General features: G+C 34.8%; 3 protein-coding genes across 3 annotated transcripts in view; 2 read left to right on the top strand and 1 right to left on the bottom strand.

Moving 5' to 3' along the window:
* LOC132745527 (carbonic anhydrase 1-like) overlaps window positions 1–4,567 on the top strand; it is a 6,820-nt gene extending 2,253 nt beyond the window's left edge. Inside the window, exons 4-9 of the mRNA XM_060734476.1 lie at window positions 1–88; window positions 563–708; window positions 1,833–1,995; window positions 3,064–3,227; window positions 3,535–3,604; window positions 4,131–4,567. The exon at window positions 1–88 is cut by the window's left edge and continues 86 nt beyond it. Of these exons, the coding sequence (XP_060590459.1) occupies window positions 1–88; window positions 563–708; window positions 1,833–1,995; window positions 3,064–3,227; window positions 3,535–3,604; window positions 4,131–4,288 (789 nt within the window). The 3' untranslated portion in view covers window positions 4,289–4,567. The remainder of the gene's footprint in view (window positions 89–562; window positions 709–1,832; window positions 1,996–3,063; window positions 3,228–3,534; window positions 3,605–4,130) is intronic.
* A 990-nt stretch (window positions 4,568–5,557) lies between these two features.
* Window positions 5,558–12,187, bottom strand: LOC132745526 (G2/mitotic-specific cyclin-B2-like). Its single transcript, XM_060734475.1, has 8 exons — window positions 12,004–12,187; window positions 11,365–11,445; window positions 10,791–10,936; window positions 10,143–10,250; window positions 9,179–9,334; window positions 8,268–8,432; window positions 7,375–7,614; window positions 5,558–6,476 (listed from the first exon to the last, which is right to left on the bottom strand). Exons 1-8 carry the CDS (start codon window positions 12,185–12,187, stop codon window positions 6,345–6,347), a joined length of 1,212 nt encoding a protein of 403 aa, XP_060590458.1. The 3' UTR covers window positions 5,558–6,344.
* A 4,531-nt stretch (window positions 12,188–16,718) lies between these two features.
* LOC132745538 (adenylyltransferase and sulfurtransferase MOCS3-like) lies at window positions 16,719–38,938 on the top strand. The gene is made up of 12 exons (XM_060734487.1): window positions 16,719–16,854; window positions 27,741–27,882; window positions 29,341–29,433; window positions 30,283–30,403; window positions 31,110–31,184; window positions 32,095–32,212; window positions 32,757–32,865; window positions 33,459–33,521; window positions 34,416–34,579; window positions 35,458–35,505; window positions 36,086–36,185; window positions 36,423–38,938. Exons 1-12 carry the CDS (start codon window positions 16,744–16,746, stop codon window positions 36,665–36,667), a joined length of 1,389 nt encoding a protein of 462 aa, XP_060590470.1. The 5' UTR covers window positions 16,719–16,743; the 3' UTR covers window positions 36,668–38,938.
* The last annotated feature ends 33,151 nt before the right edge of the window (window positions 38,939–72,089 follow it).

Genomic DNA, 72,089 nt, shown 5'->3' with positions numbered 1-72,089 from the left:
TATAATCCAAATTTAAAGGAGTTCGCCATTTTCTACGATCCACCTTTGCGAGGATCCAAGTTTGAAGTTCATAATAACGGACATGCAGGTAACTAATCCAAGTTCGTAAAAAGTCGGATGTCCGACACTTTCGATTCCGTATCAAATAGTAAAAGCTCTTGAACGACAAGATCGTTTTGCTCCTGTTAAATACACATTTATTATAACTTCCTGCATAAAATGTAGGCAAATATCGGAAAATGTAGGTTAATATCGAAACGTAAAAAATATCAGAAAATATAGCTTTTTTATTACTTCACTGTAAATTTTCTACCTAAATTGCGTAAAATCTATGTCCTTTCCATAAAGGGTTATGGAAAAAAAATCTTCCAACGGATTACCACATCAAATGATATAAGGATATCATGTCTCTTCTTGCGTATCAAAGGTGTTTGATGTTGCAGCTAACAAACATATAGCATAAGGATTTTGAATTTTTTAATGATTAAAGAAAACATTCACAAAACGATATTCATTCAATATGTAACATATGTTCAAAACATTTATTTGTTACTATTTTTAGTTGAAGTGAATACTGACGGAAGTTTCTACATTTCAAATGGTGGGTTGCGTTATTTGTATAAAACAGCTCAGTTTCATTTCCATTGGGGTAGCCAAGATGCTCAAGGGTCCGAACATACAATTGATGGTGAACGGTATCCTCTAGAGGTACTTACATTTGAGCCGCGTCACGACAAAACTAACATAATGGGTTTGCGAACAGCATGGATCCAGACCAGCCTGCGCATCCGCGCAGTCTGATCAGGGTCCATGCTGTTCGCTATCAGTTTCTCTACTTGTAATAGGGTTTGTAAGCGAACAGCATGGATCCTGATCAGACTGCGCGGATGCGCATGCTGGTCTGGATTCATGCTGGTCGCAAATGCATTATGTTGGTTTTGTCATGGCACGGCTCATTTATATTTTAAAGGCCCATTATGCCACAGGAATACTTTTAGTTTAATTTCTCAAAAGCTTTTTATTATTGATGTCCTCTTTAAGTTTCCAAAAATGTTCTCATTGGCCTTTTACATTAACCACCTTTTTGCTTCGGATACGTTTTGGCAATTACTTTAGGATAGTGATTAAGTATTTTGTATACAATGTACAAGTCAAATTACTACTTTGTTTGCATTTTTCTACATTTCATATTTCGCGCTAATTTTTTAATGTGCTAAGCATCTAGCTTGCTGTAAACTATCATTTCAATCTTATAAAACTAATGTTTGCCTTTTCTAAAGAAGGAACAAATCATTCATTTCTAGGCATATTGTGCTTTTAAACAAGACATCATATGAACGTTTAATATAATCTTTGACAGTGACACTCAGCAATTGCGAGTGTGATCTTTCACATGAATATCGTAAGGAGTGGTAGTTTTTCACTATATGCTAAGCATCTTTTTAAGCGAGTATAGGAGTAAGGTCTATTATACACAAGGTATTGAGGTCCATAATTTTATTACAAACATTTCAACAGATACGTAATCTTCAAAATAGACCAACAAAACGTACCAATTTAAAAGCATATAAGCATGTGTACTTGCTCCGGAGCGTTTTCAATTTTGAAAAATGCCAAAAATTCAAGTTTTCAAAAAAGAAAGAAAGAAAGAAAGAAAGAAAGAAAAGAAAAGAAAAGAAAAGAAAGAAAGAAAGAAAGAAAGAAAGAAAGAAAGAAAGAAAGAAAGAAAGAAAGAAAGAAAAGCATCAATGTGAGTTTTTGAAGATGACGTATCTGGGTAATTTTAATAAAATATTATTATCTATTTTTAGATGCACGTTATCTATTTTTAGATGCACGTTGTAAATTGGAATAGCGACAAATACAAATCAAGTGACGAGGCTGGGAAACATCGGGAAGGTCTGGCTGTTCTGTCAATCTTGTTCAAGGTATCATCATTCGACAACCCGACATTGGAACCAATTATTCGAGTTCTACATCAGTTAAGAGATCCAGGTAAGTAGATTTACATGTTCAAGATGCTCCCTCGGTGACCAAAGACAAAGTTACCAGCATGCACCCATTTCCTGTGTCTAACATAAAGTACAACTTCTGTAGAGCAAAAGCTTTTGGAATACAAGGATTTTGGTTGGTGTTAGTGGTGTGTTCTACAGAAGGCCACCATCCTGCACTGGTTGTACTGTATTCAATTTATTCGTAAAGTCTGAAGATTGCATGGCTAATTGCAATCAACCTGTTAACTGTCTACAATCAGATTTTTAGATTGAATCAATCGGTTTATTTTTTACCTGAAAAAGTATAATCTACCAATTTAGTATAATGACAACTGGAAACAGTGCTTGCGACAGGTACATTAGCTTAACCCTGAACAATCATGTTATGGCCATGCCCTGCTTTGAATTTGTCCTTTTTAATTATTGCAATATTTTATTTCAAAGTGCTCAATTGAGGAGCCAACAGTAAAAAGTCTTGCCATACAACACAGTCGGCATGACCCTTGCTAGTATGGCTGCAAGCATGTAACTAATTATATGCGGCCAAATATTTTTGTCATATTACAAATGCATATTATCCGCGATTTCATTCTTTATCTTAATACCCTGTTGAGAGCATTTACCTCTTTACAACAACTGCATTATTTATCCCTAGAGTAAACAATAAGAATAAAAACCTCCCTACAGAAAGCCTCTCTGCAGGAACCAAAATGTTTATTTTCCCAGGAGTATAACAGAATTTTTATAACTTTAATAACGAATATAATGTTACATATGTTACGATAGGGAAAATATTTAATGTGAAAGAATAAGCTGTTCTTCAATGAATAATTTATATATGTTTAAGTATGCCTGATAATAATTTACAACTTTTTATGGTTTTAAATGCTCAAATTAAGATTTATCAATATAAAGATATTACCGAATTTAACATTTCATGTAAATAAAGGGAGGTTATAAACAAATTATTTTCTATAAAGTTTAAGTCAAATTTTACAAAAAGAAATGAATGCACATATTTTAATGATTACATATAAAAAAAATAATAATTTTGCTATTTTCATCGTAGACAGACATGTATTAGTAACTATACCGGCTGTTTCAATAAAGGAGTTTCTACCCCAATCACCGGACAGATACTTCCGGTACGCTGGTTCCCTTACTACACCCAACTGCTCTGAAACTGTCATATGGACTATTTTTGAACAGAACCAGTACATCTCTGAGAGACAGGTAAGATAATGTGATGCTGACTCACTGGTCAAAATATGCATCTTTAAAACAATGTTTAAAAAAAGACAGCTTCTTAAAAGAAAGTTACCAATATGCTTAAACTATAATAAATGTAAATTCTTTAAAGCTAGTCGGTGGCACATACTATCCAACTCACTAAAATAATTTAGATCTCTTTTTGTGATATGCATTTAATGCTGCAGTGCTTAGATCTATTGCATATTAAATAATTTTGTCTTTATCAAATGTAATTGAAGCAGTAAAATTTACAAACCACGTGTGTATATAAATTATATAATTATTCTAGCTAAGGCACTTCCGGGAGATGTTTACCTCATCACTTCATATTGAAGCAAAAACACGTAACCGGGTACCAGGTAAGTATAACTGTATTATATATAAATATATATAAACTGAACGCAACACATAATTTTAGCAAAATATGAATTGTCGATTAATTCGAAACACCGGCTTATTACCTCTGCCAATTCGTATTTCACCAGAGATGTTCAATTATTTTCTTGGACATTTTTATTTTCCAAAGACATTTTAGACACCCAAAGGATCTTTTCATATACCAGTTGTATGAAGAAATAATATTTTTAGAATATCTTTGAGTAAGTTTTCATAGCAACGAAGGACCTTTAAACTGGCTGTTGATAATGGGTATGTTGTAAAATACTGAAAGAATATTTTTGTTCATTGGTTATTGACAGTGTTAAAAATAAAAGCAATTAGGTATTCTATCAAGAAAGATTAATTGTTTCTAAATGCTGACGTAGAACCTTGTGTATTGCTATATATCTTTTTGACAGTGTATAATAATGTGTATAATAATTTCGAATAGAAAATACATTATAAACATCAAACGTTATTAATAAGCATGATTGATATATTTTGTAGGTGAAGGTGGTGAATGGAGGGCATTATTGTCAGATAACTTCCGGCCGGTTCATAACCTTAATGGTCGAACAGTTTTCCGGAGTTTCCAACACCTCCCGTTACAAAGTGGCCAATCATGTAACCCGAGGGTTGATCTGGATATTAAACTGCGTACCTAACAAATGTACAATATAATAATCATTTATGTTATGTAAGGTCAAGGATTTCTATGCTGAGACGAGAATGTTGTTTGGTAATGCATGTATATAGAACATATTTGTTTGCCTATTCTTAGGGTATTTTATTTTTTATTTAAAAAACGTTCGTAACTTTCCTCTGATGTATTTTTGCCTCTCATTGCTAAATGGAGCGAACAATTGATATGATGGGAAATAAACATGTAATAGACTAAATACTAAAATTAAGTGATCTATAGTCAGACATTCGGTTTATATGTTGTAGTAATTAATAAACATGGACTTAAGGTGGTTTTCAACATCGTATGTGCTAAAAGCTGGGTTATTATAATAGTATAAAAATTATATGTATACAACATGTAGGAAGCTTTTGGCGCCAAAGATGTATAGACTGTAGGAACAACAAGTAAGGAAAATAAGAAACTGTATGTCGGGAATCCGCCCATATTTGCTTACGATTGTTTTGAGATAAGCAATTAAATTAATTTATCCTGCTTCGGAGTTGACATACATCATTAACGATGTAGTTGTATTTTTGTATGTTACATGTCAAAACGTCAGAATGAGTTATAAAATGTAAAAATATGTGAAGAGTATTATACATGAAAATATACTGAATAAAATATTTCGTATTTATGTCACAGGGTCAAGTATACATTGTCCGTATTGCAAGTGCTGGTCTGTTCGTGTCCATGTTTGCCTCTGTATATTTATATGTTAATGTCCATGTCCCCTATTGTTTTCCGTAGTTATTTCTTTAATTCATATACTCATAGCTCATATCTCATATCCAATAGCCATTACCTATACATAATAGTACTTTATAATTTTTTCAATCTCTTCGATTGTCTTTTCTCGCTAATATTTCAATTTCCCCGCTAATCTGCACAACGCATGCATACTTGAATTGAGAAATTGTTGGCGCAGGCCACGGTTTTGTTGTAGTGAAGAATAAATATTTTGAGTAGCGCATACTTGTCTTTTTACAGACCCCTCTACCACAAGTCCAGAACTCACAGCAGAGTCTACGAGCCCTTTGTTTCGTTTGAGCTGCGACATTTAAAAATATAAAAAAACAATTTCCAAACAAGGATACATTGCTATGCCAGCAAGTTTGAACCGTCGCATACGATACTTCTATAAATAAACCTATAGTTCATATCTATAGAGCTATCTCCTTAGCGACATGACTACCTCTTGGTTCAAATGGTTAACTTCTATAGGTGAAATTAAAGAACAAATTAAACAGGCTTTGAACGAAACGCTTTATTGCAAAAGGCAATTTGTAGAAAACTATGGTAACAGATGTAAATATAATTGTACAAAAATAACTTAATGACATTTGATGTCACAAACGAAAATAAATAAATTGTGAAAGTTATGTACAAACAATGATACAAATAAATATGAAAGTGTAGAAGAATGGAAATAGAGGATGAGGTATGCAAGTTGATATAAATAGAAAAAGAAAATTACGTCACGTAGACTGTAAACATATGTAAATGTGTATTTGTAAACATATACAACTGTGTACTTTACAGTGAAATAATGACTGCCGCAGTAGTAAGTTGGAAAGTCATATGGCATGCTTATAAACAAAATGCAACATGTACATTCATTCATAAGTTTTGATTTTTTGTTGTAAAATTATACGAAGTCTACCATCCACACTTCTTTAACGTTAATAAATTTCTCTCTCGAAGCCATCACTTTTCTTCCGGTTATCAGTCCGGTGAAGCGAATCACAATCTAGCTTATCAACTTTTTATTTAATTGTGAAATAAATTCACATTTCTGATCAAACTGCAACAAACTAGTAAATGATTAACATTAATTCAAAATCTTGTTGAAATGGCGTACATATTCTTATATAGCAACATCATCATAATTAATTTCACTTCTAAATTGTCGTCTGCTACCCTTTACTCTTACAAAAACAAGCAATCGCATTCTGATATCCGGTCGAAACTTAATTCAGTATGCAAAATGTCTGCAAGAGCGTGCGTTCAAAAACATCAGTCACGAGATATCTTGATGATTAAATAATGAGCGTCTCCAAACCCTTGATGTTCTTGTTATCATTTTCCTCGGGCCACAGTTCAGCCGGAAGGAGCACTCGGTGCTTGCTGATACAATGGTAATCGTGGTGTTCGTACTTCTGTCTTGCTCCCTGGAAGTATACGAAAATAAATTATACAATGAAGTTAAACATATACTTCTTTTTGCTAGATACTATGTAGTCTTTTTGCTAGATACTATGTAGTAGCGCTATATCTTTTCGCTCTTTAATATAAAATATCCATCGGAAATTCTTGGGAATGAGGCAAGTGCCACCTTCCGATTGATAAGCGTTGCTAAGACGTTCGTCAAGAAGAAAAAGCTTGATAGATAAAAACAAACTTGCTGAATGTGCATGTGTATGGTCAATAAATGTCGGTTATATTTGAATGTGAAAATAACTATTCTTTACGCTTTAAATTAGAAGAAAACAACAGTTGAGTCTGTTGACTTTATTTAAAAAGTAACCTCTAGAGATTAAATAAGGTCTGCTGTACTAGCTAGCTGCAACTTAGGTTGATGAGTGTAACATTATTACTATTGAACAGATATGATTTGATTTGATTTTCTTTAGACCAGGCGGTCAAGGATAGCCTACGAAAGTGCAAGCACTTATTTCCAGTAGGGTTCTCACATCAGCAGACACTAGAGACAGCTATGAGATACAAGGGAATCCGGGAACCAGTCCCCAGCTCTTATTTAATAGATCCCTTGGTTCTTTTACATGCCCAGTGTATAGCACTGATACATGCGAGGATAAGCTGGATTTCGTACCAGTGTACATCTAGGTAGGTGGGAAACACTGATAGTATTTCTGAAAAATCCCAAGGGTGTTACTTAGGATCGAACCCGGAACCTCAGGAGTCACAGTCAATGTTCTAACCAACTGAGCTATCGCGCCACCTGGGCTTTATTGTTTCTTGAGATAGTGACCAATAGCTCCACACCTAAGTTTCTTTAAAGAAAATTAATCTATATTACATGAAAATGATCAAATTTTAAGAACTTACAGAAAACTTGTTGGACTTGTGCAACTTGGCCAATGCTCGTTTCATTGATTTAACACACTCACTCAGATCATTCTCTGAGTACTTGGTGTAATGAGCAAACGCCTGATCCCAGACGATCTCGCATCCTAGAATTTCTCGCGAGAGATAGATGGCGCTGGCTGCTAGCATAGAGTGATAGAAATGAACAAACGTGATGTCCGTTAGCGTCAAATCTAGGAAATACATAGACATGCTCTGAACCTGAAATCAGCAAAAAGAGAGCAGTGTTAAAACTTTGTATTACATCAACGGGGTATATTTTTGTTTCACGAGAATCGAGTATCAGTTGTTAGCAAAGATGGCCCAAACTGAGTTCCATAGTTGATATATTCATGCTATAGCAAATGACAATGAATAAGCTTTTATTAAATGATTAAACGAATTATTAATACGAGTATAACTACAAATATAAATACCATAATTTTTAAATATGTACCATTAAATTGCCTTTAAATATGTATAAGTGTGAAAGGAGCTCCGCTGAGGTACAAAAGCCTAAAAACATAAAATTTCAATGTCTTACATAGTTACATAGATCATATGAGGCACTTACAACAAATTGTTATGCAAATGACAGTAAATAGATATACTCAGAAATAAATTGGAAATCGTATTTTTGTGCTATTCTTAGCCCAATTTGAGTGAAAAACATTAAAACGCTTTTTAATTTTGGATAATTTTTGACAATTAAGATGATTATTCTGGAAAAAAGGAGTGAGCAAATGATCTGAAAGTTTGCATACAAGTTATTGGTCTAGAACTACATCAAATGAAATATCAATCTCGAAAAAATATTTTTAGTCCTGTCATGACAAGAAACCTCAGTAGAGTCCCTTTAATGTAAGAAAACATACCAGTGTTTTCTTCTCACATTGATTCACCAGAAGAAATCTCTCCAGGAATATGATAGGTCCAGGTATATTGAGTTCAAATTTTACTTTCTTCAGGATATAGATTTCCATCTTAAGAACTTGTGACGGCTGGTACGTTCCATCCGTGAGATGACAGAGGTCAGCAATCTAACGAGAGAGAAAAAAAGCTTTTGTGGTAATTGTTCACAAATAAACAAAATTTGAAAAATATAAAGCAGCACAACTCCAAATTTATACTAGTTTTTATGAAAATTTGAAAAATTTATTATATAATTTACACATTGCAAACGGTACGTTCAATTTCAAGTATATTACCAAATAAAGGTCAAAATGTGCAAAACTAGCCCTTAATGCGTTGGTCACGCATAGAAATATGGTGGTAGATACTGCAAAATCAGTAATTCATTTCATATAACATGTTAATCATTACTTGAATCGTGAATATTTTTGCTTTTCTTAACATCTTACTTCATTTTTCTCTAAGTTGTTTTTCTTTTCTGTTTTGGGGGGAGGGAAGAGGGGCTAATTTTTAGGCATGCAGCTTTAAGACAGAAACGTAAATGTACTAGATGGAAAATGCCATTTTCATAAAATTTGCAGGCACGGACGGACTCCTATGACGATATTCTTTCTAAATAAGTTCCTAACATATATACTACACACCGGAAGTCCCAAAAGGAATTAAAGTTCCACGAGGAATTCGAATCCGTACATTGTAACAGTGTTGATCTACAAAATTGTTCAGTTTTCTAAAGCTTGGCATGTATATCCAATTTGCACTAATAATTACGAAGGTATGTAGTCAAAGTATTTCGAAACAATCAAGAACAGTTTAATATGTGCTTGATATTCTGAAAAACAAAGCAAGCTTTATTAACATTAATTTAACTAACCTCTGGTGGAAATCTCTCGTGGTACTTGGCTGCAATGAGAAGGGATGTGATACCGAGGAGTTGAAGGGTGTCTAACTTCACTGTCTGCATGGACAGAAACTTGTCAATCAGGTTAACACATAGATGCAGGGTATACTGTGATAAGTCTAGATGTACCTGTATATTCAACAGATATAATAACAATTACATGTAATTCAAAAGATATATTTATAGGTAAATGAGTTGAATTGCAATATACAGAAAAAAGTGAAAGCAGATTACATATCTTTGGTAGTAAGACTAATAGCTGGTTATAAATGATCGTTCTATGCGTACTCATATTGTAATGGAAATAAAATCATAAAGATTTTTCCAATTTTAAAATAGTACTGACGTGAAATGGCCTTTTGATCATTACAAAAGCCATAATACAAATATGTCAAGAAAGCGTTACTATTTCATAAGAGCCAGCATATTATCTAAGTAATCTACAGAACTTCATTTACATTTGAAATCTGTTGTCAAAATGTTAAAAGTAACTGCAACGCCTAGTAAAAACAGATTCAAAAGGCATAGTTTGAAATGGTTTAAGTCTAATGTACACGTTCGCCTAAGAAGTTTATCTGCATTGTTGAAAAGTTTATATATTTGGTTTGTATGTTTAATGACATGGTCGGTAAGTTTATGACTCTAGTCGGAAAGTTTATGGATCTGGATGGAAACTTGATGGATATGGTTGAAAACTTCATGGATATGGTTGAACACGTTAAGAAAATGTTTGAAAAGTTTATATATGTCTTTAGAAACTTTAATGATATGGTCGGAAAGTTAATGAATAATGTTAAAAACTTCATGGATATGGTCAAAAATTTATGGATGTGGTCGAAAACTTTATAGATATGGTTGGGAGTTTTATATGTATTGTTGGAAAATTTAAGAATGTAATGGGGACATAAATGGATACAGATGACATATTTATGAGTACCTGAACTTGGATAAGCCAGTCCATGAGAACTGTTCTCATATGAGTTGTTACTTCAGTGCCTTTCTGCATGAGGTATCTGTCCGGAAATGTAAACCTTCGTTCTATCATCTGCAAATAATATAACATGAGACATAAAAAGAATGAAGTCCTTAACGTAACTTTGCAGTCATTCTACCGCTAAAAGACGATATCTATGGTCCAAATGACCTAATTGTTATGGTCGCTGGTCACATGGCAGGTTCTTGCCACTGTGTTCGAATCCTGCAAAGCACAATGAAGAAGCCACCAGACTAGCATACTGAAGCTTAGTAGATCTACTAGTGACCAGTGGTACCTAAAATCTTAGTCAACCAGTAAAGCTGACAAGACGGCATATGAGCCGCGTCACGACAAAACCAACTTAGTGCGTTTGCGACCAGCATGGATCCAGACCAGCCTGCGCATCCGCGCAGTCTGATCAGGATCCATGCTCTTCGCTATCACTTTCTATACTTGTTATAGGGTTTGTAAGCGACCAGCATGGATCCTGATCAGACTGCGCGGATGCGCAGGCTGGTCTGGATCCATGCTGGTCGCAAACCCACCCACTATGTTGGTTTTGTCATGGCACGGCTATTATGACCTTAACAATATCAGTGTTAGGCCTACCTGAAGATAGTCAATGATATCCTGGGCATACTCTGAGCATGTTAATGGGTCTTTGATGGCATCAATGTCCAGGACACCGTGGGGTTTTCGGGTCATCACACTGCGTATTTTAACCATGGGTGAATCGACGTCCATGGGCGACAATTCTAAAAAATTGCCACATTATTATAATTTATGAAAAAACAGTCTCGTAAAGAAAATCAATCAATTGAAAATTAAAAAATTATTGAGTTATATTTTAAAAACACTTTTTAAACATCATTTCAATCCGGCATTTGCTTTAATGTAGGCATAATAATGTTCATACGGGTATTTAAAAAATGCATTTTATGCTTGATCTTGAAACCAACTCAACTTAATTGCAATATAATAATTCGCTTTCTAGTATTGAGTGTTATAATGAGGAAACGTGGTCGTGACCCACGACACTTGTTTTGAAAGGCAGATCTCTAAACCACTAAACCACCTAATTTTTTATCTATACCAGTTAGTCATTATTTCAGACAAACAATTTTAACAGTGTATACAAATTTAAAGAAATACAAAGCAATGAAACAAATTAATTTAACCATACCATGGTCATCAGGAACAACATGGCCAGGGGCTGTAACTGTGAACCGTGTTTGCTTCTTTTCACTAAAAGACGCTTTTCGTCCTGAAAACAGGCCAAACGTAACGTTTTTTTTATAATACAAACACTAACGATAACAACGAATAACGAAACGAGAAATGCCAATTTAATTCCAAGATATTATGTTCGCCAGATATCATTTTCATTCACCAGTCACAAATATTTTACACGCAGGAACTTAAGGAAAAATGGCATTATGCTAAAACATATCTCAAACAAGCTCGAACTCTAAATTTAGTATCATAAAACCTGCCGCTATTTCATTTCAGCAAAACAGAGAATCAGTTATATATCCAGTTTAAAAGAGATAGAAAGATAAATTGACATTTTCCAGTTGAAATCGTGAACTTGAAATCGTGAATTTATGAAGCTGAAATCGTGAATTCATAAAGCTGAAATCGTGAATTCATGAATCTGAAATCGTGAATTCGTGAATTCTGTATGTTGAAAACGTGAATTCACGAAGTTAAAATTGTGAATTCATGAAGATGAAATCAAGAATTCATGAAGTTGAAATGGCCCTACCGATATTTCGTACTGTGATTTAAATCTGTTATCGTTTTCATAAGCCACATTACTTACCCCAAGGTTTGAAGGAGACTTTACTGTGAGTCCTTACCAAGGGCACCTTTTTCACCTCTTTGGGTTTGCCGCTAACGGAATCTTTTCTTATCTTGTTTATATAGCCGATATGTTGTCTGTTTGTTCCATCAGATAGACCTTTGGTCTGTAATAGAATAAACGGGGTTTGGGTATTTAAAACCATTTAAATGTGGGTTTTTAAAGTTAGTTTTAAATGCAGGGGGTTATCGTGCTATTTTTTGCAATGCCCTTGCAATTGTTTCCCAAAGATGGGTTTCAGGGGCTACGCCCGGGTAAAAGGGAACGCGTTTGGTTTTTTTAAATTTAAATTTTAATAAAGTACTTTAATTTAAGAAATTTGATTTTAAAGAGAATGAGACTGTAAAACCGAAAAAAAATTTTAATTTTTGGGAAATAAAAATTTCAATTACGGAGACCCCTTTAAAAACCTTAGCATCATAAAACCAATGGGGGGGTTAGCCCTTTAACCCTATTTTAAAAATTAAAAAATGGACTTTTGTTTTTTTTAACCTGGTAAAGGGCCCAATTTAACAATTTTTGGGGAATTTTTTTTCAAAATTTTTAAAGAACTGATTGAAATAGCGAACAGTCCCGTCCATAATCTTGGAAATAAACGGGTTTTGCAAGGGTACAGCAGAAAACCCGAAATTTAAAAGGTTTTAGCTTTTAAATTTAAAATTTTATTCCATTTCCATATACATGTCCCTTCTATCCCTTCAAGTTTTCTTGTTTTCCCTTTTAAAACTTTAGCCCGGGGCAAATGCATTTTTTTGGAGCGAATAACCGTTCTTTTCTGATGGCCTGTTTTTTTCCTCCCCCTTTTTCCCCTTCTAAAAGGTTTTGGGTTTTAGCCATTGTTGTTGGTTATATATTTGGAATGGCTGGATCTCGGGATAAGACGCCATAAATTTGGGGTTTCCCTTGAAAATTAAAAAAATATGGATAAATAAGTAAACGTGTTAAAATTTAAAAATGTGGAAAGTCGTGAATGTTCAGTGGTAGGGTCCGGAAAAAATCTGGGAATCTGAATAATAAAACTGGCCGAATAAAGGCATGAAAATTTTTTTAAATGGTAAATTTTTATACCAAAAATATTTTTAAAAAAAAACCACTATTATTAATATAAAAAAAGTGTCATTATTTCAATGTATTAAAAAGGCGAAGCCCGTTGGAAAGCGATACATGAAACCTCCGCTGCTATGTAAAAAACTAAATAATTGAGCAGTATATATCACGACAAAACCAATATAATGGGTTTGCGACGCAGCATGGATCCAGACCAGCCTGCGCATGACCGCGCAGTCTGATCAGGATCGCGTGCTGTTTCGCATCAGTTTCACTACTTGTTATAAAGGTTTGTAAGCGAACAGATAATGGATCCTGATCAGACTGCGCGATGCGCAGGCTGGTCTGGGATCCATGCTGGTCGCAAAACCTCATTATATTGGTTTTGTCGTGACACGGCTCAATTGATTATTTGTTAATATTTCAACGATAAATACACGCAAAAGGGACAGGAGTGTGAATTGAAGTCCATGCGATAGAACCTTGTATTCAAAAAAAGCCGATCAGTTTTGTGAAATAGAGATTTACATCTAAAAGGATTGGGAATACCTCTTGGTTTGGAGAAGGTAACTTGGAGGAAAGGTTATCCGAATTGCAATTAATTTTTCTATTTGTTATCTTGCATTTTGTTTTTTTGTTTTTATTCCAATTTCAACAAATGTTAAATTTATTTTTTAGTGTTTGCTTGTAATGGTGGTTTTTGTGTTTTTGTTGTGTCTGAATAAAACATGATATCTTTATCAATCTATATTCTCCTCATAGTGTCAGGGAATAATTTGTGGTATATTAGAAAAATTCAGTGATCAACATTCTATTTAGAACCCTGACCCCTTTAAAAACGTGGGTGGGGGGCTGAGGACGGGGGATCGGAAAGTTAAAGTTTTCCGAATTTTTCCATCTCACACTGGTCCAAGTAAATATGCATTGGTATGTCTTGTATTTACGGACTTGTTTTTAAATTATGTTTTGTTTCTTTTTCATTGTTTTGAATATCTTGGGGAGTGAGGGTAGTGGGAACTGTAGTGTAAACACATCTCGCAGAGGGAATTGGGTTTTTCGATTTACTCTTATTTTTTCTGACTGCTTTAACCGGCTTTTTGGCTGGGCCGGTGATTTTGATTAAAAGGTTTATTCTCCGGGGGTGGGTGATAATTTAAATATTGTTGCTGAAAAATTTATATTTGGATTTTGAAATAAAGAGAGTACTTCAAAATAACAGTTTGTTTGGGTGGAGATGATAAATTGCTTGTTTTATTTGCCTTTTTTTATTTTTTTTGCGCTTTTTATCAGTTGGTTTTTAACAACCACTTTTTTTTTTTAAACAGTTAAATACAAAATGTTTTTCTCTCGTTTTAACCAAAAAACGACTTACTTGTAGAATTTGCTGTCAAATTACCAAATATGAATAGATTAATGAATCAAATAAATAAATAAAGAAATATATAAAGAAATAAATAAAACAAATGAAATATTCACTGACCTGTTTATAAGTGAAAAGTTTTTACTCCTGAATGTTTCGATGAGTGAATGACAATCTGCTCAAAATGCACGAGTTATTTATGCTTTCCGCTCGAACAAATCTTTTAACATATATTCAGCCATGCATAACTACTGTGTACTACATATTATTGCCTGAGGTCACTTTATGGAAAACCATAGTTTCCTACTATACTTCTTCTTCTTAAGTGAATTTTTAAACCCCCTCATAAAAACTAAATCCGGTTAACAACAAGCCCGTAAAAATTAAAATTTAAAAAAAGGGGGGGTGATTTTTTTTCATCGTTTCAAAAGATAAGAAAATTCCCAAAGGGAAAGGTGGGGGGCCAAAAGGATCACGCAAAACCCTATCCCACCCCCAGCTGCACAGAAAATTTTCCATCCCCTGATATTTGGTGGCTATGGTTTTAGGCCAAGATTCCCACTTTTGCCCCATTCTTTTAAAAAGACAAACAACGAAGCCCTTTCCCCTTTGTAAAAAAACTTGGGGGGGCCCTTTTTTCCCGCCTGTGAAACCAGCTTTCCCCAGAGCATACCCCAGGGGGGGGCGGGGTTGCAGCCCCAGGAACCCTTCAAGTGAGGACTATTTGGGGGCCCATGGGGAAATAATAAAAAGGAGTTAAATTTTTTTTTTTTTTACCCTTTTTGTTTTTTTCTTTTAAACTTGCACTTATCATTCCCCGCAAAAATTTTTTTGGGAAACATACCCCCTTTGTTAAGGGTTAATGCCCCAAGCGGGGCTATGTACAGTAACTTGAAGAAAGAAGAATCGAGTGTACATAATTAGCATTCATCAATTTTTATAGAAAAAGATAATCAGCATATAACAAAAACATGCGCCATACTAAGGTTATATTTGATGAGTAGAAATAACTTATACTATCAAACACTAATAATAACTTTTTAAGTAAACCCAATATCAAGAAAACGTAACAGCACCACTATATGAACAAAATAAACCGCGCCTTCCTCTCATATATCAAAATCAATACGTGCAGACATGCCTGATCAAATAGTCTCGATCATTTATCAAAGCCACAGCACCATATATCAAAACGGCGCCATCATTTTTCAAAGCCACAGTACTGTACAGCTAGTGTATAAAAAGACAGCATCATATATCAAAACGATATTACCATTCATCAAAACCACAGCACCATTTATTGAAACCACAACACCTTTTACTGTAACCACAGCACCATTTATCACTTAAGAATTAAGTAGTTATAGAAGGCAGCTATGGCGTTCCAAAATCACCTTGTTTTAAACAATCAAAAGGGGATGTTTTAAAAACTAGTCCCTTTTTAAATTTAAAATTTTCCCGCATTTTTTAAAACGGATTTAAAAAGTGGTTAAATTTTTTTTTGTGTGCCCTTTTTTTAATTTTCAAAGTTTTTATACGGGATGTAAGAAAAACTGGCAGAGTGCATGAAAAAGGCTTCCCAAAATTTCACTTTTCACCAGATTTTTAAAAAAATCCAAAATTTTTGGAAAAAAAAATTGAAAAAAAGTTTTAAACCTTTTTTTTAAAACGGTCCAGTCAAAATTAATTATGTATTAAAATAAAAACAACATGCCAAATTAAATTTTTATATAATGTTGTTTTTTGAAAAATCGAAATAAAGTTTTTCCCAAAATTTTTTTAATTCAGGAAACGTAACAAAAAAATGAGCCTGTAATACTTGTAAAAGTTTTCAAATGGTATTTTAAGGGACGGTGATTTACGATCCAATATAAAATAGTAGCATGTGAGAAATTTCTACTTTCCCTCATGTACAGACTCAGTCAAATATGGAGTCTCTTGGGGGCAGTTGATTTTTTAAAATCTTCGACAGTGTTGTTCTGTTTCTTCGGGATAAGTCCTGCAAAAATATTTCTAAAATAAATCACAGCCGTAATTCAATCGCAATTGCCATTTTCCCAACTTTTTTGGTGGATTTTTCCCTTTTTTTTCTTTTATAAAAAAATAAAATATGTTTTTTAAAAAAAGAACTGTTTTTGTTTATTGTATCAAAAATTGTATCAGCCCCCCGCCCATTTTTTAAACCCGGAAAACCCCGTGTATTTCATAAATGAAGCCAATCGCAAGTTTTCGGCCCTTTCCGTCAGTCTTCGGAACGTTCCGAATGAACGAGAAGCTTGCTTACGCCATGATTTATGAGCGCTTTACCGACAGTGATGGAACCTCAAGACGAAGAAATTACGAAGCTTTTATCAATTATTGAAGAAAAAAATCGAGAAATTGAACGGCTGAGAAGCGTGAATGTGGTAAAGTGATTTTGATGTGTCCCTTCTTAAAAAAAACTACAATATGTTTATTGAATGAGGCTTTTTTAACAAAATGTTTACATTTTCGAATAGTGTAAATTATTCGGATATTGACATGTCACGTGGTATGCGGCGAGGTTTCACTGTGTTTACTAGTATTAAAAGGGAATATAACATGAAAGTATAGGTTAATAATTCGGCGTCGCAAATTTTTTCTAAAGGCTACCAACCCTGCCATGCAGGACTGGCTTTTCCCAGTGTAACCCATAGGAACTCGAGAACGGGACCGCAGATTGCGGCGCATATTTTCGATCGTGTAACGGTTTTTAAAAACGTTTCTGCTACATCTAAATATCTTTAAGTATTATCCGAGCATATGGCCTCAAACAATATATTATCACTTGAACCCAATCTGTTACTTTTAAAACTGGTCAAAGTTTACGGTATTATAAAAAAAGACAAGGAGTGACATCCGCCATTTGCCGCAACGTTCGGCATGAGTTTTTCCCCTTTGGCTACACTTGATTACTATTTTTGAGAATTTTGTTCCCGTTATCGTTGTCAACTATCAGGTATCCAGTGATTAATCTAGAAATTCCTTACAATGTGTCGGATGACGCACATGTTTGAAAACAATGAGTCCTGTAGCAAAATCAATGAGTTATGTAGCAAAATAAATGCGTCTTTTTAATAGCAGATCCTTGACATGATTTGAATGTTTTTATAACAAGCGATTAAGTAATTAAAGTGCATAAAAACGTTATTTATGGTACTAATATTAATTGCAGGCAAAACAATTTTTATTGCCAATATTGGCTGCTCAAAAATCTAATTTTCATAATTTATATTTTCTTACTACTTATGTCTAATACTGTGCATTATCCATTTAAATTGTTCGTAATTTGCACAAAATGTCCCTCTCACACTGTATACATACTGACGACTTTTTTTGCTCCTTGTATGCCTCTGTGTAGAAAGCATACACAGACAGACCTTTTGATCATGAAAAAAAGTCATGCACAATGTTACCCTGATTGGTTAATCACCCGGTCAAATATTCTGATGACGTAATAGACATCTTTTTTTTTTACACTCCGCGTGAACTTGAGTGACCTTAGGGGAAATCATTACACACCTGTCAGATTATACTGTAACTTACAGCATTTCTTAAAATAGCAACACTTTTTTTCAGTTACCGATAATTATTTAAAATGTTAAGTAGATAAATGATTTTTTGTTTGCTTTATTGGATTAAATTTACGATAGTAGAAATGCAGTAGTAGGTGGGAAAGGAATTAGGTAAGTAGATAACTTGGAAAAATGCTATAGGGAAATGGATAAACTCAAGAATATGCGTAATTACAGGGGAATGGGTAACCTGTTGCTGTTGGTACCAGTTTTGTCTGGATGACTAAATAACATACAATATAAGTCTGATGCGCCTTTGGCCATTTGCTGACGATTTTCCTGTGCCCTTCTCATTTTTTAGCGCCAATGTCTGCATATTTCACCATTGTAGGCGAATCGCTCTTATGCAAAATGGACGCTCTGATTGGCTTATGCCGATAATGGGCGGTTACCGATCACAAGCAACAATTGCTTGGGATTTAACGTTTCAAGCAAATGGGGGATTAGTCTTGCACCTGATATCATCGGAAATTAAATTATTCAGCTGAAGAAATTGAAAAATTATTCAACTAATGAAATTAAAGTAATCAATCTGTACATAGAAATCACTAATCGTGATATTTTGGATTATAAACTTCCAGATTAGCATGCATCAGATTGAACGCACATATTTTGAAACTGTGCGTCTTTTTCGATTTTTATGCGTATTTTACGCAAGACACACATCTAGATTTATCACTGGGTATCGTAACAGTTTATTGTTTACACGTGTTGACATGCACTAGTGTTTGACATGTATAGTCGGCATTATAACGGGCGTATTCGTGTTATGATTTGTTTACATGGAGAAAACAGACACTTTAGTAATATGGTCTAATAGATTTTGCCTAACTGAAAAAAGGAATATTAAAACATGATCCATAGATAAATATTCAAGGCACTCATTTTCATTATTAGGAAATGTGAAAGTTTCCCATGTATTGAGTGACATAAAGAGAGTACTAGAAAAATTAAAACAAAAATCAAGCATATCAAGGGGGGTAACTTACGCCGAACGTTGCGGCAAATGGCGGTTGTCACTCCTTTTCTTTTTAGCTCACCTGTCACAAAGTGACAGGGTGAGCTTTTGTGATCGCTTTTCGTCCGTCCGGCGTCCGTCCGTAAACTTTTACTTTAAATGACATCTCCTCATAAACCACTAAGCCAATTTCATCCAAATTTCACTGGAATGTTCCTTTGGTGGTCACCTTTAAAAATTGTTCAAAGAATTTAATTCCATGCAGAACTCTGGTTGCCATGGCAACCAAAAGAAAAAACTTAAAATATCTTCTTTTAAAAAACCCAAAGAGCTAGAGATTAGATATTTGGCATGAAACATCTTCTAGTGAGTGTCTACCAATTTTGTTCAAATAAAAGCCCTGGGGTCAAAATTGGCCCCGCCCCAGGGGGTCATTGATTTTCCCTATATGCATATAGTAAAAACTTAAAAAATCTTCTTTTAAAGAACCCAAAGAGCTAGAGCTAAGATATTTAGCATGAAACATGTTCTAATGGGTGTCTTCCAAGTTGGTTCAAATAAAAGCCCTGGGGTCAAAATTGGCCCCGCCCCGGGAGTCATTGATTTTCCTTATATGTGTATGGCAAAAACGTAAAAAATCTTCTTTGAAAAAACCCACTTAGCTAGAGTTTAGATATTAAGCATGAAACATCTTCTAGTGAGTGTCTACAAAGTTTGTTCAAATAAAAGCCCTGGGGTCAAAATTGGCCCCGCCCCAGGGGGTCATTGATTTTCCCTATATGCTGCTGCTATGCATATAGTAAAAACTTAAAAAATCTTCTTTTAAAGAACCCAAAGAGCTAGAGCTAAGATATTTAGCATGAAACATGTTCTAATAGGTGTCTACAAAGTTTGTTCAAATAAAAGCTCTGGGGTCAAAATTGGCCCCGCCCCAGGGGGTCATTGATTTTCCTTATATGTGTATAGCAAAAACTTAAAAAAATCTTCTTTGAAAAAACCCAAATAGCTAGAGTTTAGATATTAAGCATGAAACATCTTCTAGTGAGTGTCTACCAAGTTTGTTCAAATAAAAGCCCTGGGGTCAAAATTGGCCCCGTTTCAGGGGGTCATTGATTTTCCCTATATGCATATAGTAAAAACTTAAAAAATCTTCTTTTAAAGAACCCAAAGAGCTAGAGCTAAGATATTTAGCATGAAACATGTTCTAATGGGTGTCTACAAAGTTTGTTCAAATAAAAGCCCTGGGGTCAAAATTGGCCACGCCCCGGGGGTCATTGATTTTCCTTATATGTGTATGGCAAAAACTTAAAAATCTTCTTTGAAAAAACCCAAATAGCTAGAGTTTAGATATTAAGCATGAAACATCTTCTAGAAAGTGTCTACAAAGTTTGTTCAAACAAAAGCCCTGGGGTCAAAACTGGCCCCGCCCCAGAGGTGTCATTGTTTTTAACTATATGTGTATAGTAAAAACTTAAAAAATCTTCTTTTAAAAAACCCAACGAGCTAGAGGTTAGATTTTAAGCAGGAAACATCTTTTTGTTGGTGTCTACCAAGTTTGTCCAAATAAAAGCCCTTGGGTTTAAATTGGCCGTGCCAAAGGGGGGGGGGGAGGTCATTGTTTTTCATTATATGTGTGTAGTGAAAACTTAACATCATGAAGAATGGGTGTCTTCCAAGTTTGCTCAAATAAAAGCCCTGGGGTTTAAACTAGCCCCGCTCCGGGGGCCTATATACAGGTGAGCGACCTCAGGGCCATCATGGCCCTCTTGTTTCAATATACCGTAAATTTGACTGATTTTTAAATTAGCAGATTATATTGAATTGAGATAAGATAATTAAAGACCATCTGCTCGTATAATATAAAAAGATATTCAAAGGTCGGACAAACAATATGTAAAGCTGGTACGGATTTGGATTTATGCGCCGCAATATGCGGTCCTGTTCCAGAGTTCCTATGGTGTAACCATGTTTCAGACAATTACGTAACATGGAGGAAACGGTAATGTAACGATTCGCCACATTAACGATTCGTCACATAACGATTCGCCACAGATTAAATAACGATTTGACACATGTTGAAAATACAAACCTTTTCACACCTATATTAAAAGTTTTAAAAACTGCACATGTCTATACAACCTTCTTTCCATTTTATATTTCATTCGTAAATTACATAAATTAAGGCTGAAAATTATACTAGAAACGGCTTTTATTGAATAAAAACACATTAAAACAAATATATTTTATTACCAAAATTACATAACACAATGATTTGTTAGTGATAAAACCAGGATTTATTTTATTGAATAAAACCACATTAAAACAAACATACGTAATTTCTAAAATTACAAAGCACATTGTAAATTAGCTAACATTTGTTTATAATATACATACTTAATACAGCTTTTATTGAATAAAAAGCACATGAAAACGAACATATTTTATTACCAAAATTACAAAACACATAGTAAAGTAGTTAACACTTGTTAATAATATAACCTGGAAAATTATACTAAATACAGCATAAAAGGAACATGTCGGCGTCAATTAAATATTTTTACAACAATCCTAAGATAATTGGCTTGTTTAAATTAAGGTGTGACAAATGTTTTATGCGTTCCTTAAAGTTACATTAAATAAATATGTAAAAATATTTTGCCGTCGGCCTAATAACCAAGCATTCTACTGTTTTATTAACCTTATTAACAGTATTGTTGTAAATCTCATCAATTATTGTTCATAAATTAAGATTTTAAACGGAAAACCCCACGGTAACACTAAAGTTCGTATACGAATTTTAACATGCAAATGAAGACTATAATCAGTTCATGTATGTGCTACGTCACAGTGTTATAGTTGCTATACAGAACACAGCAAATACGAGATTTTCATGTGCATACACACTTTAACCGTTTTAGCTTCACGGTGCACTTGGCATAACGTTCAGAAAAAGATAATCATCTCGTAAAAATATTAAATTTGTATAAAAACAACCGTTACAAAGCGTAAATATACCGTTATATTAGGACTGCTACTTATAACCATGTTTGTTGATTTAATATTGATGTACGGATGACCCGAAGGCGGAGTGTCACATGCAAATTCCGATTTCGCCACAATGAGGTCGCAGATGTTTATGCTTATAAAACTCATTTTGGTTGCCTTGACACCATAATAAGATCTGGAGTCGATATGAAACCAAATTTACTAATGAAATGTCGCTATTTCTGTTTTTAAGAAATTCATTTAATGTAGCTTTAATCAATAATCGTTTATTAATTTTCATACTGAACATATGTTTTCTGCAATACCCATTTTTTGTGCCCCCACGTTAGTGGCGGGCATTTAGATTTACCCTTGTCCGTCCGTCCGTCTGTCTGTCTGTCCTTCCTTCCGTCCGTCCGTCCGTTCACTTTTGTGTCGCACGTAACTCAAAAAGTATTTAACCTAGAGTCATGAAACTTAACAGAAATGTTGATCAGCATGTGTAGCTGTGCACCTGGGTATTTTCGTCTGGATATTTTTAGTATTTTCAGAGTTATTGCCCTTGACTTTGTAAAATTTTGCAATTTTCAACTTGTGTCGCATGTAACTCAAAAAGTATTTGACCTACAGTCATGAAACTTTACAGGAATGTTGATCAGCATGTGTAGTTGTGCACCTGGGTATTTTAGTCTGGATATTTTTAGTATTTTCAGAGTTATTGCCCTTGACTTTGTAAAATTTTGCAATTTTCAACTTGTGTTGCATGTAACTCAAAAAGTATTTGACCTACAGTCATGAAACTTTACAGGAATGTTGATCAGCATGTGTAGTTGTGCACCTGGGTATTTTCGTCTGGATATTTTTAGCATTTTCAGAGTTATTGCCCTTGACTTAGTAAAATTTTGCAATTTTCAACTTGTGTCGCTTGTAACTCAAAAAGTATTTGACCTACAGTCATGAAACTTTACAGGAATGTTGATCAGCATGTGTAGTTGTGCACCTGGGTATTTTCTTCTGGATATTTTTAGTATTTTCAGAGTTATTGCCCTTGACTTAGTAAAATTTTGCAATTTTCAACTTGTGTCGCTAATAACTCAAAAAGTATTTGACCTAGAGTCATGAAACTTTACAGGAATGTTGATCAGCATGTGTAGTTGTGCACCTGGGTATTTTCTTCTGGATATTTTTAGTATTTACAGAGTTATTGCCCTTGACTTAGTAAAATTTGGCAATTTTCAACTTGTGTCGCACGTAACTCAAAAAGTATTTGACCTAGAGTCATGTCACTTTACAGGAATATTGATCAGCATGTGCAGTTGTGCACCAGGTATTTTCGTCTGGATTTATTAGGTATTTTTAGAGTTATTGCCCTTCACTTTGAAAATTTTTGCAATTTTCAACTTGTGTCGCAAGTTTCTCAAGAAGGATTTGACATAGTCATTAAACCTTATGGGCAGGTTGCTCAGCATATTTTAGATTTGCACCTGGGGTTTCGCTTGTGGATTTATCCAGTATTTACAGAGTTATTTCCCTTGACTTAGTAAAAAGATTGAGAGAACAGTGGCGCGGTGGGGGCACCCGTGTCCTATGGACACATTTCTAGTTTTTATTTGACATGTATGTGTAGATAAGGTCAATTTACTGCTTATCTGTATACTCATCCTATATTTACAAACACAGTTGTAATCACTGTAGTGAATAACTAACTTTACATTTGCATTCATTCAGGCATAATCACATGACATCATTTTCATTCATCATTATAAGAATTATGGGTAATGTCTTGTTCTTTTTGTGAGTTACTATGCTCAGTGAACTGTATCTTGTTATGTCCTGTGTTGTTAAGTGATGTCCAATAAACATCTTGTATATTTGTTAAGTAAGAATGTGATTGGATGAGAGTGATTTCATATCATTTTATGCACGGGCAATTTACATTCCTTTTCTAAGAAATCATTTTCAAACTTTGCATTGTAAAGTTAACATCAGTAGTTCTTTATAGAACATTTTGAAAAAATATTATATTTATATAAATCAACTTAACGTTTGTTCTTTATAGAATTGTTCTTTATAGAACGGATTTGATATTTATAATTTTATATAATAGAGGTCAGCCAGTTGCACCTGGTAAGATATATTTTACTTTAAATTACTTAAAATAAATGTAATGAAATGTCATGAATGTATGAATTAAATAATTGAAATTGTTTAAAATATGAAATGATATTGATATTGCATTTATAATTAATTTGTGTTTTGTATTTCATGTATTTATAATTGTTTATTCATTTTATAGGTTTCATTTACACATCATCAAAATAAATATTGAACACCCAGTCAGAGTTGGTCATCTATTGTACCCAAACCATACTCTACATATATATATCAATAAAAATATTAATTGACATATATCACCGTCCAGTATCGCAGTAATGTGCAAATAACGTTAAAGTAACGCCGAATCTGTGCAATGCTATTCCCCAATAAGGCCCCCACGATTACACGTTTAAACGGATTCGTTTCGATTTCCATTCATAAACGTTTACAATAACTTTTACCGTTTAATCGAAATGACCATATTGCCTACAACATTTCTTAATCATTGCCTTTTATCATGGATTTTATCAATTCTAGTGGTTTATTCCAAAGTAAAAAACGGAAAATGGGGGCAATTTTGGCAAACTTGAATAAACCCTCCACACAGCCTTACCGTGCAAAAATTGCTCCTGACATAATACATTTTTAATAAAAATGGGGATACAATGCAGAAAATGTGTGCCGACTCAATCATATTGAGTCCTGAACATTCTTTATTTGTACATGTATAAAAAATAGAAAGTAAGTCACCATTTGGCGACTTAAATGCATGATATACATGTATATAGTGCATAGAGACACCATCGTTTAAACGGTATCGTTTCGGTTCTTTGCAATCGTGTAAACGTTTACAAAAAATTGTAAACGTGGGAGCCTTATTCCCCAAACTAATAACACAGTAAGGAAATGACATGGCATCAATTAAGTCTTATCTGCTAAATTAAGTGTTATTTGACAGGAATAGATTGGAAAATGTCTCAGGTACACAAAAAAATACATAATTAAAGAATTGTATTGTTAACAAAATGCTTCAAATTGAAAATCTGCACTGGGGGCCATAACTTCACATTACTTATATTAAGAAACATTATTATTGTCCTGGTCGAATTATTTAAAAAAAAATGTTGATATAATTGATTTAGGACTATTTAAACTAAGAAAATTATTGTTATAACCATACTGTGGCGAATCGTTATTAAACTGTGGCGAATCGTTATTTGACTGTGGCGAATCGTGATTGTGGCAATCGTTACTAATTCGAGGAAACATACCAGGTGGTAACATGGAGGAAACATACCAGGTGGTTACGAACCATTTTTGGAAGTTGCATACCACTTATATATTTTGAAGTATATGACCAATCACCATTGATATATATTTTCTTCTAATTTTTGTGAAATTCATAGAGGATATTTGTTTGTTTGTGTGTAAGATGAAATTTTATTTCATTGAGTGTGCTTTAAATACAGTATTCTCTCTCACGAGTGGTTTAGCAAACAAACAAAAAAATATTTATTTTTATTTATGCTGAAAAACAAGTTTAAATGAAATTTCCTTAATATTAACTTTATGTTAAAATCTGTTTTCCCCACTGGTAGCCTCATTTAGTCGAATTTCTCATAAAATATAAGAAGTCTTGGGCTGAAAAATAAGTTTGACAATCAACGTTAAATGGCGATGATATTATTCCTTTTATTAAAATAATATGAATGATAGCTTGTTTTAATAATAAAAACAAACAACACTAGTAGGAGATAAAGTCAAACCATCCATCCTTACAGTGATTCTCCTACCTGTATATTAACAGACTCCAATAAAAGGCCTCTTCCCATATATATTAGGGAAATAATTGTGTTTGATTCAGAGGGATATCATTTGGTTTTGTTATTCATACATTTTTTAGAAGAAAGGAAACTTATTTGAGGATTGTAACAGACAATGAATAAGTGTTGACAGATGTGTAAACATTCAAAAGGCGGCTAGGAAATTGGAAAACATTGGAATTTTTGAAAGGCTGCCTAACCAATGCTGAGTTGTTTACTTATTCTTCAGGCTGATGGCTCTCATGGCTATATTAAGTTAATAATAGGTAGTTATTGCTCATAGGATACTTTAAACACAAACAAATTAAAAGCTATGAAATACTATAATATATTATAATTGTAATCTCATTATTAGAATACAAAAGATAAATAAATGCACAGATATAAACATTTTTTTCTTTATCCCTTTTTTTAACTTTTTCTATATATGTGGTACATAACCTCCAAAAATGGTACATTTATGCAGTGGTACATTTCGTCCATGGTATATAACCTCCAAATTCCATTCAGACAACTATTCTTAATTACTATCGTCAAAAAGACATTGTGTTATATTTCTGAACGACCGATGTCTTTTTCCAAGTTCAGCCACTTACTGCATTTTCTGCATGGACACTGCCCAATTAGAAGTTTTGGGAGCGCTAAGAAGCAATTTACTATAAGATGTCAATAAAGAACTGAAGACACAATTCATAATCCCACTTAATTTCTCAACAGAAATCAAGTTTTAAATCGCCCATCTCTTATAGTAGCAGGTGGCACCGTGCATATGTCAACATTGAAACCCCTCTAATTTTCTGGTCTCCTCCGATCTCTAGGCCTGCAAATATGGAGACTGACAACAGCTACAATAATACAAATTTTATTATTGGTCTTTCTCTGACAGTTCTAAAGTAGTTATTTCAATTGTTTTAGTAAAAAAATCAATTTTAAAATCTTTACATTGTGTCTAGTACTTGCCTATCTCATAATGGAGACCGAATAAGACTTTGATTCTGTTTATTTAATATGTCTTGGACTTTTAATTTTAGTAAATTTAAACTTCTGTTTATCATTTATTACTTTACTAATCTTTGAACTTCAAATGGGAGTAATCCCTTTATATTTACGTGAATAAATGTGCACTTACAGATATAATCACTCCTGCTCATACAAACATGCTTATGCCAATAGAAAACAAAAATATTCATGATTACAATTTTAATATGTTCAGAGTGCATAGAAAAGAAAATACAAACTGTTCAATGTACATATGAGCCGTGTCATGACAAAACCAACATAATGGGTTTGCGACCAGCATGGATCCAGACCAGCCTGCTCATCCGCGCAGTCTGATCAGGATCCATGCTGTTCGCTATCAGTTTCTCTACTTGTAATAGAGTTGATAAGCGAACAGCATGGATCCTGATCAGACTGCGCGGATATGCAGGCTGGTCTGGATCCATGCTGGTCGCAAACGCATTACGTTGGTTTTGTCATGACGCGGCTCATATATGTATTTGATGCAGGAGGGCTTTTGTCCGCCAAGTCATTCTCACAGGAAGGCTTTTGTCTGCCTTGTTATTTTTGGACTGAGCACCTAAAATTAAAAGATTTTGACACATTCACATTTGACCATGTGTGAATTTGTGTGAGTCTGTTTGCTATGTATTTGCCCGGGGCAATATTATAAAAGAATCAGGCTTGTCATTGGAGATTTAACAGCGATGCTGCTTATATGATGTATTCAGTAATTTTGTTGAAATTCCTGATATTTTAAGAAATTTAAAAAGTTCTGATATTTGAATATTTGTTTTCATACCTATTTTTTAGCAACTAGCATTTTCTTTTGATAGTTGAAAGTTACACCCACAGACGTCTATACAGAATCTGATGTTGAACATTGCAAAAAGCCATGTGCAAAGAAAGATAAATTGATTAATGCAGAGATATCTAGATACAGCAGGCAACTTATTCTACCTGAAATAGGTGTTAAAGGTATTTTTAGGTTATGTTTGTTTACTTAAATCTAAACCTGCAGCATGTAATGGATTTGCCCTACTTTGAATTTGCAGCAGTCCATTTACACTTGATATCCCTAAAATGATAATGGAATGTCCTAAAAATGGAAGCACAATAAAACTGAAGAAATTCAGTAGGTTGTAGGTTTAAAAAATCAAGAAATTTCTTAATTTTTAAAAAAATGAGCTACAAACAGTTAAGAGTGTGATCAATTTACACAAATGTCCATGGGCTAACCTTGCATTATTATACTTCAACGCAAGAAAAATGAATATCTTGTTCCATTCTAACTTGCTTATAAAAATGAGAATTGATAAAAATATGTTGAATGATATTGAGGGTAGAAGTAATTTTCCTGTCATCATTTAGTTTATTGGCATGGCATGTAAGCATTCCTTTTTCATGCTGTGCATATATTGTATAATAAAGCACTGGACTGTCCTATCTGTTGAATTATAATCCTAATAATGAGAATAAGTGAAGCATGTTAAAATTTTGAAGCTACAAATGAAAAGAGTGACATTGAGTTACATATACAGTAGAATTTCGGTAATTCGAAGTTGAAGGGACTTGCGTAAAAACTTCGACAAATCGGGACTTTGACTCATGAATCGCTCTCAATTCCATGACAAAATTTCGAGTTTTAATTATAAGATGTATAAGGAAACCTTTTTCATGTTTTTCCATCATAAATCTGATATTTACATCTTACAATGATAAATATAGCATGTTAAATAATGTTTTCCTGGCTAATTATTTGGACTACCCGTTGACGTATACAACAGAGTTACAAAAGGCGTAACAATACGAAAGGGCGATAACTAAACCGGCTTATAGTAAATATTTCGCTTGTTATTCTCACGCGACACCGGGTCAAGGATGTTTTCAAAGGAAAGTAGTTCTTACTGTTTACTTTCAAATACCACTACGGCAATTAAAATAGAAACGATTAAAGTATTTTATCGCAAACAAAGGCTGTTTGTACACACGACTGTGTAATTTACACCTGTCACACAAGTTGATTGGAAATCGTCTTCGCAGCCAGATAAGGTGTGAAAAATGTCTCGAGATCGAAGGTGTCAAAATAATTGAACAACTTCGACTTATTTGTGGTAAATTGCACTAGATTTACTTTATACGGACCACGAAAAAACTTCGACACATCGAAAAATTCGACACATAAAATCTCGACTCATAAATAGGTTTTTATAAGGAACATAAAGGGGGAAAAGTCGGGACTTTCATTTTTCTTCGACACATCGAGAAAATCGACTAATTGAAGTTCTACTGTAATTTATCAGATAGAAATATTTTGTCTAACGATTGTGAACTTTATACTGACACATACATATATTGCTTACACTGTTAGTGTATCCTATATCTATATTTGTTAGTAAATGACCACTGTTGAGTTGATGTTAATTATCTATTCAGGACAGATATCATTGGGTAATACCTCAGTCCTGATTGTTGGTGCCGGAGGCCTGGGATGTCCGTCTGCTGTTTATTTGGCTGCTGCTGGTATAGGTAAGTTTAGTCAGAAAGTTTGGGTATATAAAAATTGGTTGTCTTTAAGACAGCTTTCAGCCTTTCTATGTTATTTTTAGATAAATCCATTCATATTATTGTCAAAAGAAGTAAGGTGGAAAAGGAAATTTGCTGTAGATAAAATACATAAACACTAAGGAAACCCCTCAATATCTCCAATCCCCATAATATGTAAATTAGTGAAGCGGGCGATTTGTTTCCCAATTTTCTATTTTTAGAAACGAATGTCACTGACACGCTATAAATAGTTCTCAAGACGCTGCTTTATAGAAGGCTTCATGGCGATATGATGCTCTTTTCCAAGATAAAATTACTGAGATTCTTACTTTGAAACAACACAGAATTGTTTTTCCAGCAAAAAAATAAAAGCTGAAGGCTGCTTTAATTATTTTTAGCATTTACCATCACCCTACTAAATATGTGTTATGGATTTGTTCGTGAGCAATGCAAAACTATCCTTCATATGTTTAAGGAATTTCTTCATAATGCAATATTGTAAATGAGCAGGCATTAGTGTAGAGTCAGGTCTGACTGCAGTGATGTACAGACTGGCCTGGCTCTATACTGATGGCATACAAAAACCATTATTGCTGCTAGCTTGCTTATTCACATTTAACGTACTGACTGCGACTGAATGTAAACAGTTTAATGCACATGCTCGTTGTACAAAACATACATGTACATCATGAAAATCTTATGACAAAATTCAATCACTGTTCTGTCTCAAGATATTTTTTGGGCTCAAGGGTTTAGAAATTGAAGAAAGGAACCATTATTTTGTACCTTACAGACATTTAGATAGAAGGGGTTTATTATTTTTGTTTTCAGGATGTTTAGGGTTGGTTGACTTTGATGAGGTGGACTTGAGCAACCTCCACAGACAAATTCTTCACTCAGAGGTCAAAGTTGGTATGCAGAAAAGTTTGTCAGCAGCGCAAGCATGTAATAGGTATTTTATCATCAAAGCCTTTGTTTAATATTGTGAATAGAGATGAAAATTCAGAGTTCCAAAATGCAACACCATGTTACTCAACAATAGTCATGAAGTCAGGTTTATGTTTCTTCAGACCCCATGTAAAATTCTGTTAATTATGTCACATAGCTTCTTTCAGTATATTTTACCCTATTAAATATTAGAAATGTACCAAAGTTCAGTGCCAGCAATAATTTTGTATAAATCTTTTTGTATGCATATAATCCAAGTGATTATTATCCAAGTGACTATCAGAGCCTATAAAGGCTGGTAAATGTAAAAAATGAGGGTTTTACAAATATTTTGACACTACTTTTTAATATTTACTGGTAATTCATGATGTTTCGAAGAAAAAGTCAAGCTATTATGATCGCTGCATTATTGTCATTGTTGTAGTTGTGCAAAAAAAAAGTGTATCCTACTTTTCAAACATTATTAACATGAAACTTGTAATACTTGCTTATCTTGACAAGATGCAGCAAGAAAAGAGGCATAACTCTGGAAGCATATTTTTGAAGTTATACCCCTTTTACCAAAAGAGTGGCATAATTCTGAAAACAGTATTTTTGGACTTATGCCCCTTTTACCTTAGAATTTTTAACAGACAAGCATTAACTCCATATGCTGTGCTCTTGTGAATGTATGCATTTATTAATTATATATACTTTTGTTTTATTGACAGTTTAAACTCGTTTGTGAAGTGTGTACCATATCATCTGCCTCTAAATAGTTCTAATGCACTAGACATTATACAACAGTATCCTTTAACAGTGTGAGAGAAAAACAGTGTTAGAGCACCACCCAAGGTACTGTATTGTAGTATATACCGGACAAGAGGCTTGAATGATTAAATGCTAAAATCTCGCCTTTTCAACCTCTGAAATGCTTTTTAAGATGCCAAATTCATCTCTTCATGCTGATTTATACTCAAAATTGAATAATTAATGTAAGAATCGGCAAAAAAAACAATATTATTTTTGAGATCATGATTACTTCAAGCATGTAGATGCACTGTTTCAACACTGTAGTGAGTTAAAGCCATGCTTTAAATTGTTAACAGCTTAAATGCCTTGGCTTTGTCATTCAGTATAGAGCAAGACCAGCTTACACTTAGGCAGTCTGACAAGACTTATTCTATACTTTTGTTGGCTCAATCTTTAGTCCTTTAAACTAACATACAGCTGTTCTTAATTGGAAATAAAACAAGTACATACCAAAGACTTAGCAGTTTCTGGAACATGTTTTTATACAAGTATTATTTTGCATTAGACAATGAATTGATTTCAAAATTCTTTCAATGGTTCAATTTTATGTAGGGTTTAACTATGAAACAGTAGAAAAAAATGTGAGGAGTGTAACAATATACTTAAGTGTCATTTTTTATGCCAACTTCACTATGCTTTTTAAGTGTCATTAGTAAAGGTGCAACAATACACCTAACCATGAATTGTAATTAAGATCTGTGACTTAATTCATCATATAAATGATACTTTCTGACTGAAAGATTTATCATGCCATGTTTATTTCAAAAAGCATCTTAAGAAAAAACAAAGAAACAAATCACATAAACTCTACTTACAATTCCTACATAAAATCAAGACATATGCAATGTATAGATTTACTATGGTTAAGTTTTATGATAGTGAAAAATCCTTAACAAGTATAAGATATGATATTGTACTAGATTGTACAGACAATGTGGCCACCAGATATCTGCTCAACGATGCCTGTATACTGGCTGGTAAACCACTAGTCTCAGGCAGTGCTCTTAGGTTTGAAGGACAGGTATATACAAATGTCTTTATCGTGTTATACTTGATCAAGATAATGCTTTATCTTTTAGAGAAAGATAATTGTGTTTCCTTTTTACATATATTTATGCTAAGCTATATAAAAAGGTGTGTCTTTGGCCAAGTTAGTTGATTTCAAACCGCTTGCCTCTCACCTATGTAGATACAAGCTGCACTAGTGTCTTTGGATTCATTCATGTGAAACAGCTATCCAGTTAGCTTACTGAATATTGGTGGTTCTACTCAGGTGCCCGTTTGTACCTGAAATAATGAATAAAGGGACACTTAAATAAAATTGGAAAGTCTTCATTTGACCTATACTGTGTGGGTGCAATGTAAATTCCAACCCCTGCACCCCCCCCCCCACCAACAAAAAAAAAAGCTGTATAAATTTGTAAAACTATTTAACTTGTTTAAATATTTTTTATAAGCTATTTTGTTTTTCTATAGTCATTTTTAGTGGTTTAAATTACTGACTTCGTAAAACTTGAAAATTATTTATATGTACCTTGTGATTTAAAAACTTTTCTCTTTTACAGTTGACAGTGTATAATTACAAGGGTGGACCATGTTATAGATGTTTATACCCGAAACCCCCACCCCCAGAGACCGTCACTAATTGCTCAGATGGTGGTGTCCTTGGAGTCAGTAAGTAAATTTCAGCAAATTTTTGTCATCCTACAGGTAAAGGTCATTCAATAATAATATAATGTATTTATTTATGTATTATATTTCAAATAATAGTAAAAGGATTTGATTTATTAATTTAGATTGATATCACAGTGCCAATTGCGATAGTATGTACCTCAAGTTTTTTTATATCCTATGATATACATGTACATCATTTCACATGTCATCAATGTCATTCAGCTGTAGTCCATTTCAATTTACATGTACACCCTCATAAATAGCATTTCGATTATTTCATACACAAACAAGTAATGAACCTCACTTTTATTTTTCAAAACTACCACTTTACAAAATTGTATCTAGACCATAAGTTTACAGTTGCTTGATATTTTTTAGATATCAATAATGAGAAATTCTTCTAATTGATAAGACATAGGCTAAATAAGACATAGACTGCATGTTTACCAGAATTTAATTTTTAAGGGCAGGCAGGTTTAAATATTCCTTTTATTAATAAAAACTTTCTTTTGTCCTTGTTCATTTTATGAAATAAATCAAAGATTGTATGTGATGAAATTGTAATAATCTGCATTGTAATCTTATATTTTCAGTTCCTGGTATAATTGGTAGTTTACAGGCTTTAGAAGCAATTAAAATAGCTGCTGGGCTTGACAGTATCCTTTGATGTATGATATACCATACAGTATAACCTGTATGTATGTCCAATTCTGTGTAAAAATCACAGTCATTGGAAATGTACTCATTGCACCTAGGTCTTCCTGTGATGAAATGCCTAGTATATTTTACAATTTTCAAGCTAAATTGGTGTAATGGACTTGTCCTGTTTTTGAGTTTGGAACATTCTATTGTTAAAGTTAGGGGTTTTGCTATCAAATTGGTTGAGTAAAGCAGCCATCAGTATCCAGTGTTGTCAGCCTGCATTGGGGTGTTGGCAGCTAAGTGGTTAAAGTTGATTGCTTCAAACCACTTAGCTCTCATTGCTGTTGGTTTGAATTTGACAAAGACTTTGAATTATATCATGTGAGGAAGCTGTACAGCTAGCTTACGTAATGTTGGTGTTTCTACAAGTGTGGGCTTGTCCCTGAAATAATGCACAGTGAGGCACCTCAGGTCTTCCTCCACCACTAAATTGACTAAAGCTGGAAAGTTGCCATATTACCATTACAGTTGGCCTGACGTAAAACATAAAAAAGTCAGTGTGTACATCTACCTGAGCTGACCCCATACTGATGGCATAGACAAGTCACTATTTCTGCTGGCATTTATAGTGTTTAATGAAATAGTGTATTTCACATAACACTTTGGTGTGTTACTAACAAAATAGTATGATAGAAATTTTTAACCTGTGTTTAAATTAAAATATTCAATTAAATAATGATAAATAAATTCGGAATTCCTCTTGGGAGTTAGTGAATATTGGTTCTAGAAAAAGTATACAATTGTACTTTTTTTTAAGCATTTTAAATACGCATTCAGCTGCATACCTTGTCAAAGTAATACCAGTTTATTGTATATATTTTGCAAATGAATTCTCCTTAACATAGAAGGTTCATATAGTCAGAAGTTATTGATGTATGATGGATTAGATGGTACATTCCGTACAATACGTCTAAGGGGCAGACAACCCACCTGTCCTGTATGTGGTGATAATCCTACTATAACACAACTGATAGATTATGAACAATTCTGTGGGGCAAAGGCAACAGACAAGGTAAGTGATTTTCCTATAAGATCTTGGTGTTTTTGAATTCAAATAAAATTTAGCTAAGTTTCTCAAATGCTTTGAAAAGTTATCTTTATTTAACCCTTAGCCAGCTAAAAAAAAAGGGGGGCGTCTATTGCTGAGTGGTCAAGGTTGTTGACTCCAAACCTTGCCCCTCACCGCTGTAGGTTTGAATCCCAATGGGGACTTTGGATTCTTTCATGAGAGGAATGTATTCAGCTAGCTTATGGAATGTCGGTGGTTCTACTTAGGTGCCCCACTGGTGCCTGAAAATATGCACAGAGGGGCACTTTAGGTCTTCGAGCACTAGGATCTACCAATGTAACCAGTGCAGACCAAGATCAGCTTGAACCAATCATAGTCAGCTCTGTTGACCATTCAGTGAGTAAAAATATTTTGAAACTCCTAAAAGTGATGACTGGTTTTGTCCAGATTGAAATATAAACAAGCTGATTTGAAATGATTAGCTTGGTAAGGTTAAAGAAAAGTAAAGTTTGTTCAAAACTGAAAACTGAGTTATATCTGGCCCCTCATTAAGATTAGTCATATCTTGTTATGTGAAAAATGATGATAGAAAATTTATTTATGGTTTAATAGTTTTGTAGACTAAGAAGCAACAATTTAATTTAATCATTCTCATGCTTGATTTGTATAACAACTTGTCCTGCTATGACTCTGGAACTTTTCATTTGGTAATGTGAGAAACATGAGGGGTGTAAAATGCTTACATTGTGAAGCTTAGCAATGTACTAGAATAGAGCATGGCCAGGCAGCATATGTTTGCTGGCTAGCATGGCTTGCTCTGTATAGAGACATTTAAAGGGTTAATAATAGAAATAACACATGACTGGAATTTTTTTTTAAAGGACAAGAACATTGAGGTATTGGGGACCAATGACAGAATCACAGCAAAGGTAAAATTTATGTTATTTTTATATGAATATAATAATTAAACATACAATTTAGAGAATATAATGTTTCAGGGAATTTCAAATTCTGTATTTTTTTTAAATGGATTATGTTGTTTGCATCTTTCAAAAATAAAAAAAGTTATTAGTTAAGTTTCCCGATGACTGACATTGTCTTATTTGAATAATAATGACACATTTGTAGGTCTTGTTTGACCAAAGCCATTAAGTCCACTTGGGTTCATCTAAATGAGAAGTAAAATAATTTTCAAAATCTAACTTGTCTAGTTGCTGATAAAACACATACTTTGTAGTATAATTTCTGTTGATCACTGTGTAACGTAAAAGTTGGTCAAAGTCACATAAGTTCTATGAGCTTTTAGATGAGTACATATTAATGCCCACATCTTTTTTCCTGTGAAACTCATTTAATAAAGATCGCAAGTGTCCATGTTGTAATTCTGATTGATATATTACTGTAGGAGTACAAGTCACTGTTGGACAATGGTCAACAAGATTTAGTACTAGATTATGTGTTTCTGGTTATATGATGTTTTTTCTGATAATTTGATATATTACACTGTAGGAGTACAAGTCATTGTTGGACAGTGGTCAGCCACATGTATTACTAGATGTAAGACAACCTGTAGAGATGGACATATGTCAGTTACCCAAGTCTGCTGTCAGTATCCTTTGTCTTATCATTACCCTAGAGTATGCTGACTGCGCCCAGTGTAGACCAAGAACAGCCAGCACACATCTGGTGTCTGATCATGGTCTGCACTTATCATTATTCAATTGGTACATTCTATGAAATTTTCCTGTTATGATGAATAATTTAACACTATAAAAATGAAGTCTTTAGCATTTAGAAATTGAATAACAATTATTGAAATTCATACGGATCTTAACTAATATTCTAGATATTCCAATAGGGGCTATACATAAGTCATCAAGTATAGATCAGCTATCTGCTAGCATAGACTCACTTGGTCAAACCACAGAACAAGTGCCTGTAATCTGTGTATGTAGAAGGGGAAACGACTCTCAGCTAGCTGTACAGAAAATTAAACAAGAGTTATCTACTCATAAAGCTGTGATAAAAGATATTAAAGGAGGACTGACAGCCTGGGCAAAGACAGTGGATCCAGAGTTTCCTACATATTGAATTTGTGTACAACTACCAGCTGGAAGGAAAATGAATCTAGTTGTGATACAAGATTTGAAAGGAAAAGTTTTAATAACTTTTGTATATGGATAAAAGTGAGAAATCAAAGAGCACTGGCAGTTTGAAATTGCAACATTTATTTGGTAATTACTAGGAATGGGTTTGGTTATATTATTCAAGAAAACAAGAAGTTTTCAAGATGCAGAAAGGGTGAGTCAGTGTATTGAAGAATCTTTACATGGAGAGTTAGTTTCGTGTTTCGAAAGGTTGAAATAGATGAAATGAAATGATGATTGAAATGATGACAGAAATATACATTTACTTGATAAAATTTAAAATGTTTAACCAGATTTTCACTTAAAACGTGTTTTTTAACCATACAAAATAAGGGAAGTAGGTTTAATTAAGATCAGTTCCACCATACATTTGATATTTCTATGAATTGAAATTTTATAATATTGATGTTAAAGGCCCATGATGCCCTAGAAATGATTTTATTTCTATTTCTCAAAGCTTTTTATTTTTGGTATCCTGTTATTATTTCCAAAATGTTACTCATTGGCCAATTACTTAAACGCCTCTTGTTCTGTTGCTTTTTAGCACTACTTATGGCACATAAAGCCCAAAAATTATTTGACATAAAGTCAAAAGATTGACAAAACAGTGGAATGTGGGGGCACACGTGTCCTGTGGACACATTTCTAGTTATTCACTTTTTTGGTCTGATAAAGAGTTAATTACTTTGATAAGCCACTTTCATGCTACAATTGCATTGGTATCTTTATAATCACAAAGACAAGGCAAAATGTACGAAAATACAATATGAGTTTCACCACAGCTTCTCTTTCCGCAACACGCTTATGGAGCAACTTCAACTCTTTTTGTCCTTCTGTGCCTCATCTTATTCCGCAAGACGAGCCAACAGTCTCTTTCTCTCATCTGCATCACGGAAAAGCTTTGCTGGTGAAGCAGTAAGTTTTACCTCGTCTGATTTATCCGGGGCTCCGACAGGTAGACTCAATTAACCCGGAACCGGAGCGGTACTTTCTTTCCCAGAAACATGCTTTCCTTGGGACTTAACCATGCTGGTTTTGCCAATTTTGTCCGGAATTGTGACTACAGTACATTTACTGCCAGAAAGTTTCATAGAAACCATAGGACTCAAATCTTCCGTGCTATGCTTAGTCGTAGTAACGTCACCTGCACTGATGGGACTAAAACCCATAGCCATTTTTTTATTGACAATAACCTTCCTAACTCTTGTTCTCCTCATTCAAAGCAGAACTTATATAACATATAGTTCTGTATTAAAAGTTAAAAAAAAAACAAATACAGAACACGAGAAAGTTTTTCCCCACTGGAAAACTCATCAGAAAAAAATGTTAAACTGGACCATGTAAAATTGTATCCAACAAAAAAGAATTAACAACTAAAATATCATATATTTTTCTAAATGGCCACAGTAAAGACCACCAAAATTAAACATTACATGAAAAATGTGCAAAAAACCAGTAGAACAACTAATTTATAATACCGGGGATGAATACAATAAAATCAGTCAAGCATATCAAAACAAGTTGCTAATTTTGAAGGGAGATGATCGTGCCTACCAACTTAAATAGATTGATCTAAAGTATATAAACCAGGTAACAGACTTAATAATAAAAAGCCCCTGTCAATATCGATAATTAAATGTCAATATTGATAATTAAAAGATTTATGCAAGTTATTATTTTTATCTTTATTTCCTCCATAACTGAAGAGCATTTACATAATATTGAATATAATATGCATATTACAGTTCGTACAAAGGATCATATTTACAGTATACATAAATACAAGATCTATATGTATAATATAAATGAGTAAAGAAAAGGCATATTTATAATATGTACAAACATTCATATATTTACTCATACTGTAAAGTAACTAATGCAATTAATCTGCGTCTTTGATTTACTAACTGTGTTAACTAGGTCTGAATCTTGGTTATTGCTTTTACTGTTGTTATATTGTCTTGGGAAAATAGGTGGAACTTCTAATAATCCAATATCTATGTTTTGTTCTGTCAGATTTATTTCTATCAATAATTCAAGGAATGGTTTGATATTATCAATGAGGTCAGTGCTGTTTGTATGCATTGGATAAATGCAGTTGTCCATTCTTTTGTGATGTCACAAGGGAAATGCCAGAAGTGAATGACTGTTTTGACCCCATCTCTTAATTTGACAGTATCAGTGGTGAGATAGATTAGACCATCTGTTGTATTTCTACCTGGGGTAACCAAAAAAGTAAATCTATGTTTGGCCTATTAAAATTGCAATGTTCTGTTTCCAAATATGATCCTTTACTGTCATTTAATATTACTACTCTACTGTACTTTGCAAATTTTGGAATTTTCCTATCCTTCTCAAGCAATTCTTCAAATCTAGTGCACTGCAGTTAGTGACGCATATGTTATTACTGCAGTCAGTTAACCAACATAGTTTTTCTAGCTGTAGAAATGTTTACTAAAATAACGGCTTCATATTGTTCCCTATAATTTTATAATTTCTTTGTGTACTGCAGTCAGTCCTTTGATAGATATTTCTCCAGATTTTCTTGATATATTTTCCTCTTCTAATTTTACACGTCCTTCACCATCGAACCAGAAACAGCCACCGGAACCAGAAACAAACATTTAAATGGTTAAATTAAATGATTTGGCTGGGTAATAATCAGATTTTATTATTATGCCCCCATTTCGAAGAAAAGGGGGTATATTGCTTTGCACTTGTCGGTCTGTCGGTCCGTAGACCAAATGGTTTCCGAGTGATAACTAAAGAACCCTTAGGCCTAGGAACTTCAAACTTGGTATGGTGATTGGTCATGATCAGTAGATGACCCCTATTGATTTTGGGGTCAAGGGGTCAAAGGTCAAGGTCACATTGACTTTGTAAGCAAAAACGGTTTCCGATCAATAACTAAAGAACTTTAAGGCCTAGGAACTTCAAACTTGGTATGGTGATTGGTCATGACCAGTAGATGACCCCTATTGATTTTGGGGTCAAGGGGTCAAAGGTCAAGGTCACATTGACCTTGTAAGCAAAAACGGTTTCCGATCAATAACTAAAGAACCTTAAGGCCTAGGAACTTCAAACTTGGTATGGTGATTGGTCATGATCAGTAGATGACCCCTTTTGATTTTGGGGTCAAGGGGTCAAAGGTCAAGGTCACATTGACCTTGTAAGCAAAAACGGTTTCCGATCAATAACTTAAGAACTTTAAGGCCTAGGAACTTCAAACTTGGTATGGTGATTGGTCATGATCAGTACATGACCCCTATTGATTTTGGGGTCAAGGGGTCAAAGGTCAAGGTCACATAGACCTTGTAAGCAAAAACGGTTTCCGATCAATAACTAAAGAACTTTAAGGCCTAGGAACTTCAAACTTGGTATGGTGATTGGTCATGATCAGTAGATAACCCCTATTGATTTTGGGGTCAAGGGGTCAAAGGTCAAAGTCACATTGACCTCTTGGGTAAAAACGGTTTCTGATCAATAACAAAAGAACCCTTAGACCTAGGAACTTCAAACTTGGTATGGTGATTGGTTATGACCAGCAGATGACCCCTATTGATTTTGGGGTTAAGGGTCAAAGGTCAAGGTCACATTGACCTTGTAGGTAAAAAAAAAAACGGTTTCCAATCAATAACTAAACGAACCCTTAGCCTAGGGACTTCAAACTTGATATGGTGATTGGTCATGATCAGAAGATGACCCCTATTGATTTTGGGGTCAAGGGGTCAAAGGTCAAGTCACATTGACCTCTTAGGTAAAAAACGGTTTCCGATCAATAACTAAAGACCTTAGACCGTAGAACATTTCAAACTTGGTAATGGTCATTGGTCATGACCAGCAGATACCCTATTGATATTGGGTTAAAGGGTCAAAGGCAAGGTAACGTTGACCTTGTAGGTAAAAATGCTTTCCAATCAATAACTTAAGAACCCTTAGGCCTAGGAACTTTCAAACTTTGGTAATGGTGATTGGTCATGGACCAGCAGATGACCTATTGATTTTTGTGACAAGGGTCAAAAGTCAAGGTCACATTGACCTTGTAGGTAAAAAACGGTTTCCGATCAATTACTAAAAAAACGCCTTGGGCCTTTGTAGAAGATTTCAAAACTTTTGTATGATGATTTGGTCGTGACCAGCAGATGACCCTATTGAGTTTTGGTCAAGGGGTCAAAGGTCAAGGTTCACATTGACCTTGTAAGTAAAAACGGAATTCTGATCAATAACTTAAGGAACTTTTAGGCGTAGGCAACTTCAAACTTGGTATTTGGTATTTGTCATGACCAGTTACAGATTACCCCTATGATTTTGGGATGAATGGTCAAAGGTCAAGTCACATTGACATTGTAAGTAAAACGGTTTTTCTGACAATAACTAAAGAAACCCTTCGGCCTAGAAACTTCAAAACTTGGCATGGTGATCTGGTCATGAGCAGCAGATGACCCCATTGATTTTTGGGTCAATAAGGTCAAGGTCACATTGACCTTGTATGTTTAAAAACGGTTTCCGATCAATAACTAAAGAACCCTTAGGCCTAGAACTTCAAACTCTGGTATGGTGATTGGTCATGACCAGCAGAGGACCTAATGATTTTGGGGTCAAGGGGTCAAGGTCTCATTGACCTTGTAGGTAATAAACGGTTTCGTGATCAATTAAACTAAAAACGCTTAGGCCTAGGAACTTCAAAACTTGTAATGATGATTGTCGTGACCTAGCAGATGACCCCTTATTAAGTTTTGGTCAAAGGTTTAAGGTCATGACCAGTAGATACTTGATAACCCTATTAATTGTTGATCACTGGGTCAGAAGTCATGCATAATAATTTATCACATGGACTAATTGGCTGCGGATAGGGGGCATACATGTTTTTACACTACAATCTTGTTCAGATTTAAATAACAAATAAAAAAGTAACATGAACAACAAAATACAAAAAAGTATCTTATAAATTGAGTCAAATCTAAATTAAATTATAAGTCAACTAACACTGAAAAAGTTCTTTTTGCTTTCATTATGCACTATCAATCCTTGATTTCCCATGCAGAAAATAACAGGAAATCCTGAAACGATCCCAGGAAAATCTGAGAGGTCTCAAGGAATTTGTCCTGAAAAAAACAGAAGCCTTGGATAATCCTGAGACTTTGTTATGCTGTAAACTGTGGACTTCCAAATATCTTAAGACAGTAAAAGAGAACAGGTAAGCAATTATTGACAAGAATCGGTCCTATAAAGTCTGTTCCCAAGGAATGTCCTGATCCCAGGAATGTCACCTGTTTCTTCAGGACAGTCACAGAATTCCCAGGAAATCCCTGCCCCATCCTTGTCACCAGATGATAAGTCCTAATGGTGGATATTTATTGATAACAACTATGTATCTGTTTGAATCGTATTTACTAAGGTTCCATGTTTTCCCGGAAGTCCCGTTCTCATATTACATACAACATACATATATACTATGGTGATCTCACATACATTATAACATTAGTCTATAGGACATCACATCCAGATTATCCCAGGAAAGTCCTGTTCCCAGGATAGTCACATTATCCCAGGAATGTCCTGTTCCCAGGATAGTCACATTATCCCAGGAAAGTCCTGTTCCCAGGATAGTCACATTATCCCAGGAATGTCCATGTTCCCAGGATAGTCCACATTATCCCAGGAAAGTCCTGTTCCAGGATAGTCACATTATCCCAGGAAAGTCCCTGTTCCAGGATAGTCACATTATCCCAGAAAAGTCTTTTCCAGGATAGTCACATTATCCCAGGAATGTCCTGTTCCCAGGATAGTCACATTATCCCAGGGAAAGTCCCTGTTCCCAGACAGTCACATATCCCAGGAAAGTCTGTTCCAGGACAGGTCACATTATTCCCATGAATCCTGTTCCCAGGACAGATACCTGTATTGTTTCTATTATAGCCCCCCTTCTAAATAGGCGCGGCCCTGGGTGAAAAAATGAAAAGAAATTACCTGACTTGAAAATTTAAATATCCAAGTGTATTAAGAAAGAACAAAAACTAACGTTGAACTTCAAGTAAACGTCAACTACTGACAGCATTCGTGATCAAAATAATTGCTGCATGGTCTTTCCTTTTACGTCCGCTACGCGATTACTTTCAGTTGAATGCATTTGTTATGTTTCCTATTTCTGGCCTCGCCAGAAGAAGTACTTCATTGTGTATTCGATTAAAGTCATTAAATCTATTGTTACAACACCACGTAAACGAATTCAAACTGATGCGTGTATCAAATTTCCTCAGAGATAAAAACAATAACTATTATCTGTTGACAAGTTTGTCTCGGTCAGCGGACTACCGTATTGTCTACAATAATTTTGTGCTGCTTATTTGTCGTACGTGAACAAGGGGTTTATAGGACAAAAATTTTATGCAAATGTGCTTCTAATTAACGCCCCCAGTTTCCGTTTTTTTAACGCCCCGGGGGCGATAAATGAAAACAACACAGTATTTTTTAAATGTAGATAACAACAACTTCAGAAATTGGTTCTGAAAATAAAATTTTATTGAAAAATGTTGAGTCAAGAACAGTGTAATTCTGGTCATTAAGACTTCTCTCCACTTCACCAGCTGCTGGCGAATAAGTTCTAGCCGGATCCTCTGCGATCTTTCATTCTTATCCGTGGTGTCACAGGTACAACTAAGTTTGTGTCAAAAACCTGAAATATGAAATAGATCATGAGACTACATATCTATTCATTAATAATTAACTATAAAACTGTAGTCACCAGCATTACTTAACAAACTGTCTCTAAATATGTCTATTCAAATTCAGGCATTTTTTTCTCAATTATCCAATGCCATCATTAACGTAACACCATAACTTTGAAAAGGTGGCATCATACACCAAAATTTCCTCTATGACGAAAAATCAACAAATGAGACCAATATCCTTTGGATTTCAATTCTTTGAGCCAAATGCATATCCTATAACTCACCACTGTAAACTAAATAATAATGAACCACACTGAATTTGTTTTGCGAAAACACTACCTGCCAATAGTGTCCATCTATTTCTCACAAAAACTCTGGTGATATCTTAAAATAGACGTCTCCAGCTGCAATCAGCATGCTTTAATGGGTACGTATCGCGTGGTGAACGACTGTGCGTTCCATGATCGGGATGCCTAAATTTCTCGAACACCGAAACACTGGATATTCTTTATCTCACACATAATATTCTCGGAGGACAAAAAACCTCACCGCTCGCGCCCATGAATTAGATATTTACCATTGTTTTTGATTCTTAAATACATTCATTGCAAAATTTAGACAAAACTTATATTATATCAGAACTTAAATCCTTGCAACACTACAATGCGCCCAATGGCTGTATATTATATTGCTCACTTGCCAGGGATGGGTACCATTATTTTTAAAAGTAATTAATTAATTACAATTAAAATGGAAACTTCCCAATTGCATAACAATTCCATGAATTTTCACATTGTAATTAATTAATTACAATTAAATTTATAAAAAAATTATTAATAACAATTAATTATTTTCTAGTTAAACTGCTTTAATATGAAAATAACATAGTTACAAAGCACACCAGATACAGAAAAATTTATATTCACTTTAAAAACATTAAATCAAACTCATCAGTCTGTTTTCTGTTCACAATGCCTTGTTACATTTAACAAACATGAGAGCTTCAAAGTTTTTAAAATTTCCTGTTAAATCCTTTGGAAGAATAATAAAATGTTTTAGTGCGGGGAAAATTCATCCTGCTGCTTAAAATGTAACAAAATGTTTGAAACTATTTACAAATATATTAATAATAAAATACCATTAAGTAGATAGTAGTGGCCATTCGGTTTCTGGGATTGATACATATTGGCACTTGGAATCAAATTCGTTGCAACCTATCCTGGAAACAACTTGTTTCCCAGTTTGGATTTATCCAGTCAGCTTGCTCCGCTGCCACGCCATATAGAATTGTCCTCGGGTGCTCGGGCGCATATATCCGTTACATATGTCTAACTATTCCCTTGGACTAAGATATATGCCCGTTGATGTCCAGACTGGCGAAGACTAGAACTCCTGTTTTCTTGCTTTTGAATGATTGGAAATATTTCGTCTTCTTGGTACGTTTTACCACAATTTTGGCACCTCCACAACTAAAACTCCTCGGCTGTGCCCCCAGTGTCATCGATGAAGTCATGACACTTGCTTTGTTCATTCACCACATTTAATGTTAGGGAATGGTGATGGTTACGGCACTCTGCCTCTCACTGCGTGGTTATCATGACCGGATTATGTATTCTTTACATGAGAAGAATTATCCAGCCACTTACAAATCTCATTTTTATTCGAATGGGCACCATAAGCTTCCTACCACCATAAAGCCTAGGAATACTGCATATACTCTTTCTATTCGGTGTTATTAAAACCAAATAAAAAAAAATTATTGTTCTAAATGTTTATTCGGCTACAGATAAATAATGAGTAGTGGCTCTGGGGACACGGTTGCCTGACGAAAAAGGAATTTTGATACTTAGGGTTCAAAGTTACGCAGCTATTTACAGGTTGTGATTCTACTTGAGGGACCTCTAAAATGGCTTGAAAGGCACCTGAAGGTCCAGCACAGCAGAAGATAACATCAATCTTTATCTATGAAGCACAGAAAAACTGTTCCGCGATTCTGATTCCTTCATCTTGCCATCCTGAATGTCTTTTTTGGCACAAATGACATGAAAATGAACTCTCAAATGTTTTATCATTGATTGACTTCGTAAACATCCTGTGGTACCTTCAATTCTTCTGATATGCATTACGATCACCTATATCTCATAGTAGGATTTAATTGCCTATGAACTCTGGAGTCTCGTATTTCATTGACTACTTGGCTACACCTCCCTGGGTACCAATCATACTGATACTACCACTAATACATCATTTATTAGATTTAAGCCTAGGGGTATTGAAGTCCTATGAGCCAGCCACCACCTGCTGTTCCCTTCCTGACACATCTGTCATTTATGTTTCACTTTTATCACTTTCTTTGTTTCTGTATGTCAATCAACATTTTCTTCACTTACTTAGTTTAAAACTTCACATTCATACTCCTGGTGTTCTTTTCGTAGCTTTCTTCTTCCATAGCAAGCATCAGACATCATTTGTTCCTTTTCATCTCCTTTCATATTGCTTAACCATTTTACCAATTGCTTTCTGTTTTTCTTTAAGCATCAAAATTGAGCTGTGGTGGTAATGATGCTCCAGGTCGTCGAGTTTGGCTGGCATCAAGTCCACCAAACTGGCACTAACGTGCAGGGTTTGTAACAGACACAAAGCTTGTTCTTTTATCGTTGATGGTATTATGGAATTTCCCTCCTGGTAAAAATTCAACTAATTGTTTCCGCACACATTTCAACATGGCAATTGCAACAACTGGAATTGCACTGAGCAGGGTCATTCCAATAGAATGGTCTGATGTCGGACCATTTTAAAAAAAAAAGATGTCTCGGCTGAATCCGGTGATTAGGTTATCACCGACCGTGATCTGGCATAGTACATCACTGTTCAAAAATCAAATTATAAGATAATGTTTTGTTAAATTAATCAAACAATTACTGAAAAATTATCCTGGCTATATACATTGTATTATCATGGTTTTTGACCTTAAAATGTAACAATTTTATAGATTTGAAATGAATTAGGAATTTTTCGTTCCCGGTGTCAAGGAAAAATCTACTGCTCATATTTGAAAATAGGTCCAAGTTTTTAAGCCTTTCTTTAATTTAAGCACTGTTCACTCACAAAATAGAAATTGATTTTACAAGGACAAAATGTTATTTAATCGTATCATGTAAAGATTTTATAATATTTCACAATGCTTTTTAGAAATATATGATGCTTAAAATGCTGCATTTTCAAAATGGTGCTGTTAGTCGAAAATATTCTGAACAATCAATCAATGTTTTTCAAAGATCATGGCTTTAAAAACATTATTTTCTGAAATATTTATCTTTTTTTCTCAAGTTAAAAGATTTTTAAAGAACATCATGTTGTTAGAATATTCAATTTTACTTTTGTATTTAATTTTTCGCCCGTTTTACGTAGCGTGTTTCCAGACCATTCTATTTGAAAGACCCTGAACTGAGTCAAGTCTCGTGTGATTCTCCCCAAACTTCAAAAAGTGTCTCTGAAAGTAGTTTGTTTGTTTGGAGTCTACATGACATTTAACTTGTCACAACTTTAAAAGTCAACAACATACTTCTTACTACATTCAGATCAATGAAAATTTTATTCAACTTTTCTATAAAAACATTTCCTATTCTATATTAAACATGAAGTAGAAACATACCCCTAATTCTTGCCTTACTAATGAAGGAAGATCACCATGACCAATGTTGGTCATTTTTAGCTTGACTTTTTCTCTACAGTCAGGACATTAACAAACTCCTTTTGGTTCTGTCTTAAGTCCAACACGTCCACAGTAAAATCATTCAAATCTGCACTAATTGTTTTCACAAGCTACCATTTGACCATACTCTATGTCCTGGCAATAGCAAAATACTGCTTGGGAAGAACTATCTTCTGTGGAAACAGTATGGTCAGTTGTTCTCGTAAAGAACTTCCCAACAAGCTCTGGAAGAATGGCTACTTGGAAGATGTGAAGCGCTTTCTCACATATTTCTGTCCACTTCTTTTCGTCAAACAAAACTTCCTCTATATATAAATCTTTCTCGGTCCATACCACAAAGAATGCTCTTTCCATACCACAAACACCCAGTTGTGTTTGCACTTGGTACCAGTATGCATGTGATTTCGCAAGTTTATTTACACCATTTTCATCCTTCTGTAGGCAGAAATCCTTGTCGCTTACATTTGAAATGATTTCAGCTCTCTTACAAAAAGGGCACTTAACTTCCACAGGGCTACTTCCACAGCAATCACATGTAACAATTGCATCAGGAGATGCTCCAATATATGGATGGGATGAGCTGATAACAAAACCACTGTGTCTTACCCTTACAGTGTTATGTGCCTTACTCATCTGTTCAGTGAATGCTTCTAGAGCAGCCTTCTCATGGGAACAACCCCATTTAGTAGCCTCTGTTTGAAGTTTTACACCTTCATGATAACAAATTGCCTTTATCAAATGTTATAACGGTATTGCTGAATTGGTGTAGAGCATCGACTCCTTATCAGGATGTTTAGGGTTCAAATCCCGCCAGGGTATTGAGATTCTCATTTGACTTACACAGTCATTCTGGTTCAGTAACTGGATATGTGTCTGCGGAAGCAGTATTACAATTTTATTAAATGCATGTCTAATACCCAATTTGCCCACCATCAACCCCATACATACAATTTTGGGGACAAAACATAAACAACAGCCTGTATCTACCCTTGTACATCATCATTAATAATAATTCTTAGCTTATATTTTAGACTGTTACGCATTAAACTTTGAACAAAATGACTGCAATTAATAAAAATCCATTTCTTAAATTCACTAGACATGGTTTATTTATATACTTTCAAACTGCTGGAAATATTTTTCCATTTTCCTCCCTTCCATTGTCCTCATCCAATTATAATTAAATTAATTTCCCGCGCGTTACGTTACGGGTCGTAGGACAGGCGGATCGTGGGATGGGGCGGACCATATTTTGGGACAAATCAATATCTTGCTGAATGTTGATAAAGATTTTATAAACAAGTTATTTTTGAGCTTATTTTTTGTCTTAGTTGAGTACCTTGGCAGTGATAATGCAGTGTCCATTTACTTGGCAGTTGCCTACATCTCTAACCCAACCGCTGACAAACTGGTTATAGGCATCTAATCCTTTATAGCATGTTTATTCTTCCTTTGTCTAAGGACTGGACGTGAAATTAGATAATTAACAATGTCCATGTATGTTGTATTCGGTCTACCAACATGGCGGAAGCCGGAAACGAAGGCATTTGAAGAGTACACTCTGTACTAGTTAATCCAGTGTGAAATTTGACATCATCATTTGTTTTTAAAATTCTATCACTGTACAGAGTCTGTTTTACGTATTGTCTTTCAAACACTGAACCTATTTTAACTCCTTAAACAAGTCTGTGAGAAGCACCAACAATTGAGGGCACAAACCAAGGTAGTCAGCATTATCTTTTGGCAAATATTCTTCATGTAGATCATCAAACAAAGGTGTTGCTACATACAGTTCACCACTCATGTTGTTTTTATTGACAATTCTTTTTTAGCTCACCTGTCGCAAAGTGACAGGGTGAGCTTTTGTGATCGCTTTTCGTCCGGCGTCCGCCTGTAAACTTTTACTTTAAATGACATCTCCTCATAAACCACTCAGCCAATTTCATCCAAACTTCTCAGGAATGTTCCTTTGGTGATCACCTTTAAAAATTGTTCAAAGAATTTAATTCCATGCAGAAGTCTGGTTGCCATGGCAACCAAAAGAAAAAACTTTAAATATCTTCTTCTAAAAAACCCAAAGAGCTAGAGCTTAGATATTTGGCATGAAACATCTTCTAGTGAGTGTCTACGAAAAGCCCTGGGGTCAAAATTGGCTCCGCCCCAGGGGGTCATTGATTTTCCCTATATGCATATAGTAAAAACTTAAAAAATCTTCTTTTAAAGAACCCAAAGAGCTAGAGCTAATATATTATTAGCATGAAACATCTTCTAATGGATGTCTACCAAGTTTGTTCAAATAAAAGCCCTGGGGTCAAAATTGGCCCCGCCCCATGGGATCATTGATTTTCCCTATATGCATATAGTAAAAACTTAAAAATCTTCTTTTAAAGAACCCAAAGAGCTAGAGCTAAGATATTAAGCATGAAACATCTTCTAATGGGTGTCTACCAAGTTTGTTCAAATAAAAGCCCTGGGGTCAAAATTGGCTCCGCCCCAGGGGGTCATTGATTTTCCCTATATGCATATAGTAAAAACATACAAATCTTCTTTTAAATAACCCAAAGGGTAAGAGCTAAGATATTTAGCATGAAACATGTTCTAATTGATGTCTACCAAGTTTGTTCAAATAAGAGCCCTGGGGTCAAAATTGGCCCAGCCCCGGGGGTCATTGATTTTCCTTATGTGTGTATATAGCAAAAACTTAAAAAATCTTCTTTGAAAAAAAACGAAATAGCTAGAGTTTAGATACTAAGCATGAAACATCTTCTAGTGAGTGTCTACAAAGTTTTTCAAATAAAAGCCCTGGGGTCAAAATTGGCCTCGCCCCAGGGGTCATTTCTTTTCCTTATATGTGTATAGCAAAAACTTAAAAATCTTCTTTGAAAAAACCCGAATAGCTAGAGTTAAGATATTAAGCATGAAACATTTTCTAGTAAGTGTCTACAAAAATTGTTCAAATAAAAGCCCTGGGGTCAAAACTGGCCCTGCCCCAGGGTTGTCATTGTTTTTAACTATATGTGTAAAGAAAAAACTTTAAAAATCTTCTTTTAAAAAACCCAACGAGCTAGACCTTAGATGTTTAGCATGAAACATCTTCTAATGGGTGTCTACCAAGTTTGTTCAAATAAAAGCCCTGGGGTTTAAACTGGCCCCGCTCCGGGGGTTTATATACAGGTGAGCGACTTCAGGGCCATCATGGCCCTCTTGTTTAGTATATACGGGTCTTGATCAGTCTTTTCACATGTTTCTTTAGCATTCTCATAATCCATTTCAAATGTTGGTAGAGGGTTTTGTAGTGTTTGTTCCCCATCAACAAAATGCCTCGAACAAACACGAGTATCTTTCGGTGGAGACCACAAATTTGACCGTCCAACCAGCTGCTTCCACTTTTCTCTCTCAAATGGCTGCCTCTTTTTCTTTCTTTTTTTGAAATGTGAACAGTGATATTTCCCTCGTGTTCTTCAGCAACCTGATCCCGGCACACTTGTCCGCCTCTAACTAGAAGATCTGTCCCTTCAATGGCTTTTCTTTTATTGCACATTCTTTGGCGGTGATCAAATCTGTATGGAAGTTTTTCTCCTGGGTTGATGTATTTTCCGTTTTCAGAATCTTCAAACTCTATTGCACTTTTCATTTTATGTACCTTTTCTTGGTGTTTTCTTACATTATATTCTCTTGCAGACTTCAAAGAGCAGTTTGGACACTTATATAATTTTATTTTATTGACATGTTTGTTGTTCCAGTGCCTTTCAAAGCTGCTGAAACTCTGGTAAACATCCAAGCAGTTTTCAACTGGGCAACAGGAGGGAACATTAGGCCAGAGAGGCCTTTCTGCGTGCTCCTGATCATTATCTAACTGAGCATTAAACTCATCGAATTCTTCAGAGTATCCTGCTAAGATCTCTAGATTATCCATTTTGTCTGAAAAAATACAAGAACAAAAAAAAATCATTTATAATATTATTCTAGTAATCAGTTGAAAATAATTGAACAAAATGTCTTAGTCTGGATGACAAAAACTTTCTGAGATAAGTTCCAAATTGTAGGGGCATTTGTGTTTATCAAACACAGATTCTTGTTTCATTATATTATATTAGCCCAGTGTCTGATCTCAATTTTGGAGGTCCATCAGTTTTTCTAAGTTAATGCTTTTTAGCTCGCCTGTCACAAAGTGACATGGTGAACTTTTGTGATCGCTTTTCCTCTAGCGTCGGTCCGTAAACTTTTACTTTAAATGACATCTTCTCATAAACCGCTTAGCTTATGTAATCCAAACTTCACAAAAGTCACCTTTAAAAATTGATCAAAGAATTTAACTCTGGTTGCCATGGCAACCAAAAAGAAAAAAACTTAAAGTATCTTCTTTTAAGAAACGCAGAGTTAGAGCTTAGATATTTGGCATAAAACATCTTCTAATAAGTGTCTACCAAATTTGTTCAAATAAAAGCCCTTGGGTCAAAATTGGCCTGCTCAAGGGGGGTCATTGATTTTCCTTTTATGTATATAGTAAAAACTTTAAAAAATCTTTTTTTAATTTTTTTTTAAAACTCAAATAGCTAGAGCTTAGATATTAAAGTTACATTAAATAAATTTCATAAAAAAGAAATAGTGACATTTCATTAATAAATTGGGTTTCATATCGACTCCAGATCTTATTTTGGTGAAGCTTAAACGGTAAAAGTGTGTTTGCACAAGAAAATCTTATATTTGCTGTGTTCCGGATAGCAACTATAACGCCGTGACGTAGCGCATACACGAGCTGATGGCAGTCTTCATTTGCATGTTAAAGTTCGTATACGAATTTTAGTGTTACCGTGGGGTTTTCCATTTAAAATCCTAATTTATGAACAATATTTGATGAGATTTACAACGATACTGTTAAAAAGGTTAAGGAAATTGTATAATGCTTGGTTTTTAGGGCGACGGCAAAATATTTTAACATATTTATTTAATGTAGCTTTAAGCATGAAACATTTTCTAGCGAGTGTCTACCAAGTTTGTTCAAGTAAAACCCCTTGGGTCAAAATTATTCATGTTCATGGAGAGCTTTTATATTCTGGTGAGCGACTTCAGGGCCATTATGGCCCATCTTGACTTCACATGGTTCCTCATTATATTTGGGTTCTTGTTATAAAAGGGACAGAACAAGTAGAGAAATATGACACTGCGGGGCTTAATTTATTTCTACTTTACACTTTCACTTACATCCTTCTTTTCTAGGTAAATTTTTGAATTTTATCACCCTTTAAGGTTTGTGTTTTTATATATATAAATATATAATTATTAAAAGCTTTACAGCTATTAAAGTTAAAATTAGGGAAAATATACATGGGACAGCTAAATATAATGTACATTGTAACCGGCATCAAGGTATAACCAATCTCTTTATAAAAGGTAAATATGGTAGTAGGGCACAGTAGAGTGTACACTCTAAGCAGTACCTTGTTAAAACTGATCTCCTTATAACTTGAGTAGACTGTATATTTTTACCTGATTTATCAATAATAGTGCAGTAAAGACAATTATTTTATGATGCTTACAAATCTTTTACCATTCTGACTATTTTTTAGCTCGACTTTACGAAGTATAGGGAGAGCTGTCCTTAACTCACCCTGGCGCCGGCATCCAGATTTTAGATTAAAGTTTTGGTGCAGTAAAATATTTTTCACTATAACTTTTTCATTTCTGAAGGTATCAACTTCAAACTTCAAATATATGTAGAGCTGTCATTGATTCAGTGCAAAGCATATCAACGATATATCGATATCAAGTAACAAAAATCAACGATACACCGATATATCGATAATATCCTATACTCACTTGTCTGTCATTCACTTTCATACCTGTTTCAATGATTTCAGTCAAAAACATGTTCTGTACAGTGTCTTGTCCACTGCATGATTTTTTCCAGACAATATTTTTTGTCACCATTGCTATGAAATAATTCCACTATATAACAAAAGCATAAAATTAGATATAAATAATTGTTTCTGCATATATTTTGGGTGAATTGTATAATTTCTAGACATTTAATTTATAAGTCAAAAGTATCGATTTTTTAAAATGTGTATCGATTATTGATCGACAAAAAATATCAACGATACATCGATATTGTCGATATCGATGACAGCTCTAAATATATGTCCCTTATCATCAACCACATCTTATGTGACAAGGTTCAAAACTCTAGCACCCATATTTTCAGATTTATCTCCCCTTGAACTTAGAATTTTCCTTTAAATATATTATTTCTAGCTCACCTGTCACAAAGTGATATGGTGAGCTTTTATGATCGCTTTTCGTACAGCGTCCATCCGTAAACTTTTACTTTAAACAACATCTCCTCATAAACCACTTTGCCAATTTCATCCAAACTTCACAAGAATGTTCCTTTGATAGTCAACTTTAAAACTTGTTCAAAGAATTTAATTCCAAGCAGAACTCTGATTGCCATGGCAACTGAAGGAAAAAACTTAGAATATCTTCTTTTAGAAAACCGAAAGAGCTAGAGTTTAAATATTTGGCATGAAACACTATCTAGTCAGTTTCTACCAAGTTTGTTCAAATAAATGTCCTGGAGTCAAAATTGTCCCGCCCACGGGCTCATTGATTTTCCTTATTTGTATATAGTAAAAACTTAAAAAATCTTTTAAAAAACCAAAAAAGCTAGAGCTTAGATATTAAGCATGAAACATCTTCTAGTAGGTGTCTACCAAGTTTGTTCAAATAAAAGCCCTGGGGTAAAAATTGGCCCCGCCCCAGGGGGTCATTGATTTTCCTTAATTGTATATAGTAAAAACTTAAAAAATCTTCTTTTAAAAATCCCAAAGAGCTAGAGCTAAGATATTTAGCATGAAACATCTTCTAATGGGTGTCTACCAAGTTTCTTCAAATAAGGGACTCTGGTTAAAATTGGCCTTGGCCCAGGGGCCTATATACAGGTGAGCGATTTCAGGGCCATCATGGCCCTCTTGTTTACTGTTACTTCTTTATTTCTTAAGGGATCAACTTAATACTTCAAATATATGTTCCTAATCATTAACCACATCTTATGTGTGGGGCGTTGTGGCCGAGTGGTTAAGGTCGTTGACTTCAACCCACTTGCCCCTCACCGCTGTGGGTTCAAATCCCGACAGGGACTTTGGATTCTTTCATGTGAGGAAGCTATCCAGCTAGCTTACGGAACGTCGGTGGTTCTACTCAGGTGCCCGTTCGTGCCTGAAATAATGCACCTGAGGTCTTCCTCCACCAGTAAAGCTGGAACGTCACGATATGACCTATACTTTGTCGATGTGACGTAAAACCCAAAACAAAAAAAACAAAAAACATCTTATGTGACAAGGTTCATAACTCTAGTACCAATATTGCAATAATTATCTCCCTGTTAACTTGAAAAATGTTATTTTTTACTATAACTTCTTTAGTTTTAATTGTATCTAGCTCAAACTTCAAATACATATTCCTAATCATCAGCCAGGTCTTATTTGACAAGGTTTATAACTCTTGAAGCAATATTTTCAGATTTATCTCCCTTTGAACTGAGAATTTTCTTTAAGAAATATTATAACTTCTTTACTTTTTAAAGTAACTATTTCAAACTTCAAACATATATTTCTTATCATTACACATATGTTGTGTGACATTAGGTGCATAACTCTAATGTGACTATATCCAGAATTCCCCCTTGAACTTTGAATTCATGTTAACAACAATAACTTCTTGTCATAAGAAGAAATATATTTATATCATAATTGATTTTTCTTTCATAGTTTTGTCTTCCTTACTGCGTCCAGTATTTAATTAGTCGAGCTTCACTGTCTCCTGTGACAGCTCTTGTTTCTAATTTCCCTTAATTCATCCTGAATTTAGTGGTGACTTTAGCGGTTAAATCATAATAACTAACTCTATAAAGATTAAAATCTTAAAATTTATTATGTACACTTACATCTTGAAGTTTCAGTACAACTTGCTTTGCATCCTGTCTATTTACAAGCTCCTTACCATCTTGAAGAACTGATATCATGTCATCTATGTAAGAATTTGCCTTACTTTCCTCCAATTATGTCTCCCAAAAATTTTTGGGAGACATAATGTTTTTGCCTTCGGCGTCTTGTCTGTCCGTCCATCCGTATGCATTGAGCTAAATGTCCAGCTTTCACATGTCAAACTACTGATAGGATTTCAACCAAACTAGTGAGCAGTACTATCCCTAGTTGTGCACATCACCGGCAAGTTCCGCTTCGCTGCACAAAATGGCCGTTGGAGCTAAAATAGAAAATCTTGTCCGGTCTTGAAAGGTCAAACTACTGGTGTGAATTCAACCAAACTTTACAGGAGTGATCAGTACCATCCCTAGTTGTGCACATCAATTGCATGTTCGGCTCTGCTGCACAAAATGGCCGTCAGAGCTATAATAAAAAAATATTTTCTGGCTTTTACAAGTCAAGCTGCTGGTGGCATTTCAATGAAAATTGCACAAGTGTTCAGTACTATCCCTAGTTGTTCATATCACAGCATGTTCCCCTTTGCTGCACAAAATGGCTGCCAGAGCTGTAAATAGAAAAATCATATCCGACTTTCACAGGTCAAACTGCTGATGGGATTTCTATGGAACTTCACATGAGTGATCATTACCATCCCTAGTTGTGCATATCCCCTTTATGTTCCTAATACATAGTTTTGGGAGACATATGTTTTTGTGACAAAAACACTTCTAGTTCCATACTGCTATAGTGAAATATCTCGTTTCTGTACTGTCGTATAACACGTCTAGTTCCATAGTGCAATAGTGAAATATCTCGTTTCTGTACTGTCGTATAACACTTCTAGTTCCCTACTGCTATAGTGAAATATCTTGTTTCTGTAACTGTCGTATAACACTTCTAGTTCCCTACTGCTATAGTGAAATATCTCGTTTCTGTAACTGTCGTATAACACTTCTAGTTCCCTACTGCTATAGTGAAATATCTTGTTTCTGTAACTGTCGTATAACACTTCTAGTTCCCTACTGCTATTGTGAAATATCTCGTTTCTGTAACTGTCGTATAACACTTCTAGTTCCATAGTGCTATTGTGAAATATCTCGTTTCTGTACTGTCGTATAACACTTCTAGTTCCCTACTGCTATAGTGAAATATCTTGTTTCTGTAACTGTCGTATAACACTTCTAGTTCCATAGTGCTATTGTGAAATATCTCGTTTCTGTAACTGTCGTATAACACTTCTAGTTCCATAGTGCTATTGTGAAATATCTCGTTTCTGTACTGTCGTATAACACTTCTAGTTCCCTACTGCTATAGTGAAATATCTCGTTTCTGTACTGTCGTATAACACTTCTAGTTCCATACTGCTATAGTGAAATATCTCGTTTCTGTACTGTCGTATAACACTTCTAGTTGCATACTGCTATAGTGAAATATCTCGTTTCTGTAACTGTCTTATAACACTTCTAGTTCCATAGTGCTATAGTGAAATATCTCGTTTCTGTAACTGTCGTATAACACTTCTAGTTCCATAGTGCTATTGTGAAATATCTCGTTTCTGTACTGTCGTATAACACTTCTAGTTCCCTACTGCTATTGTGAAATATCTCGTTTCTGTACTGTCGTATAACACTTCTAGTTCCCTACTGCTATTGTGAAATATCTCGTTTCTGTAACTGTCGTATAACACTTCTAGTTCCATAGTGCTATTGTGAAATATCTCGTTTCTGTAACTGTCGTATAACACTTCTAGTTCCATACTGCTATTGTGAAATATCTCGTTTCTGTAACTGTCGTATAACACTTCTAGTTCCATACTGCTATTGTGAAATATCTCGTTTCTGTAACTGTCGTATAACACTTCTAGTTCCATAGTGCTATAGTGAAATATCTCGTTTCTGTAACTGTCGTATACTGCTAAAGTGAAATATCTCGTTTCGATACTGTCGTATAGAGTGTTTTCAACATGCACACATAAGCAATAAAACTAAATTAAACAAGTTGAGAATTAAAACTGTTAATAAGAAAGTATCCGATGTTTTGATCATGAAATACAGAACCTTACACTGTAACAATGAGCCAATCACATGGTTGTAGTTGGTAAACAACGTCCTTTAACAGAAATACACACCTTGACCACAGTACTTACTGATAAGTCTAAATATCAGATAAGTGTCCTCAAATGATTCATACTATTGTAATTAAAGATACAAGTTCAACTATCTTCCGAGAGCAAATGCTCATTGAAAAAATTTTAGTGGAGATAATGTACATAAAAAAATGGATACAAAAATGGGATTTTGATAAAAGATATAATTATATATTTTAACTGAATGCTTGTAAAAAGAAAACACAAATCATTTACATAATTATGTACCTTATTACAGTCCATATTTAACAAACTACTCTCAATTAAAATGTTCTACATAATGATTTTCAAATCATTTGTGAAAAATAATTATATGCGTGTATCATTCAATTACACACATAGTTTGATAAACATTCTATTTATGCTTTGAAAGCCTTCGGGTAAAAATTGACCCACCTCAGAGGTCGTTGGATTACATTCTGGCTTAATTACCTCCCTTTAATAAGATTAGGTTTTCATTCATAACAAGAAAGTAGAAGTCCACTATCTTATGTACCAGCTTTTTCTCCTAAAAACATGTCTCCTGTTTCCCCTGACACCCCCCCCCCCCTCCCATCCTTTTCCATTTGAAAAGGAATTGACGTACCATAAGCGTTACAACCTCTGACTAGATGTTGTTATCATTTTCTCGCCGATGAATTGAGAGGGGGGTATTTTTTTTTTAGCATTGTTCTTCCTCCGAATTTCGTTTCTGCTCTAGTTCTCTGCAACTACAGGCTGGAATTCAATGAAAGGTTATGGGAACCATCAATATCAAGAGGAAATGCCCGTATCGTCGCCATGTTCTGGTTCAACCCTTCATCACAGAGTAATGGCCCTTGATAATGCATATAAAGCAATAATCGTTTCGGTGCTTCTTCTCTGCATCCACTAGCTTAAATGCCAGTGACCGGCCTTTCTACATATGAAACTTGAACCAGGTTTACGTCTCGGTGTAGGATAACCGGTGGAGCTCAATGGAAATGTTTGTGCTGCAGCACCCGTTACCATATATCCCGGTGACAGTTACAGAGCTTGTATCCACCTAGCCTGATGAACATGCTTGGCTTTCGTTCAGCCTTAAGCGTAGCCAAATGGTTTTTTAGCTCACCTGTCACAAAGTGACAGGGTGAGCTTTTGTGATCGCTTTTCGTCCGGCGTCCGTCCGTCCATCTGTCCGGCGTCCGTCCGTCCGTAAACTTTTACTTTAAATGACATCTCCTCATAAACCACTAAGCCAATTTCATCCAAACTTCACAGGAATGTTCCTTTGGTGGTCACCTTTAAAAATTGTTCAAAGAATTTAATTCAATGCAGAATTCTGGTTGCCATGGCAACCGAAAGAAAAAACTTTAAATATCTTCTTTTAAAAAACCATAAGAGCTAGAGCTTAGATATTTGGCATGAAACATCTTCTAGTGAGTTTCTACCAAGTTTGTTCAAATAAAAGCCCTGGGGTCAAAATTGGCCCCGCCCCGGGGGGTCATTGATTTTCCCTATATGCATATAGTAAAAACTTAAAAAATCTTCTTTTAAAGAACCCAAAGAGCTAGAGCTTAGATATTTAGCATGAAACATGTTCTAATGGGTGTCTACCAAGTTAACAAATAAAAGCCCTGGGGTCAAAATTGGCCCCGCCCCGGGGGGTCATTGATTTTCCCTATATGCATATAGTAAAAACTTAAAAAATCTTCTTTTAAAGAACTCAAAGAGCTATGGCTAAGATATTGAGCATCAAACGTGTTCTAATAGGTGTCTACCAAGTTTGTTCAAATAAAAGCCCTGGGGTCAAAATTGGCCCCGCCCCAGGGGGTCATTGATTTTCCCTATATGCATATAGTAAAAACTTAAAAATCTTCTTTTAAAGAACCAAAAGAGTTAGAGCTAAGATATTTAGCATGAAACATGTTCTAATAAGTGTCTACCAAGTTTGTTCAAATAAAAGCCCTGGGGTCAAAATTGGCCCCGCCCCGGGGGATCATTGATTTTCCCTATATGCATATAGTAAAAACTTAAAAAATCTTCTTTTAAAGAACTCAAAGAGCTATGGCTAAGATATTTAGCATCAAACATGTTCTAATAGGTGTCTACCAAGTTTGTTCAAATAAAAGCCCTGGGGTCAAAATTGGCACCGCCCCGGGGGTCATTGATTTTCCTTATATGTGTATAGCAAAAACTTAAAAATTCTTCTTTGAAAAAACCCAAATAGCTTGAGTTAAGATATTAAGCATGAAACATCTTTTAGTGAGTGTCTACAAAGTTTGTTCAAATAAAAGACCTGGGGTCAAAATTGGCCCCGCCCCGGGGGTCATTGATTTTCTTTATATGTGTATAGCAAAAACTTAAAATCTTCTTTGAAAAAACCCAAATAGCTTGAGTTAAGATATTAAGCATGAAACATCTTTTAGTGAGTGTCTACAAAGTTTGTTCAAATAAAAGCCCTGGGGTCAAAATTGGCCCCGCCCCGGGGGTCATTGATTTTAACTATATGTGTATAGTAAAAACTTAAAAAAATCTTCTTTTAAAAAGCCCAATGAGCTAGAGCTTAGATGTTTAGCATGAAACATCTTCTTATGGGTGTCTACCAAGTTTGTGCAAATAAAAGCCCTTGGGTTAAATTGGCCCTGCAACGTTGGGGGGGGGTGGGGGTTGGGGGGCCTTTATACAGCGTGAGCGACCTCAGGGCCATCATGGCCCTCTTGGCTTTTTCAATCCTCTTCTTTGGTAAAATGTTTAATTATTTTGTTTTGTTGTTTTTTTTTTTTTGGGGGGGGGGGGGTGTTGCTGTAGCCCTAGATCTTCCACGTCTATAACCTGAACCATAAGGTTGCAATGACCGATACAACAATTCTCCATACTGAGGTTGACATTAAACATAGCCATAGGGATTAAAACGAGGAGCCCTGCTTCCCCTGAGAAAAGCAATTCCCCTGAAAGGTCTACCAAACTGATCTAGACAGGAAGAAATGCAAAAATGTAGAAACACCAGCATTACAGTTTTTGATCTCTGACTATGTCACCATCAAATAATTGTGAAGCGATTGGTGTACTTTGACTACATAAATTTCTTTATCAGTAACTGTTACAAAAAAATACCTTCTGCGCAATTATAGATGATATTGAATTAAACCAAATAAAGTCAATAAATACATCTGTAACTGTGCGTTTTGCATTCTCTTTATTTGACATTTCCTCTTTTAAAAAACTTAACAAATTGAATAATAGAGGCTACACCTAATCGATCATTCCTTGTCAGATAGGTCTGTATTTTCTTTTGCATGACATTTAACATGCTCTGCGACATATTTTTATCATTTAATAAAATTATCCTGATTTTGATTACAAGAGAAATCTGAGTTTGAAACATTCTCAGCATTAATTTGAACTTTTAGAACTGGTCAAGGTTGATGTTTGCATCACTTTTGTTTTGTTAGTGATCACAATCGCCCTGTCCGGTTCCTGCTTGAAGATGTAGTTAAGTAACATCACACATCCTCCCTCCTTCAACAGGGCAACTATGACAGGATCATAGAAATTCAACTTAATGGCATGCTCACTGTCACATGCCCCCATCACTGTAATTTCTTTGTCCTCTCCCTTATCAGTCTTGTATTTGTTAGATCTTCCAACCTCAACTACAGTAACCTTCACTGGTTGACTGTAGGGTTTTGCTGTTTTGGCAGCGATAAGGTTGATTAACAGTACTAAGAAACACATCATTATCATTGTTATCAGACTCAAAAAATACTTCATCATCTTAATTATCAGGATGTAAACCAGACGAAAGACCCAAATTTTTCTTCAAATTAGCAATATTATCAGAAGTTAAATTTAGATTTCTTAGGTTTATTTTGACTTTAAGACTGGTTGTTTCTTTTTTCTGTTTAGATTTTTGTTTTTCACCAGTACCGGGTTGATCAAGCTTTTTGTTTCTATTGTTATAACTATTTCTTAACTGTTTTTATTAGCTCACCTGACCACGAAGTTATAGAATAGGACAGCGGCCTTTCCCCAGTTCACCCGCCTGGTCCTGACCAAGGCCATAATGGCGGTGGCCTTGATATATTCGTAACAGCCTGTATAGGCTGCAAATTGTGTTTTTCCCCACAGTTGGAGCATCTAGTAAAATCTGAGGTACAGGATCTAGTGTTGTGACCCCCAGCGCACCGGCCACAAGTAATTTTATTCTTGCATAATTTAGAAATGTGCCCGTATCCCTGGCAAAGAAAACAGCGTTTTGGAGGGTGTACATAGGTCTCCGTCCTATATACTAATTCTGTACCCTCGCCCGCGATGCTCACAGTGATGGGACACCCCCCGCGAAGGTCAGCTTTACCGCTCCAGAATCTTGCCTACGCTTATTCTGGAGCCGGTCGACCCTCACAAGTGAGGCCCCATCAGATCTGTCATATTCCAATTTGTGTTAGAATTCTGACAGATCTTCCTCCAGCGGAATACCGTGTATAACTACCTCATAAAGGTGTTCCTGAGGCAGTCCTTTTACGATGCACTCCTCTTCCCCAAGCTTAAACTTGGGTAGATAAAGTGCTTTGTTGAGTGCTTCCGAAGACGCGAATTCTAGGAAAATGTTACTCGATGCGAGGGATGTTGCCTTAAGCACGTTTGATCTTCAAATTGATTTCACTGGAAAGGGTCCTAATTTTTAAATTTTTGATCTTACTATCTAGCCCTTTTAGGACCCCGACGTTCCTGGCTTCTGCCTTGTTTACATAGTGGCCCTCTCGTTTGTCCAAGGCATTGCCAAGGACACGTGAGAGGTCCCTATGGTGACGGGATGGACCATATCTGGCCACCCGCATTGTATTTAAAAACTATTAACTGCGGACCAGCCGCCTGTTCATAAATAACTAGTATATACTAGTAATATAATGTATAAAATATTCTCTTTAAAAATGGTATTATATACCAGTTCTTCTATTATAGTAAATAAAAAAATATTTTATATAGATTTTTGGAGTGATGCACATAACATGTAAATAAACCAAACACACACTATATTGGTCAAATAGGACCGAATGCTTTATCATGTTCGATATGTGCCTTTTTAAACTTTTTTTGGCTAGATTTATTCTCGGCAAATTTGTTTATGTTTCGCCGGAAACGGTGCTACCGGTGATTGATTATTGCTTGGAGAACTTCGAACATGGGTTATCTATAATGAAAAACTAGGTCACAGGAGTTAAAAAAAAGAAAAATGTTGTTAACTCTCTAGTGGCTACTATTGTTATCCAAATATCCTTGAAATTGGTCTGCAAGTTTGTTTTGGTAATTTATAGGTCAAGTTCGAATATATAAAAACTAGGTCTCACTGCCCAAATATGTAAAAAAAACCTTGTTAACACTCTAGAGGTCACATTTTTGACTATTGTCATCAAACTTGTTAAGTAATTGCTCGGATGAGTTTTATGGGCCGGGTGGGCGATCTAGGGCCATCTTTGATGTCTTCTCTTTCACGAAGAAATCATTCTTCGGATCTTTAACTCTTTTGATGTACAGTGTTCACTAACTTGGTCTTGGTATCATATCTTCTTCAGTGTTGTCACGAAATATTGTGATTTTTTAAGTCTCTAAATATAATTGTTTCATCAGAGTTTTGTTTTTCTTGCCTGAATCGATGTTTTTTTCATATGCTGTATTTTTTCAGCTCTTGACAGCTCTTGTTTCTAATTTCCCTTAATTTATCCTGAATTTAGTGGTTAAATCATAATAACTAACTCTATAAAGATTAAAAACTTAAAATTTATTATGTACACTTACATCTTGAAGTTTCAGTACAGTTGGCTTTGCATTTTGTCTATTTACAAGCTCCTTACCATCTTGAAGAATTGACTAGTGTGTTAAGTCCTGTATGAGTTGGCATGATGTTACGTATTGTTGTCTCGAATGTATCTTCTAATTCTTCTTCTCCAAAATGTAACTCATTATTTCAATAAAACAAAAACAAAAACACATTTTTTTGTAAAGATATGTATTATGTTACAATTGTATAATCCAACTTACATTCTCTACATTGTTTATTTTAAATAAAATCATAAAATACTTTACAACGTTGTGCCTGGTTTCTTTTTTAGCTCACCTGTCACAAAGTGACAGGGTGAGCTTTTGTGATCGCTTTTCGTCCGGCGTCCGTCTGTAAACTTTTACTTTAAATAACATCTCCTCATAAACCACTAAGCCAATTTCATCCAAACTTCACAGGAATGTTCCTTTGGTGGTCACCTTTAAAAATTGTTCAAAGAATTTAATTCCATGCAGAACTCTGGTTGCCATGGCAACCGAAAGAAAAAACTTTAAATATCTTCTTTTAAAAAACCGTAAGAGCTAGAGCTTAGATATTTGGCATGAAATATCTTCTAGTGAGTGTCTACCAAGTTTGTTCAAATAAAAGCCCTGGGGTCAAAATTGGCCCCGCCCAAGGGGGTCATTGATTTTCCCTATATGCATATAGTAAAAACTTAAAAAATCTTCTTTTAAAGAACCCAAAGAGCTTGAGCTAAGATATGTGGCATGAAACATCTTCTTATGAGTGTCTACCAAGTTTGTTAAAAAAAAAAGCCCCGGGGTCAAAATTGGCCCTCTTGTTCTTTTTCTTCACCAACTTCTGGTCCATGAATGTCAGTCTCTGGCCCATTCTTTGAATTTCTTTTTCTAGATGGTATATATTGGTGTGTAAGTTGATATTCTCACCTCCCTCCTCTTCTCGTATTCTGCTGGTCATTTAAATAAGTATTTTATCATTTTACATAATTATGTATGTACAGAAGCATTATGTTTGTATTTTATTTGAGTGTATAAAGAATGTTATAACAATATAAGTTAGCAAGACGAATACAGCACCAACTGAATTAAGAATGTTTTAACAAAAAAGGATATATATTAAAAACTTTGCTCTTCAAAAAACGAGAGCTAGGAAATACGCATTTAGAATTCAGTAAATTGAAAATATGTATCTTAAGAGAGCAACTAGTTGAAATGTTATTTTGTATCATTTGACCATTTGTTCTGTTACTTGTTTAAACATAGTACACTTTTTTGCAACACGTTTATCCTTTTCTTATGTAAATAAATTTACATTAGCTATATATATTATGTTCATGCTATTTTATACCAAGTAAAGATAATTTAATGTTATAAACTCAATCTTGTTTCACTTTCTTCTTGTATACTAGTATTGCATGAGACTGTGGTAACCAAGATGTATTTGTATTGAAGCATGTTCAACTAAAGATTACATTCGACGTGTCATGTGATTTTTCCCTTAGTTACAGGAAGCTGTTTTGTATTGTATATTTATCATGTAAGAAAACTTAACAATCAATAAAAAGTAAACCATTACAGTGTTGTGTTGTATTGATTTATTGTACTCTCATGTTTTGTTCTTGTTCAATAACTATACATTATCATATTTTCATTTTAATGTAAATAAATGAAGCGTTTTGCAACAAATATATGTAGAATTTAGTACTACATGTATGTATTATATTTTCACTTTTCAATAGATAGCATAAAGTGTTAGTGACTATGTCTCTCACCAGAACTTTGAATTGATTTGTATAAATTGTTTTGAATAAATTTGTATTTTTTATAACAGATGTCTTTATTGGAAAAAAAAATTAAGTTCATCCTTTTAAGTTGATAATTGTTTTAAATTTGTTTTATTAACAAAATATATTGCTGAACCAAGTTTTTGTAAGGACACCATGTTGCAAAACACGTGTTTAAAAGGATTAGTAAGTCAAGTTTATTCTACAAAACTTTATAAATGCAGAGGTCACAGGTTTAAGCTGGATTTTTTTTTACTTAATAACTGGACTGGTTTCAGGCTGGTTTAGGCTGATTTTAGCTAGTTTCCTGCGGAAACGATTGCATTCTGCTGTTTTGTATGTATCCCGACTATTTGGATAAGAAGGGGAATAACTCTGCGTCACACTCAAGTTTTAAGTTTGTAAGTAGGTTTCTCTTAAACTACTGGAGAGAATGGGAAGAAACTTTACACACTTGTTCTCTGAATATATATAACATGATTTGCCTGTAAATTACCTTTTTAGAGTTATGCCTCTTTTTCTTTATGTCAAGCAATGAGAATGTCTTTAAGGAACCAAAGTTTCTTTGACACATGATGATACTGGAAATATTTTTCTACATTTATGTACCATTCGTTAAAGGTCTAGACCAGTTGCTTCAAAAATTCAAATCATTCGCTTACTCAGTTTTATGCAAATATTTATTATACTCCCAAAAACGAAGTTTGGGGGGGGGTATATAGGAGTCACCCGTTGGTCGGTCGGTCGGTCCAGACGTCCGTTGCATTTTCCTTGTCCGGAGCATAACTTGAAGACTAATGGTTGGAATTCAATATAACTACATACAATGGTCAAGCACATTGAGAGGAAGTGCAGTGCACAAGAACCATAACTCTATCTTGACTTATTACAGAGTTATTGCCCTTTGTTACTTTTCCTTGTCCGGGGCATAACTTGAAAACTACTGGTTGGAATTCAAAACAACTTCATACAATTGTCAAGCACAATAAGGGGAAGTGCAGTGCACAGGAACCATAACTCTATCTAAAGTAATTACAGAGTTATTGCCCTTTGTTACTTTTCCATTGCTTTCTTTAGTCCGGACCATAACTTGAAGACTAATGGTTGGAATTCATTATAACTTCATACAATGGTCAAGCACATTGAGAGGAAGTGCAGTGCACAAGAACAATAACTCTATCTTGACTTATTACAGAGTTATTGCCCTTTGTTACTTTTCTTTGTCCGGGGCATAACTTGAAAACTACTGGTTGGAATTAAAAACAACTTCATACAATTGTCAAACTCAATAAGGGGAAGTGCAGTGCACAAGAACCATAACTCTATCTAAAATAATTACAGAGTAATTGCCCTTTGTTTATTTTTCCATTGCATTCTTTTGTCCGAACTATAACTTGAAGACTAATGGTTGGAATTCATTATAACTTCATACAATGGTCAAGCACATTGAGAGGAAGTGCAATGCTCAAGAACCATAACTCCATCTTGACTTATTACAGAGTTACTGCCCTTTGTTACTTTTCCTTGTCCAGAGCATGACATGAAAACTACTGGTTGGAATTCAAAACAACTTCATACAATGGTCAAGCACAATAAGGGGAAGTGCAGTGCAAAAAAAACATAACTCCATCTTGACTAATTACAGAGTTATTGCCCTTTGTTACTTTTCCATTGCTTTTTTTGTCCGGAGCATAACTTGAAGACTAATGGTTGGAATTCAATATAACTTCACACAATGGTCAAGCACATTGAGAGGAAGTGCAGTGCACAAGAACCATAACTCCATCTTCAGTATTTACAGAGTTATTGCCCTTTGTTACTTTTCTTTGTCCAGAGCATAACTTGAAAACTACTGTTTGGAATTCAATAGAACTTCATACAGTTGTCAAGGACATTAAAAGGAAGTGCAGTGCACAAGAGCCATAACTCCATTTTGACAAAATACAGAGTTACTGCCCTTTGATACTTTTCCTTATCCGGAGCATAACTTAAAAGGTACTGGTTGGAATTCAAAACAACTTCATACAATGGTCAAGCACAATAAGAGGAAGTGCAGTGCACAAGAACTATAACTCCATCTTCAGTATTTATAGAGTTATTGCCCTTTGTTCCTTTTCCTTGTCTTTTTTTTTTTTTTTTTTGATGCGTTTATTTAAGGTCGCCGCCGGAAAGCCCATATGGGCGACCGTACACTCAAGTCGGGTCATCCTAAGCATCCCGCCGAGATTTTTCGTCGATATATTTCCAGCTTTATTGGTGGAGGAAGACCCCAGGTGCCCCTTCGGGCATTATTTCAGGCACGAGCGGGCACCTGGGTAGAACCACCGACCTTCCGTAAGCCAGCTGGATGGCTTCCTCACATGAAAGATTTCGACCCGAGTGAGGATCGAACCTACAGTGGTGAGGGACCTGTGATCTTAAGTCAGCGACTTTAACCACTCGGCCACGGAGGCCCCTTCCTTGTCTTTCTGGACTTATTGCAGAGTAATTCAATAAAACTTCATTAATGGCCAACCACATTGAAAGGAAATGCAACATACAAGAACCACAACTATCTTTAATTGCCCACAACCATAGCTCTATATTTCAATTCTTTTACAAGGTATTCTGTTACTAGTAACATCCTCATTTCTGAAGCAGTCTTGTGGGGGTATTAATCACATTTAGTGATAGTTCTAGTTTCATTTGTGAATAATGATCAAAACTTTAAAAGCTTTTAAACTCAAATCGGGCGAGGAATCGCACAAAAACACGATTTTTACTTATTACAGTTTTTCGTGGCCCAGTTGATCTATGTAAGAAATTTAAATTTCATGTTTTATGGTTGTTGTTGTTTTTTTACCTCAGTGGCATGTCTTTAACATGCCCCGATTATAAATATCTGTAAGATCCCTCGAGAGCATTGAGAATATCACAGACTCTTTTATTGAACCTGTTCATTAAAAAAAATGTAAAGTGCAACATTTGCCACGCTCAATATCCACGCAGTGATCTCCCCTTCATTCTTCGGCATAGATTATTAATTTAAATGGAAGTAACTACTGTGCGGAGTTTGCTCCCACGCTATCTGGCACCGACGTAAAATTCAACCTTAATCACTAAAAGTATTAGAAACAATGGAAACAACAGTAAGGAGCAGGAAAACAATTCAAGATTCAAACAACTTTAAAATTAGTCAAAACTTTGTTCACTAACTTATAACACTGTAACACAGACTAAACTTACAAGTCTGTTATTAAGTCAGTTATTAAGGGGAGAAATCCCCTCACTTGACTGGGGATTAAAAAAGCGATATATGCAAGCAGTCAGTTGTCATTGTTTTCTATATGCTTAAACCTCAATGATACTTTATAGTACTTTTCCCTCTTGAAAAGGTTACAAATTGCAGTTAAAATACTCGCACCTGTTGCAGATAGCCAGGTGTGTTGTGGATTAACATATTTTCTGCTGCATTTTTAGCTGAAAAAAACAGTGGTTTCTGGTGCGCGATTCAGGACCATCATGGCCCTCTTGTTACATAATTATGAACAGTACTGCCCCCTGCTTTAAATTTGACATTTTTGTTCTAGAGATTTCAGTATCAAAAAGTTAATATGTATTAAAACCATGTACTGAATAATAAAGTTCATCTTATGTGATATTTTAAGATCATATTTAATCCTGGTTAAATTGAAATTGCTTCACAATCTACTGCCCTAGTTGGCACCTTACTGTAATATTAATTTCTGTGAAAAGCCTCGTTAAGAACTATGTCACAACCTGTCAAAATGCTTTGACATTGGTGATTGTTCTTCTTCTGTCACTCAGAATGATTTAATACGTATTTAAGTATTCTAAAATAAATGTTATTTGTGACCTTGGTGGTACAGAACATGATCCGCTTATGAATTTTGAATTCAAATACATGTATATTATCAGTCCAATGGAGTACAGTATTGAATGTCACCAGATGAAGAGTTCAATATTGAATGTCACCAGTGTAAGAGAGAACAATATGGATTGTCACCATTTAAGAAAGAACCACGTTGAATGTCCTCATTTAGATTAAAGTGAAATTATCATCAGACATCATCAGTTGAAGGGAGTTAAAAATTGAATGTCATCAATTCATGAGGTCTGTTTTCAACTTTTAATTACCAGTTTTAGTTTAAGAAAGTTCAATACTGAATGTTACAAGCTTAAAGAAGTTCAATACTGAATGTCATCAGATGAAGAGAGATGAAGATTGAATGTCACCAGTTTGTAGTGAGTTCAATATTGAATGTTGCCAGTTCATGGGAGTTTAGTATTGAATGTTATCAGTTTAAGGGTGTTCAGTATTGAATGTCTAAAATATGTCGAAATAGTAGAGAATCCTCGGATTTGGGACGCCTAGACCTGGAAATGCGTTATACAGATTTGAAAATGGCTATTGAAACGGTTTTGTTTGTTTTTGTGTTGCTTTATTTAAAGCCATTGCGACAAAGTAAATATCATGTGGCGACTATCCCGCTTTAATGTTGCTCAAAGACCTTGGGTGCACCTACATGTCTTACTTTTCATGTACAAGCGGGGGCCTGGATAGAACCACCGACTTTCCAAAAGCTAGCTGGATATCTTTCATGCATGAAAGAATCTAGAGTCTCTAACGGGATTTGAAGCCACAGCAATGAGGGACAAGTTATTAAAAGTTAGCAACCTGAAGTACTCGGGGGGGCCCCCAAATGAAAACGATATATAATGTAATGTAGTTCGAGTTTCTTATGCCGATTTGGTAGACTCTAGACTTGTCACTTCAGAGACAGCTATGAAATACAAGGGAATCCGGGAACCAGTCGTTAGCTCTTATTGAAAAGATCCGTAGGTTCTTTTACATGCCCAGTGTATAGCACTGATACATGCCAGGATTACCTGGACTTCTTACCAGTACACCCCTGGTTAGGTGGGAAACACTGAAAGTGTCTCTGAAAAATCCTGAAGGTGTTACCCAGGATATGATGTTGATGTTGTTCTGTATCGTAAACGGTAATACTAACTAAAATGAGCGAGGCAAGGGTTTTAATTGATGTGTTTCTTATATACAGTAACTCTTGACCTGCTTCTTTTTTTTATGTTTTTTCCTTCCATATTTAGCTATGTAAGAAGATTATAATTTTAATCTGTTAACTGTTTCTAATGGCCATTAAGTATATTATAAGTGTGATCATTTGCATTAGTCCCGGTATTATTCCACTGAAATTATAACGTAAATTTTAAGCAAACAAAAGGGTTTGCCGCTTTTCAGGATTTGTTTAAAGATGGATTAATACCTGTTAAAGGATTAAGTCCATTGTTAAGTTCACTTTTTAATTCTTTCATAAGCCAATGTTATATATAGTGTTTCAACTTCTTCGTGTCTACTTCTTTAAAGTGACCGCAGAATGTCTTTCGAAGTATCAAAGTGTATTAATGGTTTTTAAAAAGAATAATCGTAATTCCACGAATGTCAAACAGCAATTAGAACAAGTTTGAAAAGTCTTCAATAACCTCCTTAAGAAAACCTGTAATCTGTTTCAATAACATTCGATCTTATTCTGTTTATATACGACTAAAAATATTATTGTTGATAATATTAACGTTTGAAATTTCGATTCGATTCAAATTAAATTGTGTTCATTCATGCAGCTGAGGAAAAAATATTTAAAATCAATCAAAAAGTTAATCGATGAACTCTATTAATATTCCTAAGCTTACCCGAAAGGTTCATTTAAACCCCCACCCGCCCCTTGCTTGCCCCCGACCACCCACACACACCTTCATATGCTTGTTGGGTTTTGTTGTTGTTTTTTTTTATTTATTTCGCAAAATTCTTTTTCTTCCCTTTTATTGTTTTATTTTTAAAGTGTCTTGTAACAAGTTTCCGAAAAAGTACAATATTCAACTGAACATCGCTAGTTCTATTTTTAAGGTCTCTTTAAGTCGGACAAAACGTTATCAAATGCCCTCCAGTCAGATATTTTGTAAACTTACAATGAACATAATTTCTGCCAATGAATATTTTTCTTTGATGTTAAACTCCTTAATTGGGAACGAAAATATCTACGGATTATTGAAATTAAGAGATCAGTTAGCTCCACAATAAATACTAATACATGATATTTCAATCTTTATCATCTTTGATGAAAAAGGTCACATGTTTCCGAAATATCCTGTTGTGTTCTTATAAGATATAAAAGAAACGATTTTGTGAAATTCAAAATATTTTTTTTATTAAAGACTGGTTGAGGAGTATAACATCAACATAATGATAATAATATAAGAAATTAAACAGAATCCTGGGATTATTTTATGACACTTTTTCACCTGGTGTCTGTCATAAACACAATGACACCTGTATAATAAACAAACTACATGGTGCCATTCTTACACAGTAGTAAATACTTGAGACCGTCACAACAATGTCAAACATATCCTTACCTCCTTTTGTCAATGTTCTCTCTCTATTCTACTGTATAAATTAAACTGAGAAGACATAGCTGATGTTTCTTTATAGTGGGCACGGGAAAGTAATATGCGCGAACCAAATGGGGGTGAATAAGCCTACTGCTTAAGTTAGTGATATCATATATGGGGCGTGAGAGATGCGGCGCCTCACATTGTCTCTCATGAACAGACTCAATCAAACCGAGTCTGCTGTTTTATCTTTTAAACTTTATTCTATTTGATCTTGAAGGATTTTTCCTTTCCCCCCTTTATCAGATTTCCAGTGTTGTTATATTTTTCTAGTCCTTCGGGCTCATTGATTCCAGCATTTTTAAGTGTTGAAAATTGAACACCGCTCAATTTGGTGCTAAGGGGGCATGAAGGATGTTGCACTTTATCCCTCATTTACAGACTCAATCAAACGGAGTCTACAATCTTCATGTAATTTGTTGTGATAAATGCTTGCGAGGGATCACACTTTATCCAGATTTTTTTCTTTCTCTCTAGAAGACTGTTAGTAATTTTACTTTTTTGTAGCCAGATATAACCGCATTCCTTGAGAAACTACTGGTTCTTTTGCGTGCATTGTGTACAGCATCATTTGTGTGTGTTTGGGTCTGTTAACCCTCGCCACCGGAAAGAGACTATATGGGCGAGCATAGAAAAACATTGGACCTCGAGTTATAAAGTTTCATTAGTAATGTTAATTGGAGAAGCAGTAAGTCGAACTCGCAACACCCTTGATTAGTAGTCCAAGGGTGTTTTCACTGGACCCGCACAATAAACGTGTATCACACAGGTTTATATGTCAGTGTAAACAGTGTTTCTCATACAGAAAACTGTCATCTTGCTCTTTAAGACTTT

Source organism: Ruditapes philippinarum, unplaced genomic scaffold (assembly GCF_026571515.1).
Source record: "Ruditapes philippinarum isolate M1 unplaced genomic scaffold, ASM2657151v2 ctg2233_1_1_1_1, whole genome shotgun sequence".
Classification (NCBI taxonomy): Eukaryota; Metazoa; Mollusca; class Bivalvia; order Venerida; family Veneridae; genus Ruditapes; species Ruditapes philippinarum.
This window is presented reverse-complemented; position numbering and strand designations above follow the sequence as displayed.

Bases quoted from the DNA above. Each gene is read 5' to 3' on its own strand.
- LOC132745526 (XM_060734475.1), bottom strand. From the start codon at position 12,187: ATGGTTTTAAATACCCAAACCCCGTTTATTCTATTACAGACCAAAGGT. The intron at 11,446-12,003 runs GTAAGTAATGTG...GCCTGTTTTCAG, and splicing joins AGTCTCCTTCAAACCTTGGG to GACGAAAAGCGTCTTTTAGT. The intron at 8,433-9,178 runs GTTAGTTAAATT...CTCTCTCGTTAG, and splicing joins ACGAGAGATTTCCACCAGAG to ATTGCTGACCTCTGTCATCT.
- LOC132745538 (XM_060734487.1), top strand. From the start codon at position 16,744: ATGAGCGCTTTACCGACAGTGATGGAACCTCAAGACGAAGAAATTACG. The intron at 34,580-35,457 runs GTAAGTGATTTT...TTTTTTTTAAAG, and splicing joins GGGCAAAGGCAACAGACAAG to GACAAGAACATTGAGGTATT. The intron at 35,506-36,085 runs GTAAAATTTATG...ATTACACTGTAG, and splicing joins ATGACAGAATCACAGCAAAG to GAGTACAAGTCATTGTTGGA.